General features: G+C 37.8%; 5 protein-coding genes and 1 long non-coding RNA gene across 9 annotated transcripts in view; 2 read left to right on the top strand and 4 right to left on the bottom strand.

Annotated features, from left to right (window-relative positions):
• Positions 1-5,851: 5,851 nt before the first annotated feature.
• Positions 5,852-10,240, top strand: LOC141599555 (protein CHAPERONE-LIKE PROTEIN OF POR1, chloroplastic). 2 transcript variants are annotated; one of them, XM_074419594.1, is made up of 4 exons: positions 5,852-6,444; positions 8,239-8,602; positions 9,362-9,533; positions 9,669-10,240. In XM_074419594.1, exons 1-4 carry the CDS (start codon positions 6,139-6,141, stop codon positions 9,673-9,675), a joined length of 849 nt encoding a protein of 282 aa, XP_074275695.1. In that variant the 5' UTR covers positions 5,852-6,138; the 3' UTR covers positions 9,676-10,240. The 2 variants fall into 2 exon arrangements, with proteins under 2 accessions (XP_074275695.1, XP_074275697.1); XM_074419596.1 differs by lacking the exon at positions 9,669-10,240 and having other exon boundaries at positions 9,362-9,608.
• Positions 10,241-12,128: 1,888 nt separating this feature from the next.
• Positions 12,129-16,880, bottom strand: LOC141599556 (protein ALTERED PHOSPHATE STARVATION RESPONSE 1-like). The gene is made up of 4 exons (XM_074419597.1): positions 15,167-16,880; positions 14,107-14,330; positions 13,672-13,895; positions 12,129-13,286 (listed from the first exon to the last, which is right to left on the bottom strand). Exons 1-4 carry the CDS (start codon positions 16,176-16,178, stop codon positions 12,467-12,469), a joined length of 2,280 nt encoding a protein of 759 aa, XP_074275698.1. The 5' UTR covers positions 16,179-16,880; the 3' UTR covers positions 12,129-12,466.
• Positions 16,881-23,592: 6,712 nt separating this feature from the next.
• On the top strand, positions 23,593-25,858 carry LOC141600851 (uncharacterized). Its single transcript, XM_074421108.1, has 3 exons — positions 23,593-23,941; positions 24,047-24,481; positions 25,854-25,858. The coding sequence occupies exons 1-3, from the start codon at positions 23,593-23,595 to the stop codon at positions 25,856-25,858; spliced, it is 789 nt and encodes a 262-aa protein (XP_074277209.1).
• A 23,313-nt stretch (positions 25,859-49,171) lies between these two features.
• LOC141599554 (putative protein phosphatase 2C 60) lies at positions 49,172-54,873 on the bottom strand. 3 transcript variants are annotated; one of them, XM_074419592.1, is made up of 5 exons: positions 54,651-54,873; positions 53,516-54,018; positions 52,034-52,401; positions 50,208-50,444; positions 49,172-49,775 (listed from the first exon to the last, which is right to left on the bottom strand). In XM_074419592.1, exons 2-5 carry the CDS (start codon positions 53,829-53,831, stop codon positions 49,530-49,532), a joined length of 1,167 nt encoding a protein of 388 aa, XP_074275693.1. In that variant the 5' UTR covers positions 53,832-54,018; positions 54,651-54,873; the 3' UTR covers positions 49,172-49,529. The 3 variants fall into 3 exon arrangements, with proteins under 3 accessions (XP_074275693.1, XP_074275694.1, XP_074275692.1); XM_074419593.1 differs by lacking the exon at positions 54,651-54,873 and adding an exon at positions 54,411-54,642; XM_074419591.1 differs by lacking the exon at positions 54,651-54,873 and adding an exon at positions 54,519-54,636.
• A 10,144-nt stretch (positions 54,874-65,017) lies between these two features.
• On the bottom strand, positions 65,018-65,494 carry LOC141602585 (uncharacterized). The gene is made up of 2 exons (XR_012524543.1): positions 65,354-65,494; positions 65,018-65,203 (listed from the first exon to the last, which is right to left on the bottom strand). It is a non-coding gene; the product is annotated as an uncharacterized LOC141602585 (long non-coding RNA).
• A 5,015-nt stretch (positions 65,495-70,509) lies between these two features.
• LOC141599553 (annexin D5) overlaps positions 70,510-72,089 on the bottom strand; it is a 6,585-nt gene continuing 5,005 nt past the window's right edge. The window contains exon 6 of the mRNA XM_074419590.1: positions 70,510-70,998. Within this exon, the coding sequence (XP_074275691.1) occupies positions 70,795-70,998 (204 nt within the window). The 3' untranslated portion in view covers positions 70,510-70,794. The remainder of the gene's footprint in view (positions 70,999-72,089) is intronic.

Here is a 72,089-nt window from a genome sequence, read left to right as displayed (position 1 = left end):
GGTGGCACCAAAGATTCGACTACGTGTTCGGGGTTGTTTGGGTTTATAATATTCATCTTTGATGCCGACATACTGAGGCAAGAATTGAGGACAATTCTTTTTTAAGGGAGAGAATTTGATGCGTATGGCGGGAAGATTAATAAACGACCTGATGCGAATATCGACTACATGAACGAGGTTGTACTCAATTTAGAGGACCAAGCAAAACCACGCCCAAGTAATGCATATTTGCACACAAAAATTGGATGGGCTCAAATAAAAGAAAGGAAATATGTGCGATTAAAGCTCAAGACCCGCAAGAACCTTGATGCCGTGTGGGAACAAGAGGATGCCGTGTGGAAACAATTGGAGGAGCCGAAATGTGGCGGCACCAAGGGGGGGAGAATCCAAATTTTATATTTTTGCATTTTCAACCTAGTTTGAATAAAAGTTAACAAAAAGGTCTAGGTTGTAAGTTCTATGTATTCATTCATCCTAGAACTTACAACTAGCATTAAATGCTTGCTTGGAGGCCAAGGTTTTTTATCCTATATAAGGACCTAACCTCCTCATTTGTAAATCATCCAAAGTTGAAGTAAAAACATTTTAGAGAGAGAAACTTGTTGGTTTCAATCTTTTTCAAAGAGTCGATGATTTCGAGTCTTGCCTTAAACTAAGGACGTGCTCCGCAGTTTGAGTTGAATTGCTTGACGCGTTTCGAGTAATTCCCCATTGTTATCACTATAGGTCTAGTGATACCAAATATCCCATTGGTTCGATCTCTTCACAAGAAATCGAAGCAAATATCCTTTCATTCTTGCACAACATAAACACAAAAACCAAACAAAAAAGACTTCCGCTTCGCCAATAACGCATCAAGTGACACGATCTGGTCGGGTTGCACCTAGTGCATTCGGATCTTTCGCCTCACTTGAATCAACAATTAAGTCTTCCGCTCCGTATACGCTCCAAATGGTATCAGAGCTTCGGCTCTTGATCACCCCAAAAAAATCAAGATGGTCCTAAGGAGGTCCCAATCAATTGGTAGTTGAATATCCAACGCGCTTGGTGTTCAAAGATTAAACTCGGCGAGGTAGTTGAGGTTTAATCGATTGGATCTTGAAGGCACGAATTGAACAAAAAAAAAAAAAAAAAAAAAAAAAAAAAAAAAAACACAAAAATCACTGTTCACGGTACTGTTCACCGTACTGTTCACCAGCAAAAAAAAAAAAAAAAAAAAAAAAAGATCCGAAACTTCAAAGAAAATTTTTATCAACATGGACTTCGACGATCTCAATTTTCTTAAGAGTCTCCAAAAGGCCTTGAAGAATTTGCAAGAAGCCGATTCCAAATTGCAGCATAGACGAGAACGAGTCATTGACGAGTTCAGCGTAAGTGAACTACCCGAGTTCACAGGAGGAACGGATCCCGAGGCTTATCTCGAATGGGAGAGACAAATTGAACGAGTGTTTGATTTCAAGGGTCTGGATGACGCGAAATGCTGCAAGTACGCTATTCGAAGACTTAGTGGAGAGGCTTCACTATGGTACGAGAGTTTGAAAGCAAGGCGTGCTCGGACTAGAAAAAAGAAATTATCATCTTGGGATTCTCTTAAACACAAATTGCGCAAGAGATATGTTCCAAAGAACTTATAGGCTCACGACTTATCGTAAGATCGCCAATCTTAACCAAGGGAGCCTTCGTGTCTCTAAATACGTCGACGAGTTTGATAATCTCACTCTAATGACGGAATTAGAAGAGAGTGATCAATTAAAGATGGTTGAAGCACAAGGAAAAGCTAAATTGCCAACAATTTATGATGAGTTGTTTGATGAGGAGGAACGATTGAGTGATGCGTTCAATTTCGAAGAAAGAGAAAAGGACGAGATTATAGAACCATTGAGTGACGATGATCAAATTAAAGATGTGATTGAAGATGACATATTTGCCAACCTGGATGAACCTCATGCGGGAGGTACTTCTTTATTTGATCCAAATCTACCAATTGTTTTTGATGAAGAATTGGAAGAAGTTTATGACGAAACTCACATGGGAGAAAGTGATCATACAAGTTATGACGATGCAACTCAAGACAATCCTAGTCTTGTGCCAATCTCGGATGAGGGAATCAAGGATGTTTTCTCCGAGGAACTATCCGCTGGTTACCCATCTATTAGAGGGATCGAACGCCAAATTGAACTCATTCCCAAAGCGTCGTTACCAAACAAAGCGGCCTATCGATGCAATCCAATGGAAACAAAAGAGTTGCAACGACAAATGGAGGAGCTAATGAATCGAGGCTATGTTCATGAAAACCTGATTCCATGTGCCGTCCCTACTCTACTTGTCCCAAAGAAGGATGGGACGTGGCAAATGTGCGTTGATAGTCGAGCCATGAACAACATAACTATCAAGTATCGTTTTCCTATCCCAAGGCTTGACGACATGCTTGATGAGTTACATGGATCCGAAACCTTTTCTAAGATCGACTTGAGGAGTGGTTATCAGCAAATGCGAATAAGAGAAAGGGATAAGTGGAAAACCGCGTTCAAGACTAGACATGGGTTATACGAGTGGGCCGTCATTTCATTCGGATTAACCAATGCTCCGAGTACTTTTATGCAACTCATGAACGAGGTACTCAAATCTTTCTTAAGCAGAGATTTGTTGTCGTCTATTTGGATGACATTTTGGGGTACAGTCGAACTGAGAAAGAACATTTCATACACCTTCGAGAGGTGTTCGGCATACTTCGAGGGCAGAAACTCTATGGAGAGAAGGAGAAGTGGTCGTTGTGGGTCAAGAGTGCCATCTTTCTCGACTATATGGTATCTAAAGACAGGGTTTCGGTGGAACAAATCAAAATTGAAGCAATCAAGGCATGGGCTACTCCTAAGACCACCACGAAGGTCCGATTATTTCATGGATTCGCCTCATTCTACCGGAGGTTCATTCGGGACTTTATTACCATTACTAGTCCTATCACCGAGTGTTTAAAGAAAGGAGCATTCGTATGGACCGCGGCCGCTCAAAGGGCCTTCGATACGATAATTCAAGAGTTTTGCGAGGCACCGTTGTTGGCACTCCCATATTTCACTCAACCATTCGAGGTGGAATGTGACGCAAGCGGTGTTAGAATTAGAGCCGTACTAATACAAGGAAAGCGACCCATCGCTTATTTCTCCGAGAAATTGAATGGAGCCCGGCTCAATTATTCGATGTACGACGAAGAATTTTATGCTATCGTGAGATCTCTTCAACATTGGAGTCACTACCTTTGGCCGAGTCATTTCATCCTCGCACTCGGACCACGAATCACAAAGCACATCAATGGACAACAAAAGTTAAATCCACGACATGCCAAGTGGGTGGAGTTCCTACAATCCTTTCACCTTTCATCAAAGTGTAAACGTGGCAAGAATAATGTGGTGGCCGATGCTCTCTCACGACGGTACTCATTATTGAACGTGCTCGATGTCCGATCACTTGGATTTGAGGCATTGAAGGAGTACTACGAGCATGATCCCGACTTTGGAGAAACCTTCGAGATTTGCAAGTCCGGAACTCATGATGAGTTCGTTAGTCCAGGTGGTTTCCTCTTCAAGGACAATAGACTTTGTGTTCCAAAACTTCCAACTCGGGAGCTCCTTATTCGAGAAGCTCATGAAGGTGGACTTGGAGGACATTCCGGGGTAAACAAAACTGTAGATATTCTCAAAGAGCATTTTCATTGGCCCCAACTGCAAAGAGACGTGCAAGATGTGATACGAAGGTGGGAACCGTATCAAGTCAAAGAACCGTATCAATCACCAATTGACAAATACATTGACGAGAAGCTACATGGTGGGAACTCTAATTTCTTATTAAAGTCAATTTTCATGGAAGCTCATGATGATCTTGTTGCTTCGAGCAACCATTATTTGGATTTTGGTAGAATTGTGCATGGAAGGTGGTGGGAAGGAAATCACAAGAAAGTAAAGCACAAGCAAAGATGGCCCAAAATGGTTGCGATTTACAATACTCATTACAAATTCAAATCACCGGAGATGGATCAACGTGAAGACTACATTGAAGATGATGAGCTGAAGAAAAGATCAACGGGGTGCGTAAACTGCTTCATGTTCTTAATCAAGTTTGAATCTAACTTCCAGATTTGTTTTGATCCCGGTGGCACCAAAGATTCGACTACGTGTTCGGGGTTGTTTGGGTTTATAATATTCATCTTTGATGCTTGATATCGAGGCAAGAATTGAGGACAATTCTTTTTTAAGGGAGAGAATTTGATGCGTATGGCGGGAAGATTAATAAACGACCTGATGCGAATATCGACTACATGAACGAGGTTGTACTCAATTTAGAGGACCAAGCAAAACCACGCCCAAGTAATGCATATTTGCACACAAAAATTGGATGGGCTCAAATAAAAGAAAGGAAATATGTGCGATTAAAGCTCAAGACCCGCAAGAACCTTGATGCCGTGTGGGAACAAGAGGATGCCGTGTGGAAACAATTGGAGGAGCCGAAATGTGGCGGCACCAAGGGGGGGAGAATCCAAATTTTATATTTTTGCATTTTCAACCTAGTTTGAATAAAAGTTAACAAAAAGGTCTAGGTTGTAAGTTCTATGTATTCATTCATCCTAGAACTTACAACTAGCATTAAATGCTTGCTTGGAGGCCAAGGTTTTTTATCCTATATAAGGACCTAACCTCCTCATTTGTAAATCATCCAAAGTTGAAGTAAAAACATTTTAGAGAGAGAAACTTGTTGGTTTCAATCTTTTTCAAAGAGTCGATGATTTCGAGTCTTGCCTTAAACTAAGGACGTGCTCCGCAGTTTGAGTTGAATTGCTTGACGCGTTTCGAGTAATTCCCCATTGTTATCACTATAGGTCTAGTGATACCAAATATCCCATTGGTTCGATCTCTTCACAAGAAATCGAAGCAAATATCCTTTCATTCTTGCACAACATAAACACAAAAACCAAACAAAAAAGACTTCCGCTTCGCCAATAACGCATCAAGTGACACGATCTGGTCGGGTTGCACCTAGTGCATTCGGATCTTTCGCCTCACTTGAATCAACAATTAAGTCTTCCGCTCCGTATACGCTCCAACAACTAGGAGTGTTAATGAGACGAGACAGCTCGAGAGCTATTCGAGATCGGCTCGGTCAAAGCTCGGTCAAAGCTCGGCTCGTGCGAGCTCGGCTCGAGCTCGGACTCGGCTCGAGAGCTTAACGAGTCAAGCCGAGCAAAGGCTTGCTCGACTCGAAAAGCTCGCTAGAAGCTCGAATTTGTGTGATTACATAAGATATTACTGATATTTTATAAAAATATATTATCATAATTATATTTTTGTATTACACATATCAAATGTCTCGCTGATTTGCCAAATATTTTTACATATAACCCTTGAGCCTTATTATTGAAAATATCGAAAGAAAAAAAATTAAAAAAATAAACAGTTTTATATAAGCTTGATTTGGGCTCGAGCTCGCGTTAAAACTCGCAAGCTTTATAACGAGCACATTTTTTTCAAGCTCGGGTAAGCTCGAGATCGGCTGAAATTTCGAGTTTTGGTTCTTGAAGACAAAAAGTGAAAGCGCTTTCTTTTTCATTCTCGGCTCGAAGACCCCTAAGAACAACTAAATGGAGGCGATGGTGTGCTAAGTTTGCCTTCAAAGCAAAAAGAACTAGAACCATAATTTCAAACAAGGAACTTGGAATAATCAATACCACAAACACAAAAATTAAAATAAAAAAATTCCATTTGTCTCTTCTTTTTCTTAAAATAAACCTAGTTTATCCATTACAAATTGACAGCCCTTATTTTTTTTCCTTTAAAAATATCATCAACTTGATTAGCAGGTCCACATAATCTAAACCTACTTTACCAACACTTTCCAACCTCTTCTCAATCCTCAATTTTCAATTCTCAATTCTCTCACTACACTCAACCTTCATAAAATCACATCCCAAATTAATAAATAAATAAATAAATCCACATTTTCATCCATCAATCAATTTTATGACATGAGAAATTAATTTAATTTAATTAATTAATTATTGAATTCAACTAAATTCACCTCAATTATTCTCTTTTCCCCAATCAAGCAAACACCCACCACAAAAAAAAAAAGGAAAAAAGGAAAAAGAAAATGTGCGCAGCAGTGAGCGTACGGCCCACACAACCTAGCTTCAACCGATTACCGGTCGGACCGGCTGGAGTAAACCGTCGATGCTGGGTTAAACCGGTGGTTAATGGGCGTAGGTTTGCAGGAAGGACGGTGGCACGTGCGGCGGGAGGAGGGTCACGTGCGGATGACTCGGCGCCGTACGGGATGTCGGTGGAGAACGCGTTGAAGTTGTTGGGTGTGTCGGAAGGAGCTTCGTTTGATGATATTTTAAGAGCTAAGAATTCTATCATGGCTTCTTGTAAAGATGACCCTCTTGCTCTTGCTCAGGTTTGTTTCTTTGTAATTTGATTCATGTTTAGTTACATAATATACTCCGTATTATAACAATATTACCTCAGTGACTCGAGGCGAGCTTCAGCAAATTGAGGGGCAACACGTGAAATTGTGTTGGATGACCAATTTGATTGTTGGGATAACACTTGAGAGTTGAAACCTGATATGTCGAAAGGAGTTGTTTGGTTACACATCTAAAATCGCGTAATTGTAATGCTTGGTTGACAAAAAAACATGGGATGTACAACTTGTCTAACGTAGCATTAATTCCAATTCCTCCAAAATAGAGGGAAGTTGTGTGAATTCCGTCGAAATCTGCTTCCCACGTGATCAAACAAGTTCTCTACTAATTCATTTTTTTGGTAGATACAAGTTCTAATTCACGTGAAATAGAGTTCATGGGAAAAGCTACTTCCTAGGCATTGCAACTTACTAGACATTATAGTTTGTGCTCTTCAACACATCAAGTTTGATACTTCTTGTGTATGTTGAATTCTATCTATGCAGCTATTCTAATGAGGAATTGGGAACAATAGCAAGTATCTATTTAATAGTTTGCCCAATGTGAGGTTTGAATGCCGGGTCTAGAAGTTCACAGCCTTACCATAAGTTTGTTGGGATTGCTGGTATTTAGAAACTTCCAATAACTAGTACTCCCTCCGTCCCGGTCAATTGTTGTCCTTTTGTTTTGGCACAAAGACCAAGGAATGAAGAAAAGGCCAATAACTAAATGACAAGTGGAACAAATTGAATGAGGATGATCAAATTACTCATCAAGTTCATTCTTAAAATAGAAAGGACAACAAATGACTGAGACACCCCAAAATGGAAAAGGACAACAAATGACCGGGACAGAGGGAGTACTTCGCATAAAGGTAGTTTTTGTATAAGATGAAGTTTGGCTGTTAGCTTGGTGGGAATTGTGGGTATTTGATTTAGTGTAATGTGTTTAGTATCTGCTTACAATTAGTCAGGATCGTAACTTGTACGCTAGTATTTTACTATTTTTTTCTTATACACTAGTTTAGTCATAGTTCCTGGTTTGACTTGTGTCATACTAGCATTAGTGGTAGCATATATTAGCTGGTTGGCTTGGTGTTGATCTCTTATGTACACTAATTTAATCAAAGTTTGCAATTCATATACTACTCACAGCACACTGGTGTTGATTTTCCTTGAACTAATTGTGTGTTCAAAAAATCTTGCCGGGTTGATTGCTTGGGTATATCTGGGTTTAGTGGACCTTTCCTGATCAGTTTGTTATTGTCGTTGCGGAAAGCAATTTATGTTTGTACTTTCTAGTATTGCCTAAGCTAGGATGAGGTAGAATTCATATAATTGCAACCATTGTTGATGTTGCTTGAAGCTGTATTCGAACTAGGGCATCAGAAGGTCAGTCATTTGCCATTCATCATATTAGCCAGAATACTTTGCAAAGAAAGGATCTTTTGCGAAATATCATATTTGAGACAAACATGGGTTTGCTGATATTGCAAACTAACATGTATTGTCAGATGCATGGGTTTCCTTCATGCTGACCTTTATTAAGATGATCATCTATGTGTTTACTTCTCTATGCTTGATAATATGTATAAGATCACTAACCCACTTCACGAGCTTGACCTGGTCTCATCTAGTCAACACAAAAGTTGTAAGAGACGAATCAATTACCATGAAATAAAATGAGGAATACATAATATTTAGATTGCTCTTACATATGAGACCGTCTCCTTACTAGACTCAGTGTCTTGTTAATTTGCCTTAAATTTAGTTTCTTTATACTTTCAGGTGGAAGCTGCATATGATATGCTGCTCATGCAGAGCTTAACACAGCGACGAGCTGGGAAAGTTGTAAGCAATAAAATTCCTTATGCTGATGTCAAACCTGTTGGCTCCCCGGGTATAGGCGCAATGCCACAGTGGCTACAGTCGAGAATAAAAAATCCTCCTGTTGTAATTGAGAAACCAAGTTTGTCGACAGACTTGGGACTACAAGCTGGTGTTTATGGTGCAATAATGGTATTGACTTATATCAATGGAGTCTCATCGCCTTCTACGGGGCCTGTGGCTGGGGCTGATGTTCCCGGTTTCCTTCTAGCCACCAGTTTTGGAGCTTCCTTATATTTCATGACCAAAAAGAACGTCAAGTTAGGTATACCATCGTCTAATCTGAAATTACCTTCTTCATTCTATGTATTAGTTCATGTTACTATCTGCAAGACTGAAATAGGGACTCTCTCAAATTCAATTGGGATTTAGGATATACAAGTAAAGGCCATGAATTTACTCAGTTTTATTTAAGGAAATGTTTGTGGAAAATCTAACTCTGGAGTTTACAAAGGCATTAAATAATCAACTGGAATTTGATGTCCATTTGCTTTATATCATATTCTCATATTATAGACCTATGTTACTCTGACACTTCGCTTAGCTGTCATGTCGAGTGTCCGACATCTACCTGTCTGACATTGACACAACACTTCGACACTTCACTTTAGACCAAAAATTGAAGAATTCGCACAAAATAGCAGTATCCGACACCGACACATGTCAGACACGACAGAGTAACACAGTTATAGATAAGTCCTTAATTTGAAAAGCAACTCACAAGAAAGTCCTTAATTTGAAAAGCAACTCACAAGGTGGTCCGTAGTTTAAAAAGGAACTCACAAGGCGCCTTTTGCATAAGGCGTAGGTAACAAGTAACGAGTCATACTACTATGCAAATTCCACGTTTTTTTCGACTTTTAATGTCATACTGTATAGTGTATACCCCATTGTACCTACCTTTTACTTCTTTGCCTGTGCACTTTCATCTCGCGTCTTTACATTTTGCCGCCATGGGCGCTGATTAACTTGACATTGTGAAATCAACACTGAATATTTACGAAATGGAGTTTGATTTATGAAGGGAAAGCAACTTTGATAACAGTTGGAGGGCTTGTCGCGGGTGCAGTCGTTGGATCAACGGTTGAGAACTTCCTGCAAGTAGATATTGTTCCGTTTCTTGGCATACACTCTCCAGCTGCTGTTGTGGGCGAATTTATCATTTTATCCCAGTTTCTGGTCTCTCTCTATCTTAGGTAGGCTCTAAAAAGTTGTATTATATCATCAAACTCTGGTTAAGACACCTAGTTAATTCTTTTTTTTTTGCATGATCTTGTCCTGTCTTTCATTTAGGATGTGGTGTTCATATTTTGTACAAATCCAATGTGCAGATTATGAATTTATTCCGAAGTATATACTTAAGAAACTGTTGTTTCTGTATTCTTCTTCTGTGCTGTCTATTCACCCGTGAGCCAAGAAGAAAACTCCCATGTTGAAGTAATTGCCCCTAAAAAGAAGAAATATGAAAATACTCCATTCTTCCCAATTTTAATGTGACTGTCGACAATTTTCATTTTGGGTTATTCAGAAACGACCTCTATGTCTCGCTAACATATGGGTAAGGCCGCGTCAGGTATATCCATTGACCATTATCCCCGCAATTTGGAGGGCCCTTGAGACATTGAGGTAAAGAAGTTGTTATGCCCCATTTTTACTGTTCTGTTCCCTATCACAAACAGGGACCAGTGTAATGACTAAGAGATACCTGGATATTAGGTAGCATGTTTGGGTTCTGTGTGTATTATACTGTCCTTAGGCTGCTTTGACACCGAAAATAAAGGCATTGGCCATGCCAGGAGTTTATGCATAGGTTTAACTTGAGTAAATGCACTACATTTTAAATCTAGCCAAATAAACAACTGTGTTATCTACACTAAAATAGGTGAATTACTTTTGTGTTTGTGAATATACATTTCTCCAAGCATGCCTCGACGATATCTGTCGGAAAACAGGATTTATAAAGCTTGAGAATTTAATTGCTTTTCTGCCGGTATTCTAGGAAGTCAAATGATAGTTCCCCTGTTTAACTACATGGCTAATTGGCTGCTACTGATATCCACTTTGTAAGTGTGTACTGTTTAACATTGCTATGTTACTTGCTTGCACTCCATTTAAAACAATGTCATAATTTTCTTTTTTTGAGTGTAAAGGGAACCACACGGGTGATTTTAATGCTGACGGGTTTTGAATTCAGGTCATGAGCATCATCTCTCATTATTTTACCAACTAAGCTTAAATAAATATGCCTCTTGGTATTTCCTCGACTATGCTTAAATAAATCTACTTGTGGGGAAAAAAGTTTTAGAGAAATTTTATATTGTACTCTTTCTGTGATTTCCTAATTGTACCTTTTTTTTTCTTCTACAATGTCTAAACTTCATACCATGCCCTGAACTTCAACTCTCCATTCACTCTTGTCATGACTCTCTAACAAACTTCTTTTAACCTCAAATTTTATTCATCAACTTCATATCATCTTCTGTTATGAGAATCATGACAAACCTCTTTTAACCAATCACAAATTATCTTTAATACATAATACCTCTTCCATGAAGAATGAAATGATAATTAATGTTTTATGGGTTGTTAAGAAAGTTAACTGATTATTTGATGAGCCAAATGAGTGAACTAATCGATCAACTGACGAATTAAGTTAATGAAGACGATCATTAAGGTCATGGTATAGACTATACTTCACTATAGTATACTCGTATAACTTAGAGGTATGACATAAAATTTCAAAAGAGCAAGGATACAACTTAAAAAACAAAAAGCTTTTAAGGGTACAATGTAATAGAATATCCCAAGGTTTTGACATTGTCTACTGAAATATCCATAGAGTGCGTGTACTTGCGTTAGATTCAGCAGTTTTTATAAACCATTTGTATTTTTTGTTTAAACAAACTTATAACCATTTACATTTTTACAAGTATAGCTGCCAAAAAAAAACATTTTACAAGTATAGTTATCGAGTTTTATCACGTGTACGTATGAAGAATTAGTACCATATAGATATGTTTTTTTACACTTATTTGATCTAAATACTAATAAATCTATTTATGGAAAAAAAAAATTGTTTAATATTGAATGATATAAGGCCATAAAAGGGGCATTAGTGAGGCTTGGTATGTTTGGGGATAGGTGCATTATGAAATGTCTTGGTCTCTCAACTTTGTCATGTGAAGTTTGACCTTGCAATAGATAAACCCAATGCCTGACCAGCTTAAACCCTTCTGCACTTGTTCACAAAAATGCTTAAACTTTGGGTGAATCAATAAAGCTTAACACTTCAATTTCCCCGGCAATAAAGTTAAAGACTGTTCCCTTGTGTTTGTTTTTCTTCTTGTTTCTTTCATTCCCCACTATCCCTTTTTGTTGGTTCTTACCATATTTCTGTTATCATTTTAACTGCTCTCACTGAGTAGATATGAGCTATCAATGCCCGTCCTCGCGGCATCCACGATCACACAATTGAGATTATTTGCTTCCGCTAGTGTTCATTGGAAAGATGTTAGGCGAATCACAATGGGCTCTGATAGCACGCTAAAATCAGTGGATGAACAGTGCTATTGCTTAACATCGTGTTTTCCTTTCCTCTTTTCTTGCTTTGTATTTCGACACATTTGACTATCGAATGGCAATTCACCTAGTCAACTCAAAACCATTTTGGGATTAGGAATCTGTTGTGTTACTATGATACTGAGGGAATTTTGATGGAGCTTTCAACCTTGTCTCAACTGATAAAAGAAGAATAACTGCTACTCAGATCATACAGTTTCAGACAAAAGACGGAAGAATAATCAATGATGAATAGAATAGTTCTTGGTGACTATTTGTGTCAAAGACCAATGTACTACATTCTACATACAACATTCAGACAATGCCCATCTACAAATTCCTTACCAAGGGTTGTTACCATCTCTTACATATACCAAGAGATGCGAGGCACCCGGAATTTGTAGTCTTACAACAAAATTATGGGCATCATCAAACACACTGGCTAAATTCATAAATAATTCTATGAGTCTAAGACTAACTGCTAATAATCACCACCCTGAACTATGAGCCTCAGCGAGTTGCTTCGGCTCACAGAGCTAATGTACAAACTTCTAAATCCTAGATTGTAATTTCACTCTGCCTTCTCGAACTTTTGGGTCTCAGCAATCAAGTCACTGTACATTTTCAGTGATGTATTTGAGAACTGAACCATGGTGTCGAAAATCAAAGAGAACCCAGTTTGGAATCCATTTAATGTAGTCCTTTGAGTATCTTGCATGAAATTGTGATGTTTTTCCTTCTCTATCTCCAATCGCCTTTTGAAATTATCCAAAGCTTCTTTTTTCTCTAATAAATAGTCGGCTTGTTGCTGGGTCTCATCTTCAACCTGTGACTCTACTTCTGATGGTTTATACTCTAAAAGTTTAGTGTCTTGAAAAATTCTGCCCTCGACTTTCTGATATGCATTCATCCTCTTCTCTAGTTCCTTCGACATTTTGTCCACTTTTCTCTTTTGTTCTTGTTCTTCCCCTTGTTGGGCCCACAAAGCCCTCACATCCCTAATAAAACTTTTCATTGCTACTGAAACTGCCTTGTCAGGCAAGTTGTCCATGAAAGTTAACCAACTTCGACATAACCTGTACAGAGGGGGGCCATTGGCCCGATAGGGTGGTGGACTAAAGCCCTTGGCTCGTGACCCAAATTCAACTTCTGGAACTAAGAATTTGGACAGCCATCCATTAAGGGCCTCAACATAGGCCCTTTGTGCAGTTACATACTCGGTGAAGCACACTCTCCAATTCTGAATCTCGGCCTCTAGCTGTAAGGTAGCAAGGCGATGTGAATCATTGCAGAATTTTCCAAAGCTTGGGCAGTCAAAAGTCTTGACTTCAAAGATAATGTGGCTTTGAGTTTCATGGGACTCCATCATTATCTTCCAAGATTCAGTCAATCTGCATTTGAAACAAAAAAGGATGAGTGATCCTCTGTGACTAAACTAGGCATGCTTCTTTTTACTGTGAAGCAATAGCAACACAATTTTCATCACGGGATGTCGGGAAATAGTCTCTATGTGATGTTAGTAAGACCTACACAAATACTTGTGAATTCCTTATTTAATTATGTGGATAATGAGTTGATCTCACATATAAAACCGTCTCATGAGTTTTGAGGCTAACAAATTAAGGTTTCATGGTTTCTTTCTTCAGGAGAGTACATGTTTTTATGTAGGCTGTACTCTGTAGGCAAGTGTTGCAGAATTCACCAAATATACAAAAATCAACATACTCTCATATAGTAAGACTACGAGATGGTCTCATGCAAGAATAGTCGTCATACCCATGCAATAGCTCAATGATTTGTGGTTGTAGCTCTTCATCTGCAAGTTTCTGAATTTGCACAGAAATGGATTCGGCTCGCCGAATAGCAACCAATATTCTAGAGTAAAGATCTTTGACTGCTGCTCTTGTTTTGTCCACAGATAATGTGTCCTCCCCTTTTACATCCTTATTTCTCAATTGCGCACATTTCCTCTCATACAGCTTTCTTATATTGTCACCAGCCTAAAAAGCCAAAAAAAGACGAGATTTTAACAAAAATATATGAATAACATACAAAAATCAACATTGATTACAAACTAAAAGCCTTCTAAACCTCTGAAACTTGCATTACTACAGCAGTAATTCAGTACAACGTTGTTTGGAAAGATAAATCTGTCAACAAGAATTAAGTTTTGAGCACAAAATATCGCTTCTTTAAGCTCTAGAGATTTACCTTAACTTCTTCATAGAGCTTTTTCTCCCAAGCATACAGTCTTCCTAGGGTTAGTGAATGGCTACCAGCTGACATCCCACCATAGTCGTCAAAGAGATCATTCTTATACTCAGTCCATGTGCTCGAGTTCTTGGAGCTTGATGCCACCAAACTCTTACAAGATGGCGACCGAGATATATTGGATTTGTGCCATGTGATGGATTGGATGAGTTTTGTTGAATTTTCTGCACAACAATTACAAGCACTAACTTAGACGATAGAAATTGAACTATGAAAAAAAAAGCTAGGTCAGCAGTTTGCATTTCAACTTCAGATTACACAGTTAGAAGCAGAATATAGGAAATCATTGACCAATACAAAAAAGTGATAAAACCCATCCCCAACAACACAGTTACGGTAACCAAGTGATGCGAGTCTAGTGGCATCGGGTTTAACCTTCAAAGCTTGCCAATGGGCAGGAGTTGAGAGGTCCCGTGTTCGAACCCTAGGCTGCGCAAATCATGCGGTTATCGGTCCACCGGGGACTTTAAAAATGCCGGTCCTTCGTACACCAAAAAAAAAAAAAAAAAACAACACAGTTACGGTGATGTTTTCGGAATAAGAAACAGAACCCAAGTGCACAACTACAACTCAGTTCAAGTTTTTGCATAGGATACTACTACAAATTGTTTTAGGTTTGTAGCCTAAAATACAAGAATTATTCAAAGCCTTGCGCCCAAATTGATTTGGACTCAGTTACCATGAACAATCACATGGAACCATTGTTGTGATGTGGTAATCTATATCACTCTGACTCGATTTCAAGTGTCAGGCACTGGTGCATACAGATTACAGCATATTGGGATTTCTTACATGGCTTTATTGTGAAAGAAGTGTCTAAGTGAAGTATCATAGTAACTAACCTAAAATAATCAACACTAGTCTTCATAGTTCATCACCAGCTGAATGCTAGTGTATATCAACATAAAACACAGGGAATAAACATGTAACCTACAGCACAATCTACAAATGCTGTGACAAAGGAAATGAGGGAAATTTAAGCAGAGAGTAGAATAACCACCTTTAATTTCCTCAAGATTCGATTGCATATTCATTTTATTAGCTTCAAGCATCTTAGAAACCTCTTTACCCGAATCATAAGCCCTAATAAAATAATCCTCAATATCCTTCAATGCATCCAACAGTTCTCTACCCCTAACCGGTGAGTCGACAACAGTCAACTCTTTCTCTCCTTGTCCTACACTACAATTTTCCGAACCCTTGACAACTTCACCTCCTCCATTTCCTACCATTTTCTCCACATTACCACCAACACCATCATTATTTTCCTTCACCACATTCCTAACAATCTTTTGATTTTCACCTCCCTCTCCTGTTTCCTCTTCCAACTCAGGTATCCCTTCCTCCTCCCTCACCGCCTTCAAATCCTCCTCAGCGTGGCGATGAAACCCGCCACCACCACCCACACTAATCACCTCAGGCCGAACCCCGGCAAAGGGGTTAAAGAAATCCCACCCAAAATCCCTTGAAGGGGATGGCATTGACATTGACATAGACATTGGCACATTCACATTCATATTAACATTCACATTCATATCCATATCCATATTATAATACCCAAAATACCCTTGTTGATTCTCAACAACCCTTTCCTCCCTCACATTCCCTCCTACATTCTCCTCATTATCCTCATCATCATCAGAAGACGACTCGCAAAGCGAAGATTGACAACAAGCAACAGGCTCTTGGGTAGTAGTAGTAGGCTGAGAAGGGTTTTGTTGCAAGAACATAGGATTAGTAATAACATTATCAACCTCTAATGGTGATTTAACAGGAGAATTAGGGCAATTAGGAGGTGGGAAAGTAATCAAAAAAGGGGAAGAAGGGTTAGAATGTCTAGCAACAAACAGTTTAATAGCAGCTGAAACAGCAAACAGTGAATGACAGTATCTACAATGTGCATCTGCAAGTGCATATCTTCTTTCTACTGCTAATTTCATCAACTTTTTTCTTTCCCTACATATTGAAACCACTTCTTCTTCTTCCTCTAACCTTGATGCTACACACCCCATCTTTTTTCACCCAAAATAAAGTAAAAAAAATGAAGAAAAAAGTTAAGTTTAAAAGGGTTTATGCTTCTAAAAGAAGTGAAGGATTAGGAAAAGGATAAAAAGGTGGAATTTTGGAGGGATTTTCAGCATACTTTTTACTCTTTTTTCTTCTTTTTTACCATCTAAATACAAAAAGAAGAAAACTTGAGCATTTCTATGTTCCTCCAAAAATGGAGGGTTTTTTTCTTAATTCTTTGTGTCACTCAATCTTTCAACTGGGGTTTAAGAGAAGTAAACTAAGTTTAAACAGATTTTTAAGCAAACCCATTTCACTAATCACTCTAATTAACAAAGGGTTTCATTAAAAATCTCTAATTTGTAGAAAACATTAGCAAAATCATCTTCAAACAACCAAAAAAATAAATAAATAATGCAAAAAACAGAGAGTTTTATTCACAAAAACTGTGATTTAGTTTCCTTTTTACCCTTTTTTATTGTAATAAATACTCCGTATTATTGAATTAGAGAGAGAAGAAGAAGTAAAGGAGTAGAAGTGAAAGAGAGAGAAAAGAGGAATCAAATTGAAAGCTAGGGAAGGTAAAGAGTGGTAATGGGGCTCGAGAAAGAAGTCTTGTTTTTTGGATGCTTTGTTTGTTGTAGGAATAGGTAGGAGTACTTCACTCTGTTTCTTGCTGTTTTCATTTCTTATTTTCTTCTTCTCTTGCTATAAACAAGGACACTATAATTAGGATACTTTTGTGTACTTTGAAATGACTATATTTATAGATGAGTAATAATTATTAAGTTTGTTCATTTTCAAAAACTTTATGGAAAATACTTCATTTTCTCTTTCTATTTCTCGTATTCTCGTCTTAAATTGTGTACTCGTTTTTTATCTTAATGACAGTCCTATTCAATTTTTGATGGTAGAAATGTCAAATTTTTGAGCATAAATGTGCGAAAAAATACGGTTGGATACAAAAAGAAAAAATCGTTTAAGTTTTATATGTTTTTTAAATCTCTTTATATATTTTAAAAAACGTACACAATTTAAAAAAGCGGATAATGTATAGTGTAACTACAAATAGAGGGGAGGTACACGAGTATAATCCAGATTATCCATGATTTGTACAAAGACTAAGAACAAAAGACAAGGATAGAGTGATGTAGGAAAATCTAATAAAAGTAACAGAAAATAGGACAGGTCACACTCTTCACTGACTTGGTGAGAGAATAGAGGAGTCAAAACACTGACAAAAGCTTGTCACAGGTGAAGAGTGATTAATTCAGCTACTCTTGTACTAATAATACACCTCTACTAAATACTCCCATAGTGTATTTTTTTTTATAAGACCAGCCACGGCTAGTGGTCTGGCAATGGTCACGCTAATTAGGTCGTGACTCGATTTTACTTTTAATCTCACTTTATTAACCATGACCAATTTTCACCCTCTCAAACAGAAAGTCACGGCCTAGGTCATCAACCCAATCATTATCCACTTTACAACATTCTCAATCATTTTCCACATTCTCTACCTCACTTTTCTCTCTCTTACTTTTACAATAATTTTTCTTAACATTTTATAAATATAGTTATTTTTCTATTATTGTAAATATCTTAATAAAAAAAAAACTACCCCAATATTTTACGACTATATTAATCTTATGTTGTACTTTACGAAAAAAAATATTAAACAATGTGTGGACATGGGCCACGTCTCGGTCTGTGGATTTGGGCCACCTACCGGTCCGTAGTCACGGGCCACCTGCAAGCCAAGCCAATCTGTGGACATGCAGCGGTCTTTTGAAAACCACGCTCGGCGGCGTAAAGGTGCTTTCGACCGGATCGTTTTAGATCGGTCGGTTTCGTCTCGGTAAGGGTCTCGAAACGATTAGAGATGTTCGGAGTCGCCACCAAGTATTTGTGGGATGCCTGGAACCCGTTCGAATTCCACTTTATACCTCGGTCAAATCGAAGCACAAAGCAGCGTTTGACATAGGTACTAAAGATAAGGAAATCGTCCCTCTTTAGCATCCTATCTCTAGAATGACTCTCGTACGCCCTAGATAAGGTCGTCCACTATCCAAAGTTTCTGAGTAAGAGGTGAAGGTACGTATTGGGAAGCCTTTTAATCAGACACCCAATCCCGCCCGTGTTTAGCGGCCTCTACTGATCGATCTTGGTTGGTTGAATGCAAAAGTTGATAAAACGGTTTAAATGCATGAATGCGCATCCAATGATTTAAACCTAACATGTGAGCGCTTTCTAAGTCGGTTGATTTAATCCATGTCGAGTTGGATTAATGATTGATTTGCATGCAAGACGGAAATTAAACATCCATTTACCGTATTAGGTTTAGGGTGCATAACATGATCCATTTGTCTTAGTAAGGCATTTTGCAAATATGGTTTGAATAGTCATCTGATCCGTCCTATATCCGGATTAACCGGAGTCGGGATCGTCCTAGACTAATGTTGGAAGGGAACAGGCCCTGTACCAGACGGCTATAAGAGGCGCGAGCCAGTCGGCGGTGTAAGGAGCCTCCCTCTGGTTTTGAAAATGAGAAATGAGGAGCCTGCTTGAGGCACGGGTTAGCCAACGGTTGTATGCCGTGTTCGATCGTTTAAAACGTTATAAAACGTGTTGAAAATGGGTGTTTGAACCCGGTTTGATTTTGAAAGGGTCGTTTAGACCGCATTTGTTGATTTGAAGAACTAGACCCGAATAATCATCATTATTTGATAATATTCGGTGTCGAGTTCGATTTGACAAACTTGACATGAATAGTTTTGAAAAATGATTATGGACTAATTGTTTTAAGTCCATTTCGAATGTAATTAGTCGATACTCGTCATCGTACCCGAGTTAAAATCCGGCATGGTATGTAGAACCAAGGATGATTTTGTGTTGGTGACTAATATGTTTGCTTGAAAATGTAAAGAAATGAAATAAAAGGCTTTAAAATACCTTCTAAATATCATTAACCAAATATTATCACCGAAACACGGATTTAACCGTCATGGTATGAGGAACCAAGGGTGAAAAATGCTTTATGGTTAAAACATGTGAAATGAAACAAAAAGGTTTCGAAAATACTTGAAATGGTAAAAACCAATTACAAATATGAAAAATGGATTAAGGGAAATGACGAGAACAAACACGGTTGATCCCTGGTCTGAGTACCCCATTTAGGCGCGAGCCTGTTGGCGACCTAAGGGGCTTCTGCCTCAGACCAAAAATCAGTTTTGGCTCGTTTATTCCATATTTTGGTTCATGTTATACATGTATTAGCATGTTAGAGTCATGAAACAAATGAAAACATAATAAAGGAGGATTTTTACACCCTCATACTTACATGTTTGGTTATGGCGAGTGACCGACGTAAGTGTAACAACTCGTTTGATCGGAAAAAAACTCGGTTTAAAACCGTTTTGGTAAGTAAAAAGAGTGTTTTAAAATTTTAGTGATGGTGTAGTGGTCGAAGTGGTAGGTCAAGTGGTTTAATGCACGATGACGGTACCAAACAATGTGTAAGGCTCGTGTTTACGATCGGTAGGTCGTAAATACGCGTCGGATTGTGACTTAAGAAGTCGAGTCGAGAATTTTAAGAGAGAAAAGAGGGGGCGGACACTAGCGTAACTCTCAAATAGGTGGCATTTGAGGGGTATTTATAGGAGAATGAGTGGTTGTGTGAGTTTTGAGCGACGTGGCCACCTGGGCTGCTCAAAGAGGCGCAAGCCACGTCGCGGGTCTTCGAGCTGTGTTGTCGCTTTCACAACAAACGCAATCATGATTTGTTCTATCCTAGGTTTTGTAGTCACATGTTTGGTACTTGACCAACATGAATCCGGGAAAACTTAAGGTAGAAGGCTTTGAGATATTTTGGTTTTTGTGTTTGACTCGGTTTGACTCGTTGTTGGAGTCGGGATTTGAATTTTCGAGTCGGTTTTTGGTCCGGTGTCGGTTTTGACTCTAGTTAGTGTTATCGTGACCCCGTCGCCGTGCATTAAACACTCCAGGTATTTTTGAAATGTTTTATTTTCGAAATCGTTTTAAGTTTTCCGACGTAAAGTTGTACACAAACTGTCGATCAAACGCTGCGATTCCAAAACATGTTGTAGTCCGATAATCATCGGGTGTTTGTTGGAGTCTTAGCAGATACTGGGTATCTACACAATGTTATAATTTTGAAAAGTGATTAGACGATTTCATTAACAATTAAAAAAAAATTATTGAAAAACACGATTCGACATATAAAATACCGCATATATTTTTTAAAAAAACATTAAATACTACAAAATGATAAAATTCATTAAAAGCAAATTCTAGTTACGAAAGTTTTCCCAAATTCTAGTTATGAAAGTAGAGTAGAGTAGTGTAGAGTAGAATAGTTTTTTTATTGTTTTATAATTGTTCAACTAATAAGAAATTGACACATAGAAGGTCAATAAGACCATCTCTTTTGACAAACCTTGGTCATAAATTGACCATTTCTTGTTTTCGGTCACAAATTGACCACCTTTGGTCACACATTAACAATACTAATGACTTGATTAACCATGACCAAGCAAGGTCATGACCAAGCAATTGACCTTGCTTGGGGATGGTCTAAGGTAAAAAAAAAACTATATTGATCATCTCATCTTTTCGAAAGAGTTAGGTAAATTGAAGTCATCAACTTTCAAATCACTTTCAAAGAGTTGAATATAAATGACCAATAGAAGTCATAAAGTCGGCAACCTTGTTTGTTGGCTTCACAGAAACAATGTTTAATTATCAGTTCATCGAAAAAATGAAGGTCTAATTTCACATCCTTGATAATACTAGAGATTTTCAAGGAAATTGTCAAGTACTACGAATTGAGTTAATAACACATAAATTATCACCCTACTGACCAACTATTGTGAGTGCAGTGGAGCGGGTCACCCTCAAAGCATGCACTGGCATGAATTGTGAGGTCCCGGGTTCGACTCCCTGGAGGGCAGTATGCGGTTATTGCACGGGGACCTTCGCGGTCTGTTAAAACAGAGTGTCGGCTTACCATGCAGTCGCATATCTCTCCGGGTTTGGTCTCTCAAAGGTGTATCACCCTGGACTACTAATGAGAGATGTTCTTCGTTACCAAAAAAAATTATCACTCTCTACAATTAGCTTTAAGATTACTAAGTATTTAGCTACTAAAATGACTTCTTTTAGCTTTAGGAAAACTTCCGCAATAAGAATATTATTGGATCCGTACTTTTTTGCTCCTAATAAAACGACATTACCATTATAATCTCTTATAGAATATCCTAAAGCAGCTTTATTGTCTTCTATTCTCGAATCGTCAAAATTTAGCTTTAGGAAACCATTTCTAGGTTTCTCCCACCAGGTTTCTTCCTTATTATAATTGATTCTAGTTTACTCGTCTTTTCGGAATTGTTGAGATCCTTATGCCTAGTCTCATTCCAGATCTTAATGTTATTATTACATAAAGTAATAAGTGTAATACTCCGTATTTAACAATTATATAATAATAATATTTTAACGTATTTACCGAGTTGGGCTTGAGACGGAATAATAATAATAAAAGTAATAACAATAATGATAATAGTAATAATAATAATAATAAGATACATGTATATACACATACACATACACATACACATACACATACACATACACATACACATACACATACACATACACATACACATACACATACATTCACCTTATACTACTCTCACCTTATATATACCCCATTATCCCTTATCCACCCACCTTATCATTTCATTTTACACATTTCCACCTTACAAACAAAAGAGAGAAAAAAAGAGAAAAGAGAGAGATTGGAAGATATGAACATTTAGTCTCTCCGTCTCAAGATCTGAGGTAAGGCCTTCTTATACTAGTCTATATGTTAAAATTTTATACCGTTAACTCACCCGCGACTCGGACCAGCTGTGTGACCACCTTGACCGACCCTGGACCCACCGTTGACCACCATAGGGACGGTTTAATCGAGTTTGTTAAAGGGATTTTGGGGTTTTGGTGACTCGGGTTAGAGCTGCAGGTTTCACCCTATTGTGGGTCGACTTGGACTGGGTATGGGGTGGTTTGGGTCGAGGGTTGAGGGGTGGTCATGGGTAGCGGTTAGGGCGGTTGTAGGTGGCGAAAATGAGGGAGAAAAGGGAGGTGTCGGTGTTGTGGTTGTTGCTTGTTATTGTTGTTGTGGTCAGGTGTGGGTAGAAGGTGGTGAGGTTCTGGTGGTGGTGAGGGAGTCGGTCATGCCATGACCGCCGTGGTATTGGTGGCCCACGGTGGTGGTCGTGTATGGTGGTGTTAGTTGGTTTGTGTGTTGGGGTCGATTGGTGTTGTTGTTGCTTGCTGTATTGTTGATCGATTAGTGCGGGTTTGTGGGGTAGGGCGGCCCTAGGTGTTGCGGGTAGGGGCTGGGCTAATTGGCCACCGTGGCTAGGTGGTAGTCACGGTGGGGAGAGGTAATGGTGGTTCGACTTGTTGAGTCGGGTTTGGGTAGTTGTATAAGACGGGTTTATTTAGTGTATATGTATTCAATTAGTATTAGATTGGTATATTTATACGTATTTGTATTTGTATTATTATCGTATTTTAGGAGATGGGTTTTGTGAGACGGTTTTACGAGATGGGCCTAGCTTGTGTTTGACGGATTGCTTATGCGGATATGTTGTGAGGTAGGTTTATCCTACTAAGTTTTATAGTTGCATTTATTTATAAAATAAGTCTTTTATCATTCTTTTGCATTGAGTGAGTCGTATTGTATGTTGTTGGTCATGACTCTAGGAGTCGGGATATTTGAGGATCTGGCATTTGTGATGTATTTGGCATATCATGTTGTTCGCTGTATGTTGTGATTGTATATGTTTGAGGATTTGTTGTTGTTGTTTTGGAGACGTAAGACGCTTTGGAGACCGTCTTACGCTTGAGTCGTCTCTTGGAGCTTCGTTCCCACTCTAAGAGAAATGTGCACATTAATGGCTTGAGTCACAGAGGGACTCGTGTGGTTAAGACACGACGTCTGGCTGAGGATCCGGTTGGGTCCCGGACCCGGTACGTCTGGGCGAGTTCCGTTACCTGTTTGTGGTTGTTGGTATGTCTGGGCATGTCCCGGTACCAGTGTGGTTGTCGGTATGCCTGAGCGTGTCCCGGTACTGTGGTGGCGCTCATTTGATAGTATGTCATCCATATCATAGTCATGTTGCATATTCACACACTCGAGTCGTGTCACACTTTATTTATTGAAACTGACGTTTGTGTGTCCGTGTAATTGCTTAAATACAAGTTGTTTGGATAACACGCGGGAGACGGGACGAGCTTGATAAGTCACGAGACGAGTATAGTTGGTTAGAAAAGAATAGTGGTCATGAGTTGTATTTTTTTCATTAGTTTACATTTGCTTGCTCTTCTGGCTTACAAATGAACAAACAGAAATCTAGTGTGTACTTTAATGGGGTGCAAAGAGCTAAAAGGGATCAAATAATTGCTCTCTCTGGGTGTGTGGAAGGGACACTCCCTTTTAAATACCTAGGGGTTCCTATAAATGCTGGCAGGCTTATTAGTAAAGATTGTACTGTTCTGGTTGAAAATATAGTTGAGAAGATCAGAGCTTTTGGTGTTAGGAAGTTAACTTATGCTGGTAGGCTGGTGATTGGGAAGTCTGTGTTAGTTTCCCTCTATACCTACTGGTCTAATATCTTCTTAATTCCCAAGTGTGCTCTGAGGAAAATTGATAATATCTGTCGCAACTATATGTGTGATGGGACTAGTGAGTATATGAGGTCCCCTCTGGTAGCTTAGCAACAGGTCTGCCTCCCTAAGACTGAAGGTGGGCTAGGCATACGTTATATTCAGGATTGGAACATTGCCACAGTGGGTAAACTTGTTTGGTGGGTTTATAGCAAGCCAGATAATCTTTGGGTTAAATGGATTCATCAAATTTATATGAAAGGGATTGAATGGGACTCTTATTCTCCTAAGAACCATATGAGTGGCAATTGGAAAGCCATTTGTAAGGTTCGTGACATTTTTCAACCTGGGTATTTGTCTGGAACTTGGCTTGCTAATGGAGGTGGGTATACAGTTAGCTCAGGCTATGAGTGGCTGAGACACAGAGAACAGAAGGTTGGCTGGGCAAAATTGATCTGGCATAAGTGGATGCTGCCAAAGCATAGCTTCCATTGTAGGTTGATTTTTAAGAATGCCCTAAATGTAAAGGACAAATTATTTCGCCATGGGATTACAACTGATGATAGCTGTTTTATTTGTCATGCTGCTCAGGAGACTGTGGTCCATTTACTGCAGCACTGTCAGTATGGTCTGTTGGAGCTTGTGTCCTTCACAAATTAGTGTGATAACATTTGTAAATCTCTTACAGGTTCACAAGGGTATACTTCGTATTTTATCAGTTGATTAACTATTACCTAATAACGGTTGGCTTGCTAGAAAGTTTGACGTTATTATCATACAGATGGCGGTGATCAACTGGTCCCTAAATGTCACACCTATAGGATGTGTTTGAGAGGTGTGGTTATGGAAATATAATCACATTGATGCCTTATATGACTAAACAGTTAGTCAATGTGTTGATGAGATAATTATTTAATGAAGATTAAATAATATTAGTTGAGACGAATTAACTGTCAATTCGTAAATTGAATATAATAAGTTATATTTAATTAATGTATATGATGTTAGCTTGGACGACTTAATATGTTAATTCGTAATTAAATGTAATCGGTTATATTTAATCAACAAGATGAATGTGTCATAGTGGTAATAGTAAGGGTACTCAAACCAAGAGGTTATGAGATCGATCCTCACTAGATGACAATTTATAAATAACACATTTTATACATTTTTGGAATAACCGAAAATAAGGATTTTAATCCTCATTATTTCGGTGGTATTGGGCCGAAATGAGGAAGAAAAAAACTCCCCATTCACTTCTCTTTTTCGGTTAGAATAAGAGGAGTAGGGAGCTCGTTTTTTTACCTAAAAATTTTTAACCTACTCCTGCCTCTCATCTCAAAAAAACACAAAACCCTAATTTTACAGAAAATTTGAGGGATCGATTCTAGCAAAAGAACAAGGGCATATCTCATATCGTCTTGGGTGCAACTGATAGGAGAATATCATTGCGATATTGTTCATAGGCCATAAAAGCTAGGACCGGAGGTTATTTCTTAATCCTTTATGCTTTTGTTTATACAATTTAGTTTTATGATTCGTAATCATCACTCTATATTTTGTTATAATCTTTAAAATTAAAGGGATGCATACAGATAAATCCCACAAGTGGTATCAGAGCCAAGGCCACGAATTTTATTTTGATGATTTTCATAAAATTGTTCGTAAACAACATTAGGGTTTCGAAAAAAAAAATTAATCGGTTGAAATTTTTTTTGTGCCGAGAACAATCTTTTTTTTGCAGCCGTGTTGTTGCGTTTTTGTTGTTGTTTTATTTCCATTTGATTTTCATATTATTGTTTTTAATCAGCTAAGATAATAATATGATAATTTGTAGATGTTTCGATTTTATAAATCGAGATGTAAATGGAAATCGTTTTTGTCGGATTGATGAATTGTTTTTACTGTTTTGGGCATATGACTTAATTTAACAAAAGTTCAAATCAATTATGATAATTGGTTTTATCATGATTTAGATATTCTATTAACAGGTTAAATTTGAATAATCTAGTTTGAATATGTATTTAAATTATAAGTTGAATATGTCAATCTTGTTAATAGCAACTATAAACGATCTTGTTCATCAACATGTTTTTGCAATTTAGGGCATTTTTGCCGCAAAAGAAAAAAAAGGGGGGCTGTTTTTTAGGGTTTGCCGAGACAAAATGAAAAAAAAAAAAACTGTTATTTTTTTCGTTTTGCTGTTATGACCGAGAAAAAAAAAGGATTCTATTTTTTTTTTTTTTTTTGCAATTACCGAATTTAAAAAAAAAAACGGGCTGTTTAGTTTTTTTTAGCCGAGAGCAAAGAAAAAAAAATTGTTTTTTTTTATTTTTTTTGTTTTAGCCGAGACATATATAAAAAAAAAAAAAAGATTTTGTTTTTGTTTGTTTTGGCCAATATTAATTATACATTACATTTACAATGTATGATTAATTGTTGTGAAACGGTTCACAATTTTAAAGATACCTAATTATTTTAAAGAAGTTTAAAATATTGATGTAACACTACGGATTTTCCTTGGTGACTACTCGACCGAGTAGCGCCTACTCGGCCGAGTAGTGCTGAGGTGGTGTGTTGTTTTGGTTCTGCCGAGGAACACTCGGCCGAGTATAGTTAACACTCGACCGAGTATGGGACACTCGGCCGAGTATACACTTACTCGACCGAGTGTCCGGTTTGGCGGAGTGTTATTTCGACGGTTTGATTAGGGAATGTTTAAGGTTATTTTTATATTCCGCGTCAGTTTCTAAACATCATTCCAACCCTAATCATTCTACGATCTCTCCCTAATCACTCTCTAATCATCCTCATTCTCGTTGTGTGTTCAAATCATCGTGATCCTTGCGTGTAGTCTCTTATTCTACTGTTGGTAAGTTTCATCCCCTTGTCATTTGTATTCTTTTGGGGTTACTGTATATATGAATTGGGGAAAATGGGATTGTGCAATGTGTAATTGTATTATGTGATTATTGTTGTAGGTGATGATGTGGTAATTGCTCTGCATATTGTATGATTGATTAGAGCATATCGGATTGCGAAAAGGTAGGGTTTTCCCCTACTCAAGATCTTGTTTAATTGATTGAGATTACTATTGTATTGTAATTGTTGTTATCTGCTGATCATCGGAGTATGGGTGTTGTGGTGACGGTGGTGAGGTGATTGTGTTGTGACAGCTGTGATGCTTTGTGGTTTGTGTGATTGTGGTGGAGTCACTTGCGGGAGTGGCTTCACACCCTAGTTCGCCCTCCGTGGAACCCGCCATGGGAGGGGATGTGCACATTAAGGGACAGGGATTGTTAGTCGCTCGTTGATGAGCCGGACTTGGTGGGGATGGGTCTGCGGTCACCCATCGGGCGAGTGGATTACCCGTGCGATGGGGGTAATCTGGCAGGGCTACACACTTCGGTGTGTAGTCGGTTACTATGGAGGATGATCAGTCGGTTATATTGTTTGTTGTCTTACATTGATTGAATGGTACGACCCGTTGTTGTTGTTTTTTGTAAAACTGCGGTGATCCATTCGGGGATGGTGAGCGACTTGACAGTATTGCATTTGATGAGCTTGGGTGGTCATGGGGAAGTCGTCATCACCAAATGTAGTATCACGATCCACGAGTCTTAGCTATGATTTTGTAGTTGTCCTCAGTTGTATTCACTTTATTGGTTTTGGTTTGGATTTGGATTGTTGTAAACATTAATACTTTACAGTAATTCTATTAAATGTGTTTAGGACGGACGCTTTTGATATATACTAACCTCGGGCAACCGAGATGGTAACAGCCTTTCATGCTTGGGTAGTCCTGGTAAGGTACCTTGATATGAGGGGGTGTTACAAAGTGGTATCAGAGCCGACGATTCCGGCACCTAAAACAAATGAACCCAATGAACTTAGGGAGTCTAAATAAAATGAACCCGGGGAGAGTTGTTTGGAGCTACCGCAAAGACTTGGGAGACGTCCCGGAGTCGCACTAAGGCCCTTACAATCTCAAGCCGGTCACATGGGGGAAAATTTTGTATGTTGAGTCATGTGTGTGTAATACTTGTAACTTGAGCCTTGTATTGTTGTTGGATGAAATGAAAGGATCTAACCATGGTGGTATATGATAAAGGAAGTGCGTAGTTGCGTGTGATAGAACCTGGAGCATGTTATGTGGTTACTGCTTGGCTTTTGAAACGGGGTGTGGAGTGTCATATATAGATGGAAAATCTTGTTTAATTGTGTTAACGAAAGGTGAAATAATTGGAGTATATGTAATGTGAGATAAGATGTATTTATATGATCATGATGATGTTAATGTTTGGTTGTTAGTAGTAGCATGTGATTAAGGTCATGTGTCTATGCATATGAATGTCGTGTTTAATTTCCATGTGGATATGATAAAAGTTCACCCCTGTACTGGTTTTTAGAAGTATTGGATCGTTATTGTTTGTTTTATGCATGTTTAAGTTGTTTTGTTAAGAAATTTTGATTTGTATACAAACCGATTTTGGAAGGGTTGTCTTAAAACTGTCATAAGTCGAGTTCTAGAAAAGATATTGTTGTGATTCCAAGTTGAGGTGATAGCTTGTCCTCTTACGATTCTAACGATAGGTCACACGCCCAGAATGACCAAGTAACGAGTGAGATACGACTGTTTTACAAAAATTGGACGGTGCTGAGAACTGCGCCTATACTCGACCGAGTAGTCCCTACTCGGCCGAGTGTCTTTTTTACTCGACCGAGTATTCCATATTCGGCCGAGTAATCTCTCTGTGATAATACTGTTTAGCGTCTGGAGTCGTGAACTCGGCCGAGTGGTCTCATACTCGACCGAGTAAGGTCTACTCGGCCGAGTATTCCCAATACCCGACCGAGTAATCCTTCTGCGATAATTGATTTTGCTTCTGAGTCGAAAACTCGACCGAGTAATACAGTTACTCGACCGAGTACCGTGTACTCGACCTAGTATGTTATGTAGTCGACTGAGTACCTCATTGGGCGGCCACTTTGAGTGGGTGGCTATGTCCTTACTTTTGTTTTGAGCTGGTGGCTATGTTTTTACATTGTTTTGAGTCGTAGGGTATATACACATGTATGTTTTGAGTCTTAACGCATTCTTTTATATGTGAGACGGTCTTGATACGTAAGTTACCGGAAGTTATGACATGGAGAATGACGGCTTATGAGGGACATGTGTTGGGTAAGGAAGACATGTGTTAATGTGGTTGTGAAGGATAGTGGAAAAAGAAAAGGGAAGAATGATGAGCTAATCGAGATAAAGAGCATGTTTTGTGAGATATGATGAGTGATATAGTCGTGTATTGAGTAGTATAAAAGTAAGTGTATATGGGCAAGGGTGATGTATGTGTAAAGAAGCATGAGAATGAAAGATTGAGATGAGCGATATGAATAGTGACATTTCGGGATGTGTAAGGACTTATAGAGGGAGACGGTTAGCATTGTGTTGCTTAAGGATATATGTAATGAAAGGTTGCTTTAGATGGATGGAGAAGAGGGGTATATAGTGAACCTAGATAGAGATATGTCGCGACGTGGAATTGAAGATGTGACCAAGTTTGGGAATTTAATTTGGAATTTTCACGATGTGAGCCTAGTGAGTAATTCTTTGGGCAGCTAACGGTATGAGTTGAATTTTGGTTTCCTAGTGATGTAAAAAGGGAGATGCAATTGTTTGAACTTTAAACGTTGACTTTATGGATAGATTAGTGACAATTGGGAGTTATAGTATAATGAGAGAAGACCCATGGTAAGAAAGAGTGAGATGATATCGACATAAAATAATGGGAATTGAGTTTGGAGCAATGTGAAGGTAACCGGAGCACTAGAGAGTTAGATAGAAATAATGAAGAGTTGAATCATTAAGGGAGTTTGTTGAGGGTAAAAGAAAAGAATAAGGGGAGTAAAACTAGGAACATGTTCACTGAGGATATGTGATGTAAGAGTAAGGAATCGTAGAGATGTATGATACTATCATGAGGATTTGAGTTACAGTTATATATAAGTTCCAGGACAACATGATAATCATGAGTTTCGAGGAATTAAAGAAAGCAAAAGTTGGGTAAAGAATTTGCACGATATGAGATTTTGGTGGTGAGTCGGGTGACGATACAATTACGGATGAAATTGGAAATAGTGTTGAGGTGATTTTTGTTGATATATTTGATGTTGTTGTTTGGGATGAGAACCAAAGGGAGGAAAAGGATTGTTATATTAAGAAGTGATAGTAAGAGAGTAGTCACATGAAAAATGTTGGCGTCATAGTATTGTCACTAGTGGTTGAGGAGGATGTTATTTTGGGGAAGTTAGTTGTTCTAATGAGGTTGATTTTGTGAAGGTGATTAATGTTTGGTTATGAGGGATTTTAAGGTATGGATATATGAGGTATTCGTTGGTAGTTGGGTACAGAGGATATGGCTACGTTCGCCGGGTGGTGATAATTGTGTGTAAAAGAAGATATGTTATGAAGGGCACTTGAGTTAAGTCTGGATAAGAGATATTCTTTGTCAAGTGGTAACTTACGTGATCAGGATTGACTAGTTCGATGTGATTACGGGTCTCTGATATGTGTAAATGTTTGTGTGAGGTTCTGACCTCACAAGAAGTGGTATGGTGTGATAATTATAAAGTTGTTATATGAATGTTTTGTAATTTATGTTGGGTACGGTATACTAATGGAATGAGGTTCAAAAGGTAATAATTTGATTGATCTGGCATGGATAGTTAAAATTGTATGTGTATTGATGATACATGTTTATTCCGTGAAAGGGTAAGGAGGATGTTCATGAGATTCTTGTCAGTTTATTCCGTATAATATGTTGTGTTATAATCTAGTAAAACGGTTTTGAATGAGTTTTCTTGTTCGAAATGTCATACTGAGTCAGTGTTTATGGGAATTATATGTGATTGTGATGCTTATCGATGTGGTTGTTGTGCCTCGAATAGTGATCCGGGCATAGTACTTCATGTTGTGATGCGGGCATTTTCGCACTGCGGTGCGGCTGTTGGTGGCGGTGTTGCGATGCCATCATCGGTTGTGGTGGAGTAGGCGGGATGATTATGATTCGAGTTTCGACAGTATATACCAGTTATACATAGATTGTTGTTTTGTTTGATGTTGCTCCCTGCGAGTTTTAGTTTGTGCAGGTAGACAGTTGTCTTGTTTATTGATGTTTTCTTTACCAGGTTAAGTTTGGGAATGAGGGTAGAGTATGATATGAAATAGAGTTGTATATGTTTTCGTTGTTGTCATGGTATAGTGATATTCTGTTGATGGGACACGTTTGTGAGAGATTGTTACAGTTATTTTGATCTTGTTCTAGATAAGGCTTTAGTAGACGTGGTAATGGCAAGTGATTCGTAAAACATGTGTGGTAATGACCTGAAAGATGCAGGTGGTTCATAATCCTTGGTTGAGACAGTGAGTGTAGGGTGTTGGGGAATTAGTGTCATGCTAAGTTATGTATGAGTTTTGCGGTAATGAAAGAAAAGAACTTGAGGATCTAGTGTGAGTGTACGTAACAAGTGTGGATCGTGAGTTATGCTTTTGGCGATAAGAGTTTTATATAGTTTATATAGAGAGGTATGTCGTGTTGCGGTAATGTGGAAGAGTTAGAGTGTTTGTTATGATCAGTCTTGTGTGGTATTGGTTAGATGGAGTGCAGAATGAGTTGAGGTATGAGAACTGTTTAAGTAAGAGAGCCTTGGATATAGGAATAATAAGTGTTTAGATTATAGGCGGGTATCTTTCACATGTGGTGGTGATGAAGATAATGAGAGGTATAGCTAAGGATCTAGTATTAGTGAGTTACGAGGACGTAACATGTGTCTTAAGAGGAGTAGGATGCGGCAAAGAGCGTTTGAGGGTTGTGCATGTCGTAATATTATTGGGCGTAAAGTGTTGGTGTAGCATAAGGAATGGATGGGTACATATAGTGGTTGATAGTGTTAAAAGGCCATGGCTGTGCTTGTAGTAGTTCGATGTTTAGAAGTGTGAGAATTTTTCGATAGTGTTGATAAAAGTGGATGATGACGATTATGAGTCTGATAGTTTTGACAGTTGGAAGATGATGTTTATGTGTTTGAGTAAACTTCGAGGACGAAGTTCGTTTTAAGGATGGTAGAATGTAACATTCCGTTTTGATGGTTGATCTTCTTTTGTGGATTGTCTTGGTATTGAGTGTTATTGACTGTTATGGAAGTGATACAAGGTTGGCAACATTATATTGTGGTTATTGGGTAATGTTATGGAGTCAGGATTGGGAGCCTATGCTATAGTTGAGACGATATCGTGAGCCATGTTGTGGAAGGAAGAGTGATTTGTGGAGTTGGTGTTAAGTGTCCATGTTTTATAGGTTGGGTTGGAACTTCGCGGTCGTGTTTTGTTTTGTTTGTTGTTTTGCTTTGAGTCGGGGTAATGATTTTTGAGGTGACTTGTGTAGTTCCTTGGTGTTGTTATATGTGGTTGGTATAGTCTTGTGGCGTAGTGTTGTGCTTTGTTTTATAGTAGAGTGTGAACTTCGGGACGAAGTTCTTTTTAAGGGGGGAAGATTGTAACACTACGGATTTTCCTTGGTGACTACTCGACCGAGTAGCGCCTACTCGGCCGAGTAGTGCTGAGGTGGTGTGTTGTTTTGGTTCTGCCGAGGAACACTCGGCCGAGTATAGTTAACACTCGACCGAGTATGGGACACTCGGCCGAGTATACACTTACTCGACCGAGTGTCCGGTTTGGCGGAGTGTTATTTCGACGGTTTGATTAGGGAATGTTTAAGGTTATTTTTATATTCCGCGTCAGTTTCTAAACATCATTCCAACCCTAATCATTCTACGATCTCTCCCTAATCACTCTCTAATCATCCTCATTCTCGTTGTGTGTTCAAATCATCGTGATCCTTGCGTGTAGTCTCTTATTCTACTGTTGGTAAGTTTCATCCCCTTGTCATTTGTATTCTTTTGGGGTTACTGTATATATGAATTGGGGAAAATGGGATTGTGCAATGTGTAATTGTATTATGTGATTATTGTTGTAGGTGATGATGTGGTAATTGCTCTGCATATTGTATGATTGATTAGAGCATATCGGATTGCGAAAAGGTAGGGTTTTCCCCTACTCAGTACTGTTAATTGATTGAGATTACTATTGTATTGTAATTGTTGTTATCTGTTGATCATCGGAGTATGGGTGTTGTGGTGACGGTGGTGAGGTGATTGTGTTGTGACAGCTGTGATGCTGTGGTTTGTGTGATTGTGGTGGAGTCACTTGCGGGAGTGGCTTCACACCCTAGTTCGCCCTCCGTGGAACCCGCCATGGGAGGGGATGTGCACATTAAGGGACAGGGATTGTTAGTCGCTCGTTGATGAGCTGGACTTGGTGGGGATGGGTCGGTCACCCATCGGCGGAGTGGATTACCTGTTGCGATGGGTAATCTGGCGGGGCTACACACTTCGGTGTGTAGTCGGTTACTATGGAGGATGATCAGCCGGTTATATTGTTTGTTGTCTTACATTGATTGAATGGTACTGACCCCGTTGTTGTTGTTTTGTAAAACCTGCGGTGATCCATTCGGGGATGGTGAGCAGACTTGACAGGTATTGCATTTGATGAGCTTGGGTGGTCATGGGGAAGTCGTCATCACCAGTTGTAGTATCACAGTCACGAGTCTTAGCTATGATTTTGTAGTTGTCCTCAGTTGTATTCACTTTATTGGTTTTGGTTTGGATTTGGATTGTTGTAAACATTAATACTTTACAGTAATTCTATTAAATGTGTTTAGGACGGACGCTTTTGATATATACTAACCTCGGGCAACCGAGATGGTAACAGCCTTTCATGCTTGGGTAGTCCTGGTAAGGTACCTTGGTATGAGGGGGTGTTACAATTGATGGATTAAATTCATATTACTAGTTTAATGTGAATTAAGATTAAAATTAATGTGATTAATTGAGGAATTGTCACTTAATTTGATCATTTAAATAGGTGGTTTGGATAAATTAATCAACATAATTTAGGAATTGTGTCATGAATGTTTAATTTATTTAGGTTATGCTTTTATTTTTGTTGAATAAATCGTTTGAATGGTTTAATTTACGTATTTTTTTGCAATCGGTTGTAATTTGTAATACCTAGTGTGACCTTAGTTAATTATGTTTTCGTAATGAAGGAAACATAATTTTTATGTAATTATAAGATCTCGAATCTCCTTTATTTTTCTTTAGTGTTTGGGTTTTGAAATTAGAATGTAATAAATAGGTTTATCATGTAAATTTATTTATTATAATTTTCAAAGAAGACTAAAGATGAAGATTGGAGCTCACTCCCGCTACATGGATCAAGATGGAACATCGAGACAAGCTTCTCGGGTCCAAGGATGGATTTCAAATTTGTATTTAATGTTCATTTTGATAGGATAGGCCACATTAGGACCTTTTTATTGTTTTTACGTTTTTCATTCCTATTACTTTTCATTCACATGATAGTTTATGCATCATATTCCGCCTAAAACCAAACCACCTACTACTAAAATGCATGAAATTTGACTCATATAGATTGTATGTTAATTTTCATGGACATACAGATGTCACATACTTCTTAAGCCACCACCTTAGTTTATTCATTCTCGCATGCAAGATATTAGTTCACTTAAAATGAATTAAAATAAAGTTGATGAGATCTTCCTCTAAAACGGAAATTGAGATTAGTCTTTATAAGGGCAAACAACTATGAATCCCTTCTTCGTCGGTAGGCATAATATGACCCCTTCTACGTTGGGTAAGTAGTTTGTGTTGACTTAGTTTATTTCAACATTATAGTCGGAAGAGTTTCTCGTGATTATGATGGACTAAAGATAGAATTTACAGAAATTTATCGACCAAGAATTCTAACAGTAGAATTAGCCAAAAGGTTGGCTTATCAATTTACAGATAATTGAGTCTTGGGATCATTTATATAATTCTTGAGGAAGGTCAATTGTATAAATGTTTTGAGTTTTCGCGTTATGATATTAGTTCATTAGACTTAAATTAAAATCGATGCACATGCTTATTATTTATTCTTCTTTTCGCAGTGTAGAACACGTTTATATTACTGTTACAACAAATGGGTGGAAATAACGAAATCCCAATGCCTAGTGCCACACTTGGACGCGAGTCCTGGCTGAAAGTTTTTATGGACAACATGAATCAGTACACGCGACTGAAGAATGATGGGTCCAACTTTGCGGACTGGGAGGCAGCACTACGGAATGCTGCCATTGCTGAAGGTAAGCTCAAGTACTTAACTGAGCCAATACCGGTAAACTCAGGCCCCAATGCGGGAGTTAACGAGTCACTTGCTTATAGTGATTTCGTTATGGAAGCGGGTGCGATAAAGAACGTACTCATCTTTGCAATGGAAACCAATTTGCAGAGACGCTTCATTGCCCAAGGTGCGAACAAGATTTTCACCACGCTCACTAACGAGTTCTCAAAAGCACCAAGGATCGTTACTTATGAGCATACCTGTCGCTTCTTTGATGCGAAACTCCAAAAGGGCCAACCGGTTAGCCCACACATTCTTAACATGATTGAGAATGTCGAGAAGTTGGAGGCACTTGAATGCAAAATCAGTGAGAGCATTGTCATTGACCGAATGCTTCATTCTCTTCACGTTGGTTTTGCCCTTTTCAGGGCGAACTACTACATGAATGACTTGAAAAAGAGTCCTCATGAGCTACACTCCCTTCTCGTACAGACCGAGAAGGATATGAAATTGAGTGGGAGCATGAAGCAGGATGTTCTCACGATTTCCAACAAGGGTAAAGGTAAGGGCAAAGCTAAGGCGACCTAGCTGTGGCTCACAGGGCAAGGCAAAGAGCAAGGGCGGTGACATTGAGTGCCACCATTGTCACAAGAATGGACATTGGAGGAGGAACTGTCCCGTCTACTGTGAGGACATCAAAGCAGGCCGCGTCGTTCCTGTTGGTATGTCATCTTATATTCATATGATTGAGATTAACCATGCAAGTTTCGGAACTTGGGTACTTGATACTGGTTGTGGTTCTCATCTGTGTAATCATTTGCAGGGCCTAAGAAACATCACACCTCTCGGAAAGGGTGATGTGGACCTGCTAGTCGGGAATGGAGCCAGAGTTGCTGCTGTCTCGAAGGGAACATATGTAATCCAACTCCCTAGTGGTTTTGAGTTATTTTTAAATAACTGTTACTATGTACCCAGTTTGTCTAAGAACATTATTTCAGTTTCCGTACTTGATAAAGACGGATTTTCATTTTTAATAAAGGATAATAGCTGTATTTTCTCTTTCAATGAAATGATTTATGGCAAAGCGGTTTCCATGAATGAAATTTACATCTTAGATCAAACCACAGAAGTATTACACGTGAATAATAAGAAATTAAAGGTTGGTAACAAAGATCAAACCTATCAAACCGAAAATAAGGATTTTAATCCTCATTATTTCGGTGGTATTGGGCCGAAATGAGGAAGAAAAAAACTCCCCATTCACTTCTCTTTTTCGGTTAGAATAAGAGGAGTAGGGAGCTCTTTTTTTTTTACCTAAAAATTTCTAACCTACTCCTGCCTCTCATCTAAAAAAAACACAAAACCCTAATTTTACAGAAAATTTGAGGGATCGATTCTAGCAAAAGAACAAGGGCATATCTCATATCGTCTTGGGTGCAACTGATAGGATAATATCATTGCGATATTATTCATAGGCCATAAAAGCGAGGACCGAAGGTTATTTCTTAATCCTTTATGCTTTTGTTTATACAATTTAGTTTTATGACTCGTAATCATCACTCTATAATTCGCTATAATCTTTAAAATTAAAGGGATGCATACAGATAAATCCCACATGGTCAGCTTGTTCTCACAGGTGTTTGTACGAGGCTCCAGATCCCTGTGCCTGCTGGTAATGCAATCATCTGGATTGGCAGGAGGAGCTTGTCTGATATACAGAAGAAAACTTGCTTGTTTGCTGTCATGGCCGTTTACTATCACATATGGCAACAAAGGAATTCTGCTTGACTAAATGCGGTTTTATGTAGTCCTACTGTTATCATTGAGCATATTATGAGATTAGTTCAAATTAGAGTGCAACAACTTTGCATAGGACAGTCTACCAATGTGTAATTTTGTAATGTAGCTGTGTTTAAGTTAATAGGTGTGGGTAGTTTGTAATAGACTGCTTTGATCTTAATGATAACTTACATTTCACCAAAAAAAAAATAACAAAACTTGTCATTATTTTATAAAGTTTCTTAATTGTAATTCCGATTTCACTGCCTGGGGAAACCAGGATGGTAACATTTCTTAATTACCTTGGCCGGATAAGTAGGGGGTGTTACAATAAGTTTACTAATATTGATATGAATATTGTTAAAGATAATGTCATTTCTATTAAATCATACATTCCCATACTGTATTGCACCTTCGTTATCAAAAATACGAGTACATAATGCATACAAAATACGAAACCTAGAAACCTAGGGTGCATCTACTTACATATCTTTGCATATGACATTACAACATGTCAATTATAAAAAATCATCTTTCCATGATTTACTTGGTAGAGCTTATCGTTTGCGAGATTGGGCCATATTCAAGTCGAGCCAACCCTAATAAAAATGTCCGAAGGACCTACTTTTTATGTTAGTGTCCGCTACAGCGGACTTATTGAATTTGTCCATACCTGCCCGGTATAGATTGGCGGGCCTGTCCTTGGACCGATTGGCTTTGAAACATAAAACACACGTGTACCAAAAACCCAACAATATAGTTGTAGGCACGAAAATTTTATATAAGTGCAACATCGGATGTCAGAAGTCAAAATGTTGACCGTCAAATATTTGATGTAAAATAATTTAGTTAATTTGGATGAAATTTAATCAAAGTAGTCCATTTTAATTATATTAGCCGAATCCTGTTCTTTAAAGAGGTAAAACCCGACAAATGGATCAAATCCACCTAAATGAGTCAAATTGATTTCCAAGTCCAAGCCCACTTAAAAAAAACCTAGAGTTTAGATGGCTTGTTCTCTATAAATAGGGCGACTCACCATCATTTACAAGGATGAAAAAAGTAGAGGAGAAAAAGGTGAAGACTAGAAAATTCATTCTCTTTACAAATCAAATCCTTCTTCCAACTTCCGTAAAAAAGGAAGATCAAAACATCGTCTCCAAGGATCGACATCGAAGCACTTCAAATCCTGTGTCATCGTCGCAATCATCCAAAAGAGCAAATTGTTAAAAGAGAATCGGTCCAACGACCCTCCATAAAGTCAAATCGTCTACGGAGATCAAGTCAAGCGACCCTCCTTCATCAAATCGTTCATCTCTTCAAATCCCGGCGTCAAGCACTCGAAATTGTGTAGCCAAAGGTGAAGAAACGACTATAACAACCTGACCCACCACGGTCGTAACACAACCCCAATAAGATGGGATGTGTACCTTTGGGCCAATTATTTGTTCTCACTTAAGCCCAAAAGTATAAGGCTTTGTTACTAAGTGGTGGATATAACCTTTTATAAACATATCATAAGCTAAATATTTTTCCGATGTGAGACAACTTTACTCTCAACTCTTGGGGTGTTACAAACTCCCCCACTTAAAGACACAACGTCCTCGTTGTGCTTCAAACTTGACCGCAGCAAAGCCCAAAATCCTCCCTCGCTAGGTGGGTGACCCGAGTACTCCTGGCCACAGGCTCATCACACGGTCGCATGGTTGCTCTGATAACACTTATAATAACCCGACCCACCACGGTCGTAACACAAACCCCAATAAGATGAGATGTGTATCTTTGGGCCCATTATTTGTCCTCACTTAAGCCCAAAAGTACAAGGCCTTGTTACTAAGTGGTGGATAGAACCTCTTATAAAGATATCACAAGCTCCATATTTTCCCGATGTGGAACAACTTTACTCTCAACTCTTGGGGTGTTACAACGACATCCTGTCAAAAGAGAATTAAAGTCATCGCGACCCTCCTTCAAACATTGTCATTCAAGTTTAGTGGAGATCGAATCAGTGGATTAAATTAGAGATTGTACATACCCGAAACATTTAAATCTAATAAAATTATTTTGTTACCATTTTTGTGTGTGTCATTTATTTTACAGATCACAAATTTGTGTATACAAATTTTAATTTATATACCATAAAAATTTAACAGAATTACTTTTTTCACATACGGACTTTACTCTTTCACATACACTTTTTCATAAATTTTTCATATCATACCCTTTTCCCTAAACCTAATCAAATTAACTATTATACATATTTTTTTCACCAAAATCGAATATAATTGTTCTAAAAAGATGAACAATCGATTATAAGTCTTTAATTAGTGAAGTAATTTTGTTCTTTCGCATTTATTAATATTTTTGTTGAAATTATTAGGGTTTATTATTAAGGATTAATTAATGTGAATAATCCATCCATACTATGGACACCCTTCCTATAATAATCCATACTATACTTTAATTCAATATAATCCTAACTATCCTACTCTCTTCCCGGATTGTACTTGGTCACTTTGTTTACCTGTTGATGCCAGTCATCTTCTGTTTAGTCTACTAATTCCTCCTTCCCCCTTCTTCTTTGTTCTTTAGCTCTCTTTCTTTCTTGAACTTCTTTGATTTTTCTACCCTTCTTCATTATTCTTTCTTCCCTGTTCTTTCCTTCTCTCTTTCTTAATTATCATCTCCAATTTTATTTTTTTAACAATAAAGAAGAATGTTGAGCTCTCGAAGTCATTGTTCCTATATTGAAATTTCACTTTATTTTCTTTACAATTACAACAATAGAGAAAAAAGAGATGAATTTGGTTGCCATTAATGAGAAAAGGCATTTCTTATTTGAGAAACGAGATGAAGAGATTTGTTTATAAGTCTATTTAGAGCAGATGTGTGAGAGTGACAAGAAAGATTACTGTCAAGATTCGAGAGGAAATTCAATTCAATTATGTGTGTTATTCATCCGAATAGTATTCAATTATGTGCGGTTTGTCTTTCTAGTCATTTGGAGATGCGGCAGAGACGCAGTGCTACCCACCCATCTCTTAAATATGTGGAATTTCATGTTGTTTTAACAAACAACATTTGATACTTTATGGGTTTATACCTAAACATCTGACATTAGAAGGATTCTTGTCGATTTTTAGGGGCTTTTGATACTTCTTGCTCTTCTTTAGGTTTGCCCATATTTGAATAATATATGGCAAAAAAAAAAACACAAGAAACTTGTTATACAATTTTTAAATTCATTTATTTTGGTGTTGTAATTCAATGTTTTGAGGAAGTTTATTTTATTGTTGATTCCTTATGTTTTACGCATAACTCACATCAAATTTGGGGTTAATTTCTGATTTAGAGGTTTTAAGCAATAAAATTAAACAAAATTAGTGAGCAAGAATGACGAAAATTGATGATGAAGATTAAGAGCGAGTGAGTGTTAAGCTTGAGTAGTTGAGATAATAAGAAAATAAAGAGAATAAGGAGTTAATATATCATTTTAACAAAGGGTTACCTGTATAACAGGTAGCAAGTCAGTTGGGTATAATGTGGGAAGGGAGTTAGATAGTTAGGATTATAGAGAGTTAAAGTATATTTTGGAGTAGTATAGGAAGGGCACCCATAGTATGATACAGATATGGTGAGTAATTATGAGTAACCGCTTTCGGTCTAGGATTTAGGACGGGGTGTTACAATAAGTTTCGCAAATGACGGATGGGTTGGATAAGATTATAAAGCGATGAATGGATTACAGATGAAGGCTTGCCCTAACTGAACCCCCTATTGACATCCTTACTTAGCCCTAACTGAACCCCTATTGACATCCTTACTTAGCCCGCATAGGCCCACCAAAAGAAAAAAAATAGGCTTATCGAATTGGGTTAGAGTCAAGCATGATCCAACCAGACCTAACTCTACCCTGCCCATGATACGGGTCGGTTTAGCGCTTGTGTTTCCAGGCTTGGGCTTCGTTTGGTAAGATATTTCAGGTATCTATTTTGATTGAAGTAGCTTTTTTGAGAAAAAATTCAGGTAACTTATTTTTCTGGAAGTGTTTGGCAAGTACCTTATTTACCCAAATACACTACTTAAAATGAAACACATTTCAGGTACCTGATTCTTGGTAATATTACCTTTTCACCCTTTTAATTTATAATATATTAAATAATTATTATATCCTTTTACGTCATTTTACCAAAATAAGCTACCTTTTCTGTTAATTTGCCAAACAATTTTTTATATAATCAGTCACCTTATCACGTCCTAAATTTCAGTTACCTTATGAGCTACATTTTCAGGTTTCAGGTAGCTTTTCAGTTTCCAGGTACCTTTTCAGGTTTCAGCTACCTTTTTCAGTTCGTTTTACCAAACAGAGCCTTGGCCTGGGCCACGTCTAATGACAACTAAATGAATTGCCTAATCAAAAGGATGAGATAGGTTGGTCCTACTTTAGAGGATCAATCTAATTTTATTACCTAATAAAAAAAACGTGTCGGGTCTATGGGTAAAGTCAAATTTAACAGTTTTGACTTCACCCATAGACTCGACAAGTTTTTTTTTCGCAAGGTCAACACCTATATTTATGTACTGTGATCCGATCGACTCAAACCCGAAATGAAAGGTTAAGGATCGTGATCTGATCGAATCAAACCAAGGTACGTTTCTTCACTCATGCCAAGTAGAGCTGATCATATTTGAGCTGGACTGTCTAGCCTGGCCCGTCCGACTATTACTTGAGCGAGCTTGGCCATGAAAAATATTAAAAAATAGTTAATGAGTAAGGAAAAATTGACTCGCTAAATTAATGAACAAGTATGGTCTAAACAAAATATTTGTGGGCCGTCAGCTAGCCCGACTAAAACTCACAAGGCTCTTTTTGTTTTTTGTTTTTTTTTAAAGTATTCACCAAACTAATTAACTAACCCAAGTCCATTTACTATAAAAATGTGATCATTTTATAGTCAAATATAGGGTGAGAATAATTCGATCGGAACTGGTCCAGGATCGGAAAAATAAACCGGTTCCGACTGAAATCTAGTGGACCGGAACCGGTATTAATATTTCCGGTCCGGTCTCCGGTCCACCATTTTCTAACATTCCGGTTTCCGGTCCAGTCCGCGACTGGTATTTTCCGGTCTGGATCGGAATGCCCAAAATTATTATTATTTGCATTTCTTTTCTTAAACTTATATTTTTAATCCGGTCTAATTCGGTCCAACTGGTCCGATCCGGTCCAACAATGGACCGAAATTTTTGGACCGGAGTTTGAAAAGGTGGGCATGTAATGACAAATTCCGGTCTGGTCATGGACCGAAATTTTTCAGGTCCGGTCCGGTCCCGGACCTGAATTTTTATACTCCGGTCCGGTTCTGGTCCATGATTTTTGTCGATTCCGGTTCGGTTTTGGACCGTTGCCCAACCTTACTTCAATGTGACTACATTTCGATCAAAATAATAGAACATCAATTTGTAACTGTAACACTAGTTAAAACATTTTATCGTTATATGGTCACATATATTCGTCTGAAACTTTCAGACGAAGTGGTCCGTCTGAATTGAGAATTGGTGGACATTATTTCATGTCGCACAAAGATTTACAAGTACTATTGTAGATACCAAAATTTTATATTTTGGTATCTATTTAATATATGGTTTTTTTAGCATTAGGAGATAATTATCAAAAAAAATTGTGATAATATCTTAAGATACTATAGAATATTTATTTTATGTCTTACCCTCTCTGAGCTACTAGACTATAAATATAGACCTCCTCTTTAGGGTTAGAGAAGAGCAGATGGATTAAGTCAAACAACTCCGTCTTCCTATTACCAAATTGTAGGTAGGATGAAATAAGTTACAAAACGAACTCATCATCTCCCTACGAGAATAAGTCGATAAGAACTTCGTAGTACTATCAAAACCCTACGCTTAGGATGAAATCCAGAGAGTCTCGAAAGTTGTAACCCTCAATCTTTTAATAATAAAACTAGTTTAGATCCGGCGCAATGAATGCGCGGTATTTATGGAATTTTTATTTTTGTATTACTTAATCATGCTAAACTAACAGTTCATTAATTTTTCATATTTCACGTTATTATATTTTGAGGAAAAAAATTGAACTTTAAAATTATTCAAGAAAACTAAGTAAAATTGAATTGTAAAATAATAGTGGTATCTCATTAATTGTTTATTTTTCTCGTTATTATATTTTGTTTCGAGCAAAAAATAAATTAAAACTGAAAATTAATCCAAGAGGGATTGAGTAATGCGCTGAAATACATTTTTTTTTAAAATTATTTTTTATACCACAACGCTAATTATTCCAATTTATAAATTTTCTCAACTTTTTTTTTGTTATGAAAGTAATCAAAACCAGTTATAGTTTTGTTTATGCATAGTATGAGTCAAGTCATTATCAAATAATAATATCAATAAAAAATTTAATAGTTTATAGTCTTATATTATTTATACTTTAATTAAAATATAATAGTTTAATGTTTAGTGAAAAGTATATAATTTGATGAAAAGATTATTTTTTATGAAAATAATTATATAATGAAATACATTATAATTATTAATTTCCTTATTTAGTGAATACAATTAAATTATCAATAGCTTCCTTATTTAAAAAGATGCTTTTTGGAGGGAAAATTTGTGAGTTTAACTATTCATTTAGTAAATAGGGGATTCTTGTTTTCCATATTATTTTGTTCCTCTTTATTGTTTATCGCATGTATTAAATTTGGGTCGTGCTTTTTCACATATAGAGTTTACTCTTTTACATACGCTTTTTACAATTTTACCGTTGTCATTTCATTCCTTTACCCAATTGATTTTTTTCCTCCCTTCACAACTAACACCATTTTCGTTCAACATCCCTTGCTTCGATCAGTCCAATTAGATTCATATATTTGAAATTTATCATTTTCTGTGGTGATTAATGACTTCAAGTATTACTATCGTGTTGCTAGATGGCTACGGTTGATAAAACAAATGAATGTTGAGCACTCAGTGTATTATTGTTGTTTACGTTGAGCAAAAAAGCATTACGAATGTTATGGACTTGAGTATTTTTGTGTATCATTCCTTGATCTCATTATAAATGTCTTTTTCTTTTTTTTTTTTTTTGACAGCAGTAGAGAAAGGTCAACCTACATAAAGTTCGGGCATACAATGCGCTTATTACACTCGTAAGTAAACATCATAAGATAGAACTATAAAAAACAAGCAAAAGACAATGTCGGGAATTAAAATCAGGTTGGTGGAGTACGGAAAAGTTGGGCGAGCCTCCTTATCCTCGTCTTGCAAGCATCTAAAATCTCATGAAAACCCCCGATGCAAGTGAGTAGCGGAGTGACGATGGCGTGGTGTACTTACGCCACAAGAGTGTAGAAAAGAAAGGTGGGTAACAGACAACAAGCTGCTTCCGATGGAGCATGGACTCCTACACCAAGACAAACGAACTCGACTATCACAAGATCGACGGATCAACAAACCCAGGATGCACACAAACCACATCAAGGAAAACCCCTCATCCAATCTTCTGTCCATCTTTGCTTTTAAGCAACGTCTACCGACGGATCCAACCCGAACCAGACACCAATCTTCCTTAAGAATAACCAAAACCCCAGGGATACCGGGTAGGACACCCGAGACATCCGTGTGGAGCCAGCTATCGCGAAAAACCCAAGGATACAGGGACAAGACACCCAAAACATCCTTGAATGAACGGCTAAAATTATTTGGACTAACATAAAACAACTTAACGAAAATTTAAACACCATAAGTTTGTAAAAGTGACCACCGCATCCGACCAAACCAACACAGCTACCAGGCCCCTACTCAACCCAACCGTGACACTTTACATACCCATAAAGAACCTTCAACCGCAGACTTAAGACAAAAGGTCAGACGAACCCAACAACCACAACAAGACCACCGAAACTGGTCGGTCAGACAAAGGGACCACACGAAAACCCAGACCAAACCACAATTCTCAAAGGCAGCCTCCTGAGACCACAGTCTGGCATGCAACAAGACCAACAAAGTCCAACGAAGAAACTGACCCGACACCCAAAAACATCAACCTAACACAGACAAGTGACAAACTGCAACAGATAGGGCAAAGAACCGATAGGTGGGGGAAATGAGGGGGATCACCAATCGGTCCCAAACTACAACTGACACAAGGGTCTCACAAGACATAGGATCGATTGGTGGGGGAAATTAGGGGATCACCAATAGGTCCCAAAACAGACCCGAAAAGCAAGCTCATCGACAAAACACAACAAAAGCTGGCCTGACAGGCTGACACCAACAACACCAAAACCGATCACCAAGACAGTAGAAAACCAAGGATAAGGGGCCTTACCAGGGGGTAGGGAAAGGGGCGAGGAGAAGGGGGAACACCCTCTGACCAAGGATGCATGCAAGACCGGCGCAGACAAGGCGGAGAATCGGAAGAAAGGGAGGCCATGTGGATAAACAAGCCCGAACATCACAACCAATCGGTCAATCAACAAGGCCGATCATCAGAAAGCGCGATGGAAAGAGAGCCACGGAGGAAAAAGAATGAGAAGAGTCGAATTTGCCGGAGATAAGCCCAGTGAAGAGCCCATCTCCGGCGAAAGGTCAGGGGAGGATAAGGGAGGTAATGTGTGGAAAGAGGAGGTGGCGGATCAAGGTCTAGTTTTAGGGGTTTTTTTGTGTAGAGAGAAGGGGGAGAAAACTAGAGAGAGTCGAATAATTTAACTCCGTGATCTCATTATAAATGTCGCGGTACATTAAATCGCACCCCTTTCTACACCAACGCACTATCCTCACGAACCACCGTAATGCAATGCCCCTTAGCCAAATCAACACGAATCTTTTCAAGCGTATTTTAGCATCACCCGTACAAACTCTAAAACGGTGGTAGAGTTGATTAAATTAAACAAAATTGGACGAAATGCTTTTATAGGGAGATGAGAATATGGCAATATGCCCTGACAAGCTTGACAGACTATAAGTCTATAAGACCATCCCCAAGCAAGGTCGTGAAGGAGGTCGTGACCTTGCTTGGGTCATCTTAATCACAATTAAGGGAAAAATTAGCGTGACCCAGGTCATGGCAAAGGCAAGTAAAGGTCAGTTTGTGACCTTTTCTGGTGACCTCGACCTCATCCATGACCTGCTAGGTGTCATGCTCTGATTGGTTAATCAAACAAAAAAAAGGACACAATTCAGTCTTTGTCTAGATATCTGCAAAAGTAAATGTTACTTTCCCTCCATTGCATGCCTGCAAATTTTCCAAATAAAACAAATATATGAAGAAACTAAATGAAAATTATACAGTAAATCAAAACAATAAAAAATATGAGCATATAAAAAAGAACTATATTTATAAATTGTCTATTAAATGAGCTTAATTTTGATATATGTTGACTCTTATTTTTTCTATCTTCTCAAATACACCATTATATTATTAACATTTTTATAAATAACATAAGAAAATCAAAACAGAAAAAATAAATAAGGATAAATACATGGCTACCTGGGGTTGTGAAGGTAATGGTGAAGACGGTGATGGTAATCGTTCAAGAAATAGATCGATGATGGTGAAAATCGGCTATGATATTGAAGATCGATGATGGTGATGCACTTGGGGGATTCTTTGATTATCTGGGTTGTGGGGGGGGGATGAATTTGGGAAAAGGGGGGATAAACTTGAAGAGTTTGGTTCGTTGTGTCTTTGTCGTCTGACCACGTTAAATTTACCTTTTTTTTTTTTTTTTTTTTTTTTTTTTTTTTTGAGTTTGTTTAATACTCCGTATTAAAGCTACCATATTGACTCGATTATGTTCAAAATAATAATACGATTATTAAATTGAATAGATTTTCGTTAAAATACGACTGTAAAATTAAATTAATATTTTACTAATATCCGAATTAAAGATAAAGATAAATATTTATCATCTACTCGTAATTATTATTTATAAAATTATAAAATAAAATTAAGTTATATAAATTAAATGATAATTGGAAAAAATGAGAAAAACTTTAGTGGGGGTAAATAATGTAAGAAATGATTGAAATTGTTGGAAGGTGGGAAATGATTGGGTTGATAACCTAGGTCGTGACCTTCTTGCTTGGGAGGGTGAAAGTGGGTCAAGGTTAATAAAGTGAGATTAAGAGTAAAACCGGGTCGCGACCTAATTAGCGCGACCCTTGCTTGGGGATGGTCTAAGAGAGTAATCAATGAAGTTCTTAAATCCCTCCGACCTCGTAATTCTCCTCTTAACTTTTTCACAAATATTTTTTCTTAACTAAATCGTTTTTTCTTAAAATATTATAAAATTGCTATATTCCACCCTGTAAAAAAAATCACTTTATTTATCATTTAGTTTTTTGTCATGAGAAACTAAAAAAAACCATACACTAATAATAAACTTGAAATCATGTTATGATTTTTATTTAGTATTTCGTATTTAAAAGAAAAAAAAAATCAGAGAAATGTTCATATACTTACAACTTTATACGGAGTATAATACAATAGCTTTCGTCAAAGTGTTCATATACTTCTTAAAATTTGAAATACTTAAGTTAAAAGGGTTTTAAAAATAATTTTCTTTCAACATATCATGTGAAATGTGTTACTAAAATGTTATTTGATTTTTAAGCAAAATTTATTTGTAATTTAAATGTCACTTTATAAAATACCAAATGAAGTTAGTAACTACTCTATATTTATATATATAAAAAAAAATGGGCAAGGTTGGGTTTAGTGGTTGGGTCAGGATAGATTTTGACAGATCGAAAACTCTATTTTAACATCGAGATTGTTTATTTTATTTAGTTTGGTTGAGTACTTAGGAATGGAATGAGAAACCATAGAAGTATGAAGTTCCAATTTCATTCCTTTCAAAACCATGTTTGGTTAATTAGAAAAATAAATATAAAGAAATGGAGTTTGAATCCATTGGAAGAGGTGGGTATGAGATTCCAAGGGGTTGGGGTGGAATGAGAATTCATCAGAATTCTAACTCCATTCCAAAATACCCCAACCAAACACTAAAATAACTAAAATTCATTCCATTCCATTCCAAACCAACTAACCAAACACCTCCTTAGTAACTTCTCTATACTTATAAAGTTACTAACCAATTTTATTAGCAATTGGTCTCCCTTGTGACGGGTTACCATTTGTGGCGGATATTTTGTGAGATAAAATGGTAACAAAATGGGTTAGTGGAGAAAAGGGACCACATGAATAGTGTTGCAGAGAGAGAAAAAGTGGGTACTTTGTGAGGTAAAATGGTATCCGTCACTCAAGAGTGACGGATATGTGCCGTCACAAACAAGAATTTGTGTTTTACAATTGGTCTCCCTTGTGACGGGTTACCATTTGTGGCGGATATTTTGTGAGATAAAATGGTAACAAAATGGGTTAGTGGAGAAAGGGGACCACATGAATAGTGTTGCAGAGAGAGAAAAAGTGGGTACTTTGTGTTTTATTAGTGTACTACTCTATAAGTCTATATCATTCATAACTCTTGATGACTTTTAAATGATCCTCTTGTCTTTCATAGAGAAACGACTTCTATTAATTCAAATATTTAACTCACCTTTTACAAGCAAAATTACTAGTTTCTTTTTAGTTTGTTATGAATATATAGATGTTAAAAATTTACTAAACCTCACCTCATAGTCGTGAGAAAAAGGATTACGCATCTGAGGTAGTACCTCAGACGTTGTAGTTTTTGAGCATATACACATTTTTTCTGAGCATATTACCATTTATAAATATAGTTTTTGAGCAATATTATATTTTTGTAGTGTAATATTTTAGTAAATGTGCTCAAAAACTTTATACTAAAGCAGAACTCAAAAACTTTAAAATAAAACTCAGAAAATAAACAATAAGAGGTACTACCTCAGATGTATAGTCTATAAATTGCATAGTCGTCTATATCTTCTTTTCTTTTAGGGGCATTTAGTCGAGGTTTATAATAAAGGAACATGGAATCCATGTCCCACTCCTTTGTTGTAGTTTGTTTCACCATTTAAGTCATGTTCTTTTGAGCTGAAAAAAGCTGAAAAAGGCTGAAGTGAAGTATAAATTTAATGGAGTTGAACTGGAATAAGAGTAAATTTGTGAAGAGATGAGCTAAGCTGAACTAAATAAAGCTGAATTAAACTAAACTGAATAAAACTGAAATTAAGTCCAAAAGAATAGAGCCTAAATTCCCCGTTACCCTTGAACCATCTATCTTCATTAGCTAGAAATCCCTACAAATTATGGAATAGTAACCATGAACATAACTTGGCAACCATTATGCACTGGTAAAGAGGCTGTTTCGATCTGCATCAGAATAACAGAGCAATCCATGGGCTGTAAAATGATCATAGATCCATAACTACAACTTGACCCAGAAACAAAATGTTTCTGTAAGTTAAAATCTAAATGTAAAAAGTCCATTTTTCTTCAGTTTCTAAAGAATATATATGGGCTTAAGAAAGAAACCCTTGAAAAGAAAACAATTAAGATAGTATCTTAAAATTCACGGTCAGTTCCGAGTTAAACAAGCTAATGGCATTATAGGCCTCTTCGTCCTTGCTTCATTCCCTCTAAATATATACACATTGTAACGGGCCGGTAAAGGGGGCAGCTCAGTCCTCAAGAATGGGCGAGACTCTTTGCTTGTGGTGCTTTTCCACCTCCTTTGATGGATACATTTGGACCCTTGGGACAGCTGGTGGCCCGACTCACGAGGTTTGAGTCCAGGAACAAAACAATCACAGTGATGTCATCGTGGAAATGACGGCGGACACCTCGGTCTATTTTCTTCAAGTCAGAATATCTCATTTCTCGCTTCTTTGCTGCTTCTTGAAGTGCAGTTTTTACCAACTTTTTGGCACTCCCCTGATATATTTAAGATAATACTTAAGAAGAGTAGACGGAAAATAAAATGCCCTTTAATGAAATAAGAACACTAGGCGATTTACAAAGTGCATAATTGTTGAACTCATGAGAATGAATTCTAATAGTTGACACCTTCAAAAGCTAAAAAGCATGACAACACCATCACCCTAGTGCATTAAGGGTTTCTGGCCATGATGTGGTAAAAGAGACTCGGGTAAGACTACTCTTATTTTCCAAAGCCTTCTTAGAGCCTGATTAAACATGTCAATAGACAATAGCCGGCTTTAATTTAAAAACGTTAATTTGACAGTTACCACAATAACAACACAGTGCACGGGCCCTAAGCAATAGGTTCACCCCTGGCAGATACCATTATATTATGCAATACACACTCAAATATATGATGAAGGTTGATGTTATTAAGAATCTTACATTTCGTGGATTGTTTAGCACGATGTCAACAGCCTCTTGATTGGTAAGGTGCTCCCAAAGTCCATCAGAAGCAAATATTACAAACTGGTCTTGTGGTTGTAGTTCCTGAACCGAAATTGATGGTTCCGAGCTCAAAATCGGTCTCTTTATAGGATCTCGTAATCGAAATTTGCTGTATAGAGGTTCTCGGTTGTATTCCGCTTTCTTTAAATATACATCTCCTATGGATCTTGAAATCTGGCCAATAAACACTCTGGCAGTGAATTTATTTTAAAAATAAAACGCTAGAAGTGCACATATTGTTTAGCACGTATAAATGAATGTGTAATTGCCTATGCATTTCTCTTGTGCTCTTGTTCATGAAGTAGAGTTGCCCCATTTTCGTATAAGGTCATCTAAAATATTTGTTGGTATTAGCAAAGGAAATGTTTTGCACGCCCGACCACTCCCTTAGTCTTCCCTATTCCGCTTGGAGCCAGATCCGCTTTCTAGAGTTGGGGTAATGATAATAGTGATGTATAAGGGCTCTGTCTGAGGCTCATACAGAGACGGAGCAAGGGGTCTAATCTTGTAAAGTTTAAAACATAGCATCTACAAGATTCATAAGGACTTGCATCTCACAGAATTGTGGGAAAAAAAAAAAATCAGAATAGAGTTAACCAGTTTCAGTCATCTAAATGTGCGATAAAGGGGTTGGGGGAAGAGCAAAATAATGGGGGGCAATTTCCATCGTTCATTAGTAAGTCGGTTTGGAGGGAAATAGAGGAAGGGAGAATGGAGGGAAAAAAACATTCAGAATGGAAATACCATATGACTTATTCACGCAGCGTTCTCTACCCCAAATGCCCAAAGGCCAAACCCCTGTCAACTTACACGAAGTCACAAAAATGCACTAATAGGTGCACAGGTCTACCTCCATACCAACAATTCCGAAATTGGTTATCCTAGGTGGACGTGTCAACTTTGACCAATTATTTCTCCATATATATCAACAAGAGGGCTCGTCTTTATTGTACGGACATGAAAATATCAACTTGAGGGAAGTAAGATAAGTCAGGGATGATGGAATGGCAACAAAATACAGAGTAAACCATGGTCAAATAAATCAATCAAACGGAAGCATGCTCAATTTATCCACTTAAGTGAATTAACTAATACGAGGTAATAATTACTGAAAAGGTAATATAACATTATAACTATTAAAAATACTATATCTGCCCCGTTTATCTTATCCCGTTTGACTTTGTTGGCCAAAGGAGGTCAAGTTTGACCATTCATCTCTCCAAATATATTAACAAAATGAAAATTTTAGCGGTTTGATTATCAAAATTAACTATTTTCGTAATATCATTTTAGTAGTTGTAGCCATTGTATATTACTCCCTCCTATCCACCCTTTTGTTCCCCTTTGAAGTGGGCACGGGGATTAAGGGTGGGGAGTATAATATTGATAAATATATGAGTGGGGTTTGGTAATTGGAGAGAGGTATGAATAATTATGATTAAATATTAATAAAGGAGATGAGTGGGGTTTGGTTATTGGAGAGAGGTATGAATAATTAGAATTAAATATTAATAAAGGATATGGTGGGGGGGGGGGGGTAGATGAGTGGAGAGAGGTAGGAGTATAATATTAATAAAAACTTTCCCAAAAAAGAAAGGGGAAGAAAACCTGAATAATCCGTTTTAGGAAATAGGGAAGAAAAGAGTGGATAGGAGGGAGTATTAGAAAATAACGGTAAAAAAATGATAATTTTGACCATGAAAGTCAAATGAGGACAATATAAACCGGAGTGAGGGAGCTTCAATTACGGACAGAAAAAATACCTGTATAAGGCCCTTTACACGCCAAACATTATGCTTTAAAACTACAATATGGGGATCATCAGGATGTACAGCACGTAGCTCTTGTCTCACAGCCTCTATACATGCATTGTGCTCTGTTGAAAGCTGGACGGCAAGAATCTCTCCAGTGGCTTTCACTAGTCTACCCAGGACAGCGCGAGAATCACCAAGGTTGGCGACATAAAGGGTCCCACTAGATATTACTCCCACCAAACAGCATGAGCCAACCGCAGCAATCTGGGGGTTTATTGGCCATTGCTTGCTTACAACAGACAGAAATCCCTCTTCTGTTGCTTGAAGTGCCTTCCGAATTACATCAGCAGAAATGCACTGGTGTTCCGCAGCAAATCCTGCATGAATTATCTTTGTTGAGATACGTTTGGTGCAGTTTTACTAAATAAATAACCATTACAAAAATAAGTGACTCATTTCTCAAGTTCTTGATAGATAGCTAACCAAATCACGTTTGGAATGTTAGTTAGAGAAAGAAGCGTGAAATCACTTCTAACCAAATCAAATAGCAAGTAAGCACAACAACATTAACCAGCGACTCAAAGGCTCCCGCTTATGGTGGGTTATAAACTAACACAGAGGATGTTTCGGCAAGAGATATAGAAATAAAGCGATCAAGAATAAAGCCATAAAGAAAACAAGTTTAAATTCTCAAATACAAAATCAAATACATTATGAAAGAACCAATTTTCTTCCTAACAAAAGATCCAGAGTAGATCTCTTTTTTGACAAGCTATACTCACAGTATATCTAACTGGAAATTCTGTGTGTTCTCATATCCATTCACATAGCCCAAGGCAAGCTACAACCTTACACGAATGATTATACTAAAAGTCACAGTGACTTCTAGCTATGAGTAAAATTATGTTATCAACGTAGTAGATAGTGCTTCAAAATTTAAGAATTTTTTGTTTTTATGTTAGATAGTGTCTTCATTGAATCCTTTGTTCAAACTGAAGAGCATATATTGAGTCATGTTATTGTCTAGACTAGTATGAAATTTCGCTCTCCGTATGGTGAGTAAAAGGGGATGAGATGTATGCAGTCTTACAGCCTTACTCCTACGTCAAGATGCATAAAGGTTGTCTTCGAAAGGTATATAGATATATAAACAGATGAAAAACTTCGCTTGTTATATATCATTTCAAGCTTACAAGCAACAGGAACTTCCAGCAAGAGTAAAATAATGTTCATGCAATTCCTGATGCAATTTTCATTTATGGGTCATCCGAAAACAGCCTCTTCGTGGTGTTAACACAAAGTTAGGCTGCCTATATCCGGTCCCTTACCCCCACGCCCTTGAGCCACTGGGGTAAAGTTGTGTTCTAGTAGTACTTCCTACACCCCGTTCAATTAAGGGAGATAGTATCTTCATAGATTCATTTCTTCAACACAAACTACAAACTAAAGAGCATTAATTAACAAAATTCAGAAGTACAATGGAATACTTACTGCGAAGATGATTAAAGAGATGAGCATTGATATAACGCGATGTTTCTGGACCACCATGCCCATCATAGACACCCACAAAAGTACCAAAAGGGCCTGAGTCAAACGAACTCAAGCTTCCTGATTCGACTTGGCTTTGATCCTCCAGTAAATTATTGGCTTGAACAACAGCCATTGAAAACTCCCCATTCACATGCTGCCCAGTGTCCTTGTACCATAGAAGCCCTTCTTGGCGCCCACCTGTATCCGAACCAGTGTTCGCTGAACGACCCGAATTCGGACACAAACACGCTCTCAGAAAATTCATTATCTTGCTCATCTCAACAAAACAATCCTCCTAATTCCCCACATTTGATGTAGGATGGATACCAAACAACTTTTTACAGCCCCAAAACCCGAAAACTCTTCCTAATTACCACTGATTTACAGTTCACTCCTGCACAATTTGCAATATGACTATGTACTGATCAAAGCTACTTAGCATCAGTCACTTGATTTCACAAACCCTGAAAAAAAAAAAAAAAACAGAAAACCCATGAACATATTTGTAAACAAACCTCAAAACTTGAATAAAATAACCAAATTTGCATAGAAATTAAGGTGGTAAAAAGAAAAACCCAAACTTTATCTCCATTTTTTTAGCAACATACAGTAGTTGGGTCAGTCATTTCATATCTAGAAGTCTAGAACAATATTTGACCCGTCTTAAGACGGAGACTTACTGAAAAAAAAACACGGCTTACTGAGTAAATTAATAGCAAAATCTAACATGATTCCAAAATATAACTAAAACCCCACAATAAATTCAACCCAACTAATCATTAAGGCTATTATTATTATTATTATTCAACCCAAACAAACAACACAAATTAAATTATATAGGGTAAGACGGTCTCACAGTGTAAGACGGGCCGATAATTGGTAAACACTCATTTATTACCACCAATAAACTAAACTTTTAACTTATGATTATGAAAAGTTGTGTACTTGATCAACAAGATTTCACCTTTTTTTATGATTAGTGCACAGAATTAAAGTGAAACATCAAGATTTCTGGGTTTGAAATGAAAACAATTGAAATTGATAAAAGAGTAAAGGAAAGAAGGAAGGAAGATATAGAAGAGTTGAGCAGACAAACCCCATTAAAAACCAACAATGGAGAGTTTGGAGACAGCAAAGCAATGGGCTCCACACTTCAATTGAATGAACCAAGGTGAATTTAATTAATTATTTTTTTAATTTTTTAAAGGAATTTTTAGAAAAAACCCTTTTGTTTTTGACAATAAACAAAGCTAGATTTATGGGATTGAAATATTGAATGAACAAGGGGAAGAGTCAATGAAGGTTCATTTGGTCCCTTTGTTCCCTCATCTTGGTTTCTAAATTATTCATACTATATTTTTTATGAATTAATTTTATATTTTTTTGGTGAGATTTTCTTTTCAACTTGGATTTGTCTTTTGAAAATCAAATTTAAGGAAGCTTCATTGTTAGTAGATAATTGTAATTTTAAAGTGGTCTTGATTCGCATAACCTAATGAGCGAGATTATTTGTTTTAAGGTTTTGTTCCGTTAAGACTTAATTTCAGCTCATTTTAGTTCAATTCAGCTCATCTTTTTAAAAATTAACTCTTACTTTATTTCAGCTCCATTAAGTTCATTTCGGTTTAATTCAGTTTTTTTGAGCCGAAAAGAACAAGACCTATGAGAATGTGAATATTATGTTTTCGGTCGTTACTTAAAGTCATTATAAAATATTAATCTAAACTTAATGATTTTTAAAATATGAAGAAGTGAAAATTATGGGAGTAGAAAATGAGGCACTATGTGAGCACTAGGCCTAAACTCATATCCAATCTTAACCTAATTAGTGAGTTTATGTATATGAAACTCAATGAAAGTATTGATGAAGTCATGTTGATTGAAATTAGAGGGATATTAATTTAGGTGTAGTCTAAAGTATAATTAATGTGATGGGTAAAGCTCTAAAGTCTATGTTTGAAGAAGCTCTACGTGCTAAGAGATGGAGAAATCATATCATTGCACAATTGAGGATAGTAATGCATAACAAACATTAGGTATAGTAATATGCATAACAAACTATTTTTTTTTTTTTTTTAAGAGTAATGAATAACAAACTATTGTGGATGGATTACTTAGTTACCATTTAGGTTAACGTATTTGTAGTCGATATAATTTAACAAATTTTAATTGGAAAAAAAATGACATGTGAATATGACAAAAAGAAGACATTTTGTATAATTTTTGTACTATATATATATATATATATATATATATATTCTCATATTTAGTGGTGAATTTAGAAAATTTTATTCCAAGATCCCCATAAAAATGTAAAAAATATTTCTACATAGAAAGTAAATTTTATTTCTTTTGACCTAAAAATTGGACAGAACATACAAAAATTTCATTTCTTGATATCTTAAGACCCTGAATCCGTATAGATAGATCCGCCATTGCTCTCATTTGATTTTTTTTACGGATTTTATCTATCTTTTGAGGTTTTAGTGTTGTTTTAATATCCTTAAAAATGTCACTAGCTCATATGATTATCCTCTGGATAAATTGACAATAAGAAATGCAATTATTTTTAAAAGCTGACTAATAAAGTCATGTTATAATATGAGGTATGTTAAACAGAGTTAGTGTATCAATAAAATAAAAGTATTCAAGAAAGTAATTACACATACATCATAGTCAAAATGCTTTATAATGGATTTCGTAATAACAACAGAGGGACTGTTGAATATACACTATGGGGAGTTATACATCTGGCTAACAACGCTGAGTAGCTCGGCTCGACACGGCTTAACCCGCCCTTTTTTTTATCATATATACTCAACTCCCTCCGTCCCATACCAACCCTTGAATCCTTGACCTATGACTGAGGGACCTCCCCACAACTCTGTATGAAAGCTCAACCGCAATAGGCACAAGGAAGGTAGGTCGACCCCAGCCCGTATTGTCGGGCTAAAAATGGCGGCCTATCCAACTCATACTCTGGCCCAGCAGAACCCGAGTCTTCTACCGGGCTGGGCCAATGCTAGTTTTCATGTAACACCCTAATTTACCAAGGAGCTTTTAACAAGACCTTCCCAGTAATTAAGGGCGTTACCATCTCGGTTGCCCGAGTTAATACATATCAAATAGAATATCAAAGAACATTTAAAGCATACTTATTAAAACTAAAAGGAAAATCTGATTACACTCCAATCCGAACTCAAAATACAACTTGTTATTGAAATATAAATCATTGTCATCTAGACTCAGCCGAAGCTACAAATAAGTGACGCTCGTTCGGTGCCCAATCCAATTCTGCATATAAGCTCTATCAACAACACCTGTTAGAACTCACTGCTCCCCATTTGCCGGAAATATCAAATGGTTCACCACAGTTTTGAAAATATAACAAGGTCAGCAACGATTATACAATCAATCATAAGCATAGAGATACAATCACAAGTAATGAATCACACAAACCACTCCAATAATCCTCCATCATACAAACTCCAGTAACCTATGTCCGGACACCAATTGGCTCTCAACAAAGCGAGTAAGCCCTAGCCTCATCGCAGCGAGTAAACAACCCTTGCCGATAACAAACCGCAACACTGAACATCAAAATTCTCACTCACCGCAGCGAGTGAACCCAAATCCTTAATGTGTACATCCCCCTTGTGACTGGAATCACAATAGGTGATACATGGGGGTGAAGTCCATCTCCCAACATGGCTTTACAATCACAACCACAACCTCCAACGCCACAATGATAACCACAACCAACCACAACAATAATCACAATATCGATAATAATAACATAACCACAATATAAATCCGTTTCACAATTAATCTGTAATACTAAGGTTTTCTTTGTCTATGGGTACTCTATCGAGTGGGGCTTACTCTGTCGAGTAAGTATATTTTTACGCAAAATAGTAGTCTGCCTGATGGGTACTCGATCGAGTACGTGTGGCACTCGATCGAGTAAGGGGCACTCGATCGAGTATGTCACTTACTCGATTGAGTATGTCACTTACTCAATCGAGTAAGTGTGTTTTACGGGTGGTTTTGACGGGTTTTGTTAATAATGCGGGATTAGTATATAAAGCCTCCGTCATCTTTCTTAATCTCTTTTATCATTCTAAAAACCCCTTTTGAGAAGAAAAGAAGTTACGTAAGTGTGTTCCTCGCATTGTTAACAAATCTCCAAGGCTAGGAGTGTCGGATCATCTTGTTCTTTACGCCGTTATGATCCTTGTGTCGAGGGTAAGCATTTTATATATTTTTTTTATAATGTTTTGTTAAAGTTGGTTGAAACCCTAATTGGGTAATTTGGGGGTTTTGGGGAGTATTGTTGATGTTAGATTGTGATTGTATGATTGTATGTTTGATAGGAAGTAATTTCAGTGAAGGACGATGTTGATTAGCTGATTGTGATGATCTTGGTGATTGCTGTTCCAGGTAGAGCTGATCAAGTGCGGGCAGACCCGTTTGGCCCAGCCCGTTCGGCCCGCTAAAATAGCGGGCTTGAACAAGAAAAATCAAAAATTAAACGGGTAACAGACAAGAAAACTAGGCCCGCTAGAATAAATGGACGGGCTTGGACTAAGCAAAATTGCCCATGGGCGGCCCGCTATTAATAGTGACCTCATAAAAACTCTCAATCCTCGGACTTTCTCTGCTCATTTCATTTGCAACTTGTACACTCTAAACCAATTAGGTAGCGCAAATGAATACCTATATCTTACGTATAAGTGGGAGATTGTCAGTATTTACACTTGTCGTATAAAGATTCTGCGAGAATGGACATGCTAACGGGATTGTTGTATAAATATACTATCTTCAAGTATTTACACGGGAGTGTATGTAACCGCTAACAGTGCCGCACAAATATCGAGGCAAAAATGAACTTTTGATGTTTGTAGCAGAACATTGCCAAACTTGTATTTTTTCCAAAATCTAGTAACCTTATGTTTTTAAAATTAGTATACTTTTTTAAGGGTAAACTTTTAAAGACAATTGTTAAGATTTAGGGGATGTAGCGATAACAAACTCGTGTTTTAATAGAAACACTAATTTTTGTATTTTATTTTAGTCAGGCCCGCGGGCCGGCCCGCTATCTTGAAGTGGGCGGGTACAGACAATGAAAAATGGCCCGCTGAGCGGGCTCGGGCTATAAAATACGGCCCGTCGGACACTTTTTTAGCGGCTAGGCCCGGCCCATGTTCGGCTCAAGCCCGCTTTTGATCAGCTCTAGTTCCAGGTAGGGTTTTCCTACTCAGTATTTGTTACATAATGTTGATGTTGTTGTTATTGTTATTGTTGTTGTTGTTGTTGTTGTTGTTGTTGTTGTTGTTGTTGTTGTTGTTGTTGTTGTTGTTGTTGTTGTTGTTGTTGTTGTTGTTGTTGTTGTTGTTGTTGTTGTTGTTGTTGTTGTTGTTGTTGTTGTTGTTGTTGTTGTTGTCGTTGTTGGATTGGTTTGGTGATTGTTGATAGTATAATGTTGGTTGGCTGTGTAACTGTCTGTGATCTTCGGGATGCGTCCCTGGTTGAGTGGAGTCACTTGCGGGAGTGGCTTCACGCCCTTGATTCGCCTTCTGTGGAACCCGCCATATAAGGGATGTGCACATTAATGAACATGGGTTTATCGCTCGATGGAGATGAGCGGGGCTTAGGTGGGAACGGCTGCGGCTCCCCACTGGAGGCGAGGAGTACTTGTTGTGATGGGTACTCTGGCAGGGCTACACACTTTGGTGTGTAGTTAGTTGTGTGGAGATTGGAGATGGAGACTGGAGATTGGTTTGAGCTGTTTGTGTTCCTGTTTCATTGTGGCTATTGTTTTTGTGTAATTAGTACTGACCCCGTTTAAATGTTTTAAAAACCGTGGTGATCCATTAGGGGGTGGTGAGCAGTATTGAGCAGGTATGAGACGATGCGCATGGGATAGCTGGGATGAGTCATCACGTTGCAGTTTTAGAAGTCTTCCGCTGTGTCGAACATTTTGTAGTTGTTTAGTAGTGACAGTTTTGAGAACCTTGTATTTCCTTTTAACAGTTTTTGGAGTTTTGGCTTGCGTCACTTAAACTTTATTACTATTAAAGTACGTTTTGTTATTGTCTATTTGATTATCATTGCCTTGGGTAACCAAGATGGTGGCGTTCTCATACCTTAAGTGGTCCTGGTAAGGCACTTGGAGTGTGGGGGTGTCACATAATCACATAACCGTACTGAGTAGGGAAACCCTACCTTTTAGCGATCCAAGCATAACCAAACGCATTCCAATAATCAAGAACCAAGTAATCAATCACAACCGACCTTCTCATGAATTCATTACCTACAAACAGTAATTACATACAATTACTAACTGCCCTTCATTAATCGATCTAGTATACACCAATTACTAATACTCCCACTTTCCCCAAATTTTAGGGTTTAGTCATACTATAAAACTAACTGCAAGATCTAGAGTAGAAAGTTCCACAAAAGATTGCTAACAAAGATGGAGATTGAAACCCTAATCCAACGATCACAATGAATCTTCTCTCAAGGATGAATAGAAGAAAGGGAGATGAGTTTAGGGTTTAAACAATGTTTAGAAACTGATTAGGCAAAATATAAACAACCTACTTAACCACGAACTGAACCGACAAAAATAGAACTCAGACCGGCTCACTTGGTCGAGTGCCTCACCCCACTCGGCCGAGTGCCCAGCAAACTCGACCGAGTGGCACAAGATCAGAAACCACCCTCAACCCAAACTCATACTCGGTCAGCCACACTCGCCCAAGCCATACCCACTCTGTCGAGTACCCCCTCCACTCGACCGAGTGTCACATCTCAGAAATATGGAGTATTACAATAATCTTCCTTCCTTAAAATGAACTTTGTTCTTGAAGTTCGCATCTGCACCTACACAACACAAACTCTCTTCCTTGATCCTCAACACCAACTCAACAAAAGACATCAATCTCAACAACATAACCCACAATATTGCATCCTCCATTGTGCGACTTACCAAATTCCATAGTTAATTCAACACTGATGCTAAAGTACTACTACCATCACATGGCATCCCATAACACTGACACCAACGCACCACCAACATCGCTTCACTACCATATATTTTCTAATAAATCCACAACTAATACAATTCACCATGCAATAACAACTTCCAACATGAAGTATTACAATTGTCTACCTTCCTTAAAATAAACTTCGTACCCGAAGTTCTATCATACTCAAAACTGCCACCATCCCAAACAGTCAACACTGTCACAATTACACACGTACCCCTTTACTCTATAACTCCAATCATTTCTAAATAAGTAATAACACCATCATCATCAAATAATTAATACCACGGCCACCACCAATGCTTTTAACGACATCAACACTCAAGTCTATCCTTAATTCAACAACTAAGACCCATCATGCTTTATGCTTAACAATACCTTACTAACACAACTAACAACCAATTGCAAAATGTAGCACAAAATGTCTATCACTGCAGCGTGACATCTTATTGCTCTTAAGACAATTATTACATCCTTGTAACCTTACCACCACTAAATCTTTAACTTTTCTTTTAATACCATAATACCGTCACACCAATAAACGATTACTCTTGTTACACATTTCACTCCTCAATCCGCTAACAAAGAATACAAACTATTTGCAGCTTCTAGCTCAATACGACACATATTCCGCTAAGTACTTGCCACTACAAAGTCAATAAATGATTCATCCAAATCAAGTTCCGAAAGTACTCCAACAACTATGCCTCATTACCCAAAATTACTATGGAAATCTGACAATGCAACTATCGCAGATGAAATCCTCCATCCATCATATACTCCATTCTCTCACCCACAACTCGAATGTTGAAAGGAACGCTATTAATAAAACACAACACGAGTTCATATGTCCATAGTAGAGTAAACATAACCTTTCAAAATTTGTTCTCAAACCGACTCTCGGTCCCACGGCTAAATCGATGGTCATTTCAAAACTTACACATCTCATAAACACCATCCCAACACATCATCCTCAACAAGGTATAATAATTATCAACTCATCCAACCATCTATTAACGATGCATAAAATTGATATCACACATACAACAAACAGATAACCTTATGAATACCATTCCCTACAATTATTCACATGGTCGAAATCCCGCATTATCACTTGCACACATTATAAATAAGCATTACATATCACATAAGTAATTAACTACTACCTCTCTAATAATGGGGTTAGACTCGCATATATTACATATCACCTTTCCAATTCACGTAAACAGTAACAAAATATAGGCAACATATTAACCTTCATGTCTTTACACGATGACTTGCCTATGTACCAATAATGATACGTTAAGAATGCATTAAAAAAAAAACATAAAAAACTTCCGTCTATTAATGTAAAATTTTTTAAACCATGGTAGTATCACTTTTTTATAATAATGATTTCCCCAATTTTCCATTCTTGACTCTTTTGTAAGATGAGAAAGTTGTGTTTGTATTAAGTGAGTAATTACAATGAGTTGCTATCCTATTTATACAGGGAGATGGACTCTTGTGCAAGAAATATAAATCTAATATTTACATGATAAATATGTACTTAATTGGAGTAAGTATATTGCTAGGAAAATCATTGCACATTTTGTGATGATATGGAAGATACGTTGCTTGAGGAAGAGTCTATAGTTGATATACTGTTGATACGCCCCCGCAAGATGGACGTAGGAGGTAGGAGTCCTATCTTGTCTCGTAGTGCATGAAAGCGAGGCTTCGGAAGTGGCTTGGTGAGAGCATCTGCCAGCTGATCTTTACTAGCGATATGTTGGATACGAATGTGGCCTAGCTGAAGTTGCTCACGGACGAAGTGAAAGGACAGAGCCATGTGTTTCATTCTTGAGTGGAAGACAGGGTTTTTAGCATATAGAGTTGCAGACATGTTGTCACAATATAGAGCTGGTGGTTTGAGGATGTCGATATGCAACTCAGTGAGGAGATTTCGTAGCCATAGAGTTTCGGTCGTGACAGCTGCTACTGCTCTAAATTCGGCTTCTGTAGTGGAGAGTGCAAGGCCGCGTTGCTTCTTTGATGACCAGGAGATTGGATTGCGACCAAGATAAATTATGTAGCCGGTGGTTGAGAGGTAATTGTCTTTATCACCTGCAAAATCAGCATCACAGAAGGCATGTAAGCACATTGGTGAGTTGCGGTGAAGCTGAAGACCATGTGTTTGTGTGCCTTGTAAGTAGCGTAGTAATCTTTTTAGAGCTGACCAATGGTTAGAAGTGGGGTGGTGAAGGAATTGTGCTAGTCGATTGACAGTAAAAGCTATATCTGGTCGAGTGAGGGAGAGATATTGCAGACTACCTACAATAGCGCGATAGTCGGAGTGGTTTTCAATTGGTTTATTATCCTCACGGACTAGTGGATTGTCAGTGGCCATGGGAGTGGTATTTGGTTTGGCTTCAGACATTCGAAATTTGCATAGGAGATCATGTATATATTTTGATTGGTTTAGATGAAGTCCAAGGTTGTTCGGGGTGACTTCAATGCCGAGAAAATAGGATAGTGGTCCAAGGTCTTTGATAGAGAATCGATGCGCTAATTTATCAATGAATAGTTGTAAATGATGGTGATTTGGTCCGGTGATGATTATATCATCAACATAAACAAGCATGTAAATACGTACATTTTTCACATTGTAGATAAATAAAGAGGAATCCGAAAGTGATTGTTTGAACCCGTATTGCAGGAGATAGGTTTTGAGCTCCGTATGCCATGCTCTTGGAGCTTGTTTGAGACCATATATTGCTTTATTTAATTTGCAAACATAATCAGGTTTTGATTCGTCAAGAAAGCCTTGTGGTTGGGCCATGTATACATCATCGGTCAGGGTGCCTTGTAGGAATGCATTATTGACGTCGAGTTGTCGGAGAGACCACGAATGTGTGATCTGCGAGAGAGAGAACAAGTCGAATCGTAGTAGGTTTAACGACTGGATCAAGGTTTCATTGTAGTCGATGCCAGGTCGTTGATGAAATCCTTTAGCTACTAAACGAGCTTTGTATTGTTTCAGTGAGCCATCGGGATTGTATTTAATCCTAAAGACCCATTTGCATCCAACAATGTTTTGTGACGGTTGACGAGGAACAAGTGACCATGTTTTGTTGCGGTCAAGAGCTTGAAACTCCTCTTGCATTGCTTGTCGCCATTGCGTGGAGACAAGAGCTTGTTTGACGGTTTTGGGTAAGGATGTGGAGGTGGCGGTAGCTTGAGCTAAATTCGCATATCTGGGATTGGGTTTGCGAATGTTATGGTCAAGTCTAGTTTCAACGGTACGTGGAGGAGGGACTTGGGTGGGTCGAGGAGTAGGAGTAGCCGTGGCTGTGGGAATGGGCACGGGATTGGCTGTAGTGGCGGTAGTAGAGGATGTTGTAGTGTCGACAGTAGATGATGTTGTAGGAATAGGTTGAGAGGTAGGTATTGGTTGAGGTGTGGGTGTAGATATAGGTGGCTCAGTTATTGGGCGACGAGAGTAGACTTGGTGAATGGGATGTCGAGATTGAGTGGCGGTGGGGGATGGATTGGGCGTGGGTGATTGGACGGGGAGGAGGGAGTATGGGGATGACGAGTGGGCACCACTCGTCGATGTCGATATCCGGGAGGAGGATGCGACATGAGTTAACAATTGTGGATATGGAAATTCATTTTCAATAAATTTAACATGTCTTGATGTATATAGACGATTGGTTTTAGGTTCAAGACAATGAAAGGCGCTTTGGGTAGAGGAGTACCCCACAAAGATGCACGGAGTGGAGCGATATTCAAGTTTATGTTTGGCGTAAGGGCGTAGCCAAGGGTAGCATAAACATCCAAAATTATGGAGTTTGGTGTAGTCGGGTTTTAGATTATGTAGTCGATAATATGGTGTTAGGCCATTAAGGGTGGCGGTGGGAAGTCGGTTGATTAAATATGTGGCCGTACTTAAAGCGAATGGCCAAAGAGTTGTAGGAAGGTGAGCATGAGCGAGTAGAGCAAGACCTGTCTCGACAATGTGACGGTGTCGTCTTTCGGCATAGCCATTATGCTCCGGAGTATGTGGGGGAGAGGTAAAATGACTTATGCCATTATCGAGAAGGTGATGAGTTAATTTTTGGAATTCACCGCCATTATCAGAAAAAAATCTACGAATCGGTTTTTTGAAAAATTTTTCAACTAGTGCTTTAAATCTTATGAATACGTTGGTTGTTTCAGATTTTTGTTTAAGCGGGAATAACCAAGTATATTTACTAAAATGATCGACAAAAATTACGTAATATTTGTATTTTTCCCGAGATAGGACGGGACTTGTCCATAGGTCGGAAAAAACGAGGTCTAATGGTTCGGTTGTGCGAAGTGACGAGGTTGCAAAAGGAAGTTTGGTGCTTTTGCTAATTAGACATGAATCACAGTAAGAATAAGTAGATAATTTAAATGGTAAATCTTTATTAATGAGTCTCATTACATCATTGGTAGGATGACCTAGTTTGTGATGCCATGAGAGTGGAGATGAGCCGGTTTGCGATGAATAAACGGTTCGGATCGACGGGCTCAACTCATACACGCCATCTTTAACCGGTCCCTGGAGTAGGGTCTTTCCCGTCGCTCGTGCCTTCACAACAAAATTAGATGAAGAAAAAAGCGATGACGTAAGCATCATTATCTTTGCATAATTGCGATATTGAAATAATATTTCGAGAAATTTGCGGAACATGTAATACATTTAATAATTTAACAGAAGAGGAAGGTAAAGAAATGGAACCTATGTTGGCAATTTGGAGCGCAGACCCATCTCCAATCAGGAGGTCATCAGAACCGACATACGGTGAGTGTAGTGCGAGTGTATCAAGGTCAAAAGTGACATGGTTTGATGCACCGCTGTCAAGAAGGTAGTTTGGGTTTGGGTTAGGAAGGTAGTTTGGGTTTGGGTTAGGGATGCCGTGGGTTGTGGCAGTGTGTGCTTGAGGCCCTTGTTGGTGTTGACGGGTTGGAGGGGCGGGAAAGATGATGGTGGGAAATAGCTTTCAAACAAGGGGCGATCGGCTATGACGTGACCCACTTGTCTGCACCATTGGCAGCGACCCTTAAAGGGTCTAGGATTCGGGTTGGTTGAGGGTGGCGGGTTAGGATAGGTGTTGGTGTTATTGTTGTTGTTGCGGTAATTGCCACGAAATTGGTTGTTGTGACGGTAGGAAACGTTGGCGGTGGGTTGAAATATATCGGTTGTCGGGTTTTGTTTGTCGAGAAGTTCATGTTGAAGCGACTTCTCGTGAAGGGCTTCAAATGAAATAGGGGTATCCCGGGCTCGTATAGCATCGATGACGGGTTTAAACAGGTTATAGTCAAGGCCTTTAAGGACCTTGGCTGTGATGTCCTCGGGATCGATAATGGTGCCCATTAAGGCGAGTTGGTCAACGCACGCTTTAATGGCATGCACATACTCGGTGATTGTTTGGTCATCGGTTTTTACGATCGAGTCAAGACGATCTTTTAATTGTAATTTGTGAATTCGGGACGGGTTAGCGTATGTTTGGGCTAATATATCCCACGCTTCTTTGGATGTCTTGGCACATACAATCAATGCTTGTATGGTGGCAGAGAGAGTGCCCATGAGAGCTCCTAGAAGGAGTCCATCTTGTTTCAACCACGTGAGATATGCGGGGTTGGTGGTTTCTGTTTTGTCGGCATTGACAATGGTGGCGGGTGGTTGTTGATGGGTTCCATCGAGGAAGCCTAGGAGGCTTAGCCCGAATAGGATATTGGTTAACTGAAATCTCCAGGCAATATAATTGAGGGAGTTCAACTTGACGCAGTGGTTCAAGTTGAGCGAAACAAGGGGTGTGTTTGAGTCGTGTGGGTTTTGAACTTGGTGTTCGGTTGGTGCCATGGTGAGGAGTGGATGGGAAGGGCGACTGGTTTTAGTATGTTTGAAGGAAGCGGATTTTGGCAGAAGGTAGTTTGGGGTGTTGGATCGATTGCGGCGTGATACCATGTAAGATGAGAAAGTTGTGTTTGTATTAAGTGAGTAATTACAATGAGTTGCTATCCTATTTATACAGGGAGATGGACTCTTGTGCAAGAAATATAAATCTAATATTTACATGATAAATATGTACTTAATTGGAGTAAGTATATTGCTAGGAAAATCATTGCACATTTTGTGATGATATGGAAGATACGTTGCTTGAGGAAGAGTCTATAGTTGATATACTGTTGATATCTTTAAATAGCAAGTTTTGTATCCAACCCTACCTTGGCAAGCACAAATGTATACTCGATTTTTTACTTTTTTAGGAAGATGACTATTACCCAAGCTTTAACTAGCCAATTATGCATGTCGTCTAATACCTCAGGGGGTTGACCTATGAACGAAGCTATCAAAACACTACGTGCACCTACTGTTTTGCAGTTTAAATTGGCAATCGTGTTACATAGCAGACCACCTCTTACGCCAAAATAATGATATTTCTTTCATCGCAAAATATGATGAGCCTCCATGCATGGCTCATTGGCTCGCCTCTGTCAGAGTCTTAATTAAATTAGAGATTAAAGATTAGAGATTAGAGATTTCCCACCGTGTTATCATCTCAAATTATTACAGATTCACCACTTAGCTTATTCAGGTAAATTAGGTTACTAGCAAGGTAAATATCACCACAGTTAATTACAATGTGAAACGATCCATTTTATAAGAAAATTATTCATATAATTCAAATAAATAATAAATTAGTTGTCTTTTTACAAAATAATACTGTCTCCCGTGTAAAACCACCTCACACAAATATTACTGAATATCGGTGCTTACAATGACAATAGAGCGAATAATTTAGATAATTTTAGACGCATTCGTAGAATTTTGGTTTTCTATACCATGGACGGGACTAGAAATCTAGAATGGTAAGATCGGTAACTAGTATGATTCTTTAAGGCTCAATCTCAACCCCACATCTATCCTACTGAGTATATGGTTAAAGCAATCCTATCTGGTTTATCATCATAAATGTTCCGAAAAAATAAGCGACTGGTTAAGAAATGTGCTCTATATAACGTGCAAGGATCGAAATTATGAACTATAGAGTACTTAACAACCTCATAACAATCTAGCGACGAATAAACCTTATAAAGTTATTAACTTACATACAAACATACAGTATTAGTACATAACTTAATTCTAACCTTGTTCAACTCGATGATTGAGTGATAAATATTCAAATTAACATTTAAAGACTTAAAATAATTCTTACTTTTTACTTCAAAACACGTGTCGAGTGTCGGTCTCACCCTTCATCCCACCATGTAGTTGTACTTGTACTAGTTAATCACTCTCAAACCCATCTTTGAAAAGATGTTGCAACAAACATTTTGAGTCCACATCTAAATAGAATACCAAAATTGAAACAAATGTAAATTACCCTTTCACAAGCATAGAAGGATAATCTATGATAGTCCATTCTTCCATGTCCACTTCATCTATATAATACGAGTACATTATATACATAACACAAATTCTAATTAGTTTTATGGTAGACGGGTATATCCGTCTAGACGGGTCAAATAATCTCATTTTGTGTGAATAATAACCTCACCATCCCACTTATTGTTTGTCATAATAATAAATAAGTGGTCACATATTTAACTCGCCTACAACTTTAGATAGATAATGTCCATCTAAAGTGAGACGAATTGTATACATAATTACATACCGATTATATGTGGGCCTTTTTAAATTTATTATCAGTTAAATTTGTCCTTTCTTTCATGTTTGTGTTGTCATAGGCCAGGGATGAGACTGTGAGAGTGACAAATAAATGTTAAAATTTTGTAAATTTTAGCTATAAAAAAATATATTCGTCTATAACTAAAGACGGGTCATATAACTTAAAAGTGGTGACATTTTTGGCCCCCACCACTCCACTTGTTGTTTGTTTTATTAGGAATGTGGTATTGTATTTGACCCGTCTTTAGTTATAGACAGATATGTGCCGTCTATAATGAGATTTTGGGCTAACACATTTGTTAGAGAAAATATTATTTAGCAAATTGTGTAGGGAATGAAAGTATTTTAGTGTTGGGTTGTCTAAGTTGACCGAGTTTTTGTGTGAGAACTGCTAGGAAATGGCAATTTTATAAACGAACTGCCGCTCCCCAGTGGCGATTCTTGCTCTAAATGAACACGATGTTAGGGCAATTTGTGGATTGGTTTTGAGGTAGAGTTCCCACTTTGAGTGTGAAAATGGTAATGACAAAGAGTCACTTTCCGTCAAATAAGGCTTTGTTCTTTTCGGCTCTCATTCAGCACTCATCCTCCCATTCAGCTTATTTTAATTCAACTCAGCTCAATACTCTATTTATCCCAGTAAATTTCAATTCACTTCAGCTCCATTTAGCTCACTTCAGTTCACTTTAACTCAATTAAGTTCAGTTCAGTTCAGCTCCATTCAGTCCAAAAGAACATGGACAAATGACTATTTTATGATAAGAATTGTCCAATTAAGGATTCTAAGCAAAATAATTCCTAATGACAGATTGCTCTCACCTCCTATTCCAAAATACGATATATGGTTCTATTTCGACACTGAAGCGCTAAATATTTTCACTCCTAACCCAAATTCGCTAAATGATTTTTCTTTTACCCCTTTCAAAAAAAACAAATTATGAAACCAATCACCATGCTAGATTGCTACTCATGCTAGACACTGCGCTTTAGATCCTCAACTTTTTTATCTTACTAATTTATGGAAGCAAAAGTTAAAGATTTTGAAGCTTATTTTTAATTAGGGTCACTTTTGACTATTGCTTATGGCTTAAGGCTAATGAATTAAGGACCCGCTAGTTATGAAAAGTAACTATCTAACATATAATGGATGCATCATGACATAAATAAGAAGGGGTCATTGACCACGTGAGTTGTTCATGGCTGTTGAATGGCTGGATTTGTGGGGTATATTCGACAAACAACAACAACAACAACAACAACCCACTCGTGCAATTTCCTTCTATCACATCCAAATTCATCGGAATTTTATGTACTCTTCTCAATCATTGCTCTATCAACGATGAAAACAATTAATATCAAGCCCTACTACGTAGGGTTCTTATATAAAAATTGGATTGCTTTGTTATTGTGTCAAAGTCTAACTGGTTTGTGGAATGTTCACATCATCAGGTTTGGCATCGGGTTTAGCGTGGATTTGTATTCGATAGAAAGCGTGATGGAATTCTTCTTGGTAAGTTTCAACACGGCTGAATTCCCATTTCATGGAATCAAACCTAAACAATAGAGTTAGCCCTCTTTTTTTGGGTGGAACGGAGCTTAACTGAACTGGCTGAATGTAACTGAATTGAATTGGAGTGAGCTAAGATGAAATGAGCTGAACTGGAGTGACTTAAAATTAAACCGAAAAGAACAAGGCCTTACAAAAAGAATTTGTAAACGACAATAGTTGAACTATTGTAAGAGACCAACCCATAAGACAATTCCACACTCTCGCAAGTTTTTAATACGACAGTTGTTAACGAGTGTCGAGTACAATTGATTCAAGCAGTCAATGATAAAAAAGTACTGCCTTCAATCACTAATATGGTTTATATACTTCCGTGAACACGAGTATTAAAAACTTACGATTTTGCAATTCCAAGGAAGTTACAATTTACATGATTTTGCAATTCATGTGAAATGGAATAAAAGTGTTTGGTTGGAATGTGGGAACTGAATTCCATGGGAATTTCCACTTACCTAGGAGAACCTAGGTAACCAACTTCCCCCATCATGGAGGAATTAGAGTTCCTATGGAACTTCAATTCATGTGATTTGGGGCAAACAAACAACCCACTAATTTTACAAATCACAGTAAGTCAATACCTACAAAAAACACGCAATCATTTGAAGATTCCAAGCACAAGTTTGATCTTACGATATTTTAGCAAAAGACGGTTTCAGATAATCTAATAGGTTAGATCTGTTTATAGATGACGAGTTCCAACAAGATGAACCATTAATATAAACAAGGATAACCAACCATACTCAATGGCAATCATAAACAAGAGGAAGAACTAGCTCGTTCACATAATCCAACATGGACAACTCTCGATGATCACACGACACACAATAATCTAAAAGCTAAACCACCACACAAGGTATGCACATATGCATGCTGATAGTCTGATACACTACTCCTATATATGGAGAGTGGCGTAACTAGCTCAATGATTGGGACCCAAGAGAGCAATAAGGAATTTTCGATAGTTGCCTGATGTTTCAGAGTGAACCGCATCTACCAATGACTTCTTGTACTTCTTTTCATACTCTGCCTTTATGTACTGCATATCGATCTCTGTCCTTGTCACGATTACCCTGATAAGAGTTGTGTCATCGGTTCCCAAACCCTTCATAGCTTTGCGTAATACCTGTCATACGACCAATGAAAACTGAAGCGGTGAACTTTTACTAATATCCAATCAAAAGGTGGAATTTACATGAATTACTCTAGTAACAGAGACTCAGAGAAAAGACCAATTTTGACACAGATCGCACCTTACAGCAAGGCCCACGCCGTCTGATTGTTGTTGCTAGATCACGAAATTTTAATGACCAAGCACATTAGTAAAAAAAAAAAAAAATATAGTTCATGTATTTCGTATGCATTTGTAATTGTCAGCTATTGAGTTGGAGCGGGTATATGGGTTGGCTCTACTGGTTAAAAATGAAATAGTAACTAATGGATTTCAGATCCAAATCCTTCCGGGAGCAATTTGAATTGAGAGTATGCATTTTTAAGTCAGGGTCTGTCACCCTACTCAAAAAGGATGCTTACTAAATGTATGCAGTTTACAGGTTTTCACGTGTTTTCGGAGTTTTACCTATGCGCGCGCCAAAGATAGTGGCTAGCTGGCCACAGGCTATCAACGATAAGTATAACCCTAAAAAAATTTCTTCATGAGCAAAAGTTTTACCCCTAAAATTACACATTTACAGTAACAGAAATAATTTGCCATCCTAACAAGAGAAGTTTACAGGCATCATGAGATGCCAATGACAAAATAATGCCAGAAGGCACTAGGTTATCATACTGTCAGCGACAAGATAGGGGGGGTCTCGAGTACTGAAGGAGACCATAAGTTGTGTTTCCTAAGACTGTAATGAACATATAAACTTATTTTGTCTCTGGGGAACTTGACACCAAGTCCACCACAATACTGTCAGCATGGTCATTGATTTAAATGGTCTGAAGTGTCTATCAGCTATAATTCAAGAAGAGTAAAATATCATTACATCAAAGCAGAAAAAACAACCATGTGCCCACATCACGATAAAAAGAATAAGATACAGAGTTGCATACAATAATTGATAATACCATACTACTGTGAAGTTGATGTCAAACAGTAATATCAGAGTTTGAAAAGTACTGGGCAATGTATATTTAGAAATATATGTGCAAGGACTATAGATAGAAAGTACTAAGAATATTAAATTAGCAGCAATATAGGAAGAAATTCAC

Source organism: Silene latifolia, chromosome 9 (genome assembly GCF_048544455.1).
Source record: "Silene latifolia isolate original U9 population chromosome 9, ASM4854445v1, whole genome shotgun sequence".
Lineage (NCBI taxonomy): Eukaryota > Viridiplantae > Streptophyta > Magnoliopsida > Caryophyllales > Caryophyllaceae > Silene > Silene latifolia.
This window is presented reverse-complemented; position numbering and strand designations above follow the sequence as displayed.

Bases quoted from the DNA above. Each gene is read 5' to 3' on its own strand.
- LOC141599555 (XM_074419594.1), top strand. From the start codon at position 6,139: ATGTGCGCAGCAGTGAGCGTACGGCCCACACAACCTAGCTTCAACCGA. The intron at 6,445-8,238 runs GTTTGTTTCTTT...TTATACTTTCAG, and splicing joins ACCCTCTTGCTCTTGCTCAG to GTGGAAGCTGCATATGATAT. The intron at 8,603-9,361 runs GTATACCATCGT...TGATTTATGAAG, and splicing joins CAAAAAGAACGTCAAGTTAG to GGAAAGCAACTTTGATAACA.
- LOC141599554 (XM_074419592.1), bottom strand. From the start codon at position 53,831: ATGAGCAAGATAATGAATTTTCTGAGAGCGTGTTTGTGTCCGAATTCG. The intron at 52,402-53,515 runs GTAAGTATTCCA...TAATTCATGCAG, and splicing joins TCTCTTTAATCATCTTCGCA to GATTTGCTGCGGAACACCAG. The intron at 49,776-50,207 runs GTAAGATTCTTA...TAAATATATCAG, and splicing joins TGCTAAACAATCCACGAAAT to GGGAGTGCCAAAAAGTTGGT.
- LOC141599556 (XM_074419597.1), bottom strand. From the start codon at position 16,178: ATGGGGTGTGTAGCATCAAGGTTAGAGGAAGAAGAAGAAGTGGTTTCA. The intron at 14,331-15,166 runs GTGGTTATTCTA...ATTGTTGTGCAG, and splicing joins GAATCTTGAGGAAATTAAAG to AAAATTCAACAAAACTCATC. The intron at 13,896-14,106 runs GTAAATCTCTAG...TTGGCTTTTTAG, and splicing joins AGCTCTATGAAGAAGTTAAG to GCTGGTGACAATATAAGAAA.
- LOC141600851 (XM_074421108.1), top strand. From the start codon at position 23,593: ATGAACAAACAGAAATCTAGTGTGTACTTTAATGGGGTGCAAAGAGCT. The intron at 23,942-24,046 runs GTGAGTATATGA...ACATTGCCACAG, and splicing joins CTATATGTGTGATGGGACTA to TGGGTAAACTTGTTTGGTGG.